This window comes from Bactrocera oleae, chromosome 5, assembly GCF_042242935.1.
Source record: "Bactrocera oleae isolate idBacOlea1 chromosome 5, idBacOlea1, whole genome shotgun sequence".
NCBI classification, from domain to species: domain Eukaryota; kingdom Metazoa; phylum Arthropoda; class Insecta; order Diptera; family Tephritidae; genus Bactrocera; species Bactrocera oleae.
This window is the reverse complement of record NC_091539.1, coordinates 15,243,440-15,315,528: the sequence shown is the minus strand read 5'-3', so window position 1 is coordinate 15,315,528 and position 72,089 is coordinate 15,243,440. Positions and strand designations below refer to the sequence as shown.

Sequence of the window (72,089 nt, the reverse complement as noted above, 5' to 3'; positions counted from 1 at the left end):
CTTATTAAACCATTACAAGCGGGTTAAGCACCAATGCGGTAACTATATGATCCCAGCTGATTCACTGCTGTACTGTTGCTGAGCTTTAAGAATAACGAGGCATCTCGACAGGCAATATATAATTTCTAAAAATCTATATGGCTAGCAATATTGCCAATGGAGACTGCACAATGCTAATGTTTAGCAATAGATGTCTAAATACATATTTTACCATCCATTGCTAGCAATGAACTGTCATTTTGGAGGTTTGACAGAGCTGTTTTTATATCCACAAACATTTTGAAGAGGCAAAATGTATATGCTTAGTTTCGATCGCATGATGCCTGCAAATATGAAATGCCAGTGCCCGTTTTCGAGAGATTATTTCATGACACCAAATGCCCACATAAAACCATTGCCAACCTTAATGGCCTACCTACAACCCTACAAGGTTGATTGGCGAAAAACATCAGAAGGATTAGCGGAGGCACACATGCATATACCATATTTGTTTGTATGTAACACTTTTTGGCTTGATTTCCATTTTATGCATTAGTCGCAGATGTTCCGTTCAAGAATGCTTTAATTAAATAGTATAGTTAAATCCTTGAGATTAATCATATTTTTGCATAAATATTTTATTTAGAAAATGAGTGTAAATGAAAAAAACAAAAATGATGACACAAAGGCATATTTCGAATTTTTATTCAACATTTAGTAAACATTATTTAAGATTTGGATTTTGCATTAATTGCACGTAATATTTCCTTTAATATTCACTACCATAAATTACTACTGTCCAGGTTTTTATACTCGGAACAGTGTATATAATGTTTGCAAAGATGTTATGTTTGTTGATGTAACACCAAAAAGAAAACGTTGGAGACCCTATAAAGTATGTACATATGTACATATATATATGGTATAAATGATCAGACATGTCTGTATGTATTTATGCAAACTAGTCCCTCAGTTTTTATCGCTCAACAATTTTGCACACGCCATATTCTCTTCAAGAAGCTGCTCAATTGTCGCGAGTATAAAATTTTTCTTGACAAGATATCTTCACGAAATTTGGCACGAATTACGGCCCAAGCAAACGCTACAATCCCGTAAAGAATTGTTCCGATCAGACCATAATAGTAGTATAAGTACATAGCTGCAATACAAACTGTATGATCAAAGTCAAGTTCTTGAATAAAAACAAATTTGTGAAGGTTATTACTCTGAGCAAAACTATTACCTAACAAATAAAATTTGATTTTTATACAAAATTCATCGAATGTCACATTTTAACGTACCATGCGTTTTAATAAAGAGATTTTACCTTTGTTGTCACAAAAGATTCAGAAAAATATTCGTGGTTTTGCACGAATCAAGCCCTAATTCAATTTAATATGACAGATAATAACTTAGATTTTTCAATGAACGATAAGCTAGTTAACCTGAGCAGCAGTCTGACGTTAAACCGAAAATTGAAGAGGCTTTTATTAAACAAAGATAAAAGATTTACATAAGGTAAAGTAATGCGTAAGCCTTGTTTTCTTGTAAATTCTGTACATTACCATTCGTATGTACAACCATTCATTTTTCAGCCAATACTAAGGCACAGAAAATCGCAGAATTTTTTTATTCTAATTAGTGTAGATTTTTGTGTAGAACCCTTTACGCATACACATGTATATGTAAGTATGTCAAAAAAAGATGGTGAATTTTTTTCTAACATCTAAATTCCTTACTTATTCTTCCAAATAAATATCATCTCCTTCATAGCAATCGCCGCCCGATAAAACGCACTTTTGCCAACTCATTTTGCTGAATAGCCACAATTCGCACGAAGTCAAATCCGGCGAATACGGTGGTTGCGGAACCATATGAGTCGAGTTTTTGGCAAAAAAAAAAGTGGCGAAGTACCAATGTAGTGATATGGTGCATAGTCGTGATGAAGAAACCAAGTGTTCTTTGCCCGTTTCAGACGAATAGCTTGACGCATAATGCTCAAATAATATTCTTCGTTGACAGTTTGGCCCGAAGAAATTCATAGGGCACCACACCACAATAATTACCTCACTTTACTTTTTGATTACAGTAGTATGTATTCTTATTGCAAAAATTCATTGCGAGATTAAGAAGCTTGGCCAACACTTGTTTCAACGACTGACACGTAACCAGATGAAGCGCGAATTAGTATCCAAAACATCAATTAATCACCTCAACAGTATTCCCAATACCATTTAAGGAATATTTTATGTTGCTATAATAAAAGAATCGTACCCAAAAAAGTTAGTACTTGAAGTTCGGCAGATCCTTTCATCTAAACTGTTTCATATTGTTAAATAATTAACACTAATGTTCATTAATTATGTGTATTGTGTATTAGTATTTGTACTCATATATATGTACCTATGTTTATGGACATATGTACATTATAGCGCGTTACATCTGAGTAATTATTTAAGTCAAACAATTATATCACTCGTTTCACAAATTATTCCGCTTTTTTATTATTGTACTCATAAAAGTCTTTGACGTGCAATCAATTGAATAGAGCAGTTTAAATTGTCGGTATTTTTAAATTTGACAGCTACGCTCGGCATGCCGAGGTACGAGTGATTGGTGTTCGGTGGCAACTGTGTCGGCATTTAACAAATTTGTACAGCTCTAATTAATCAAACTCAATCACAATCAATGCAAACGACACACCACAAATACCAGCACATACCGATATATTCCATGAGCATTAAGAGCAATAACATTTTTTCACAGCATACACTCACATACTTTAGTAAAATCTAGAAATCAAGTTCCACACATCGCACCGCAAGTGATTGCACTCGTACTCATAGTTTTGGTGCACAGATCATGCAAGATAATCATGTGACATTGCTATCACATAAACGCACCACAACCCGGTAACTCATCTACTCAGACGAATTATGACGTGAAATGTGTTGTCTGCCTTAATATGCAACGCGTGCATTCCGGCCCATAATATGACGTCCATCATCCACATTGAGGCACTCGGCAACCGGCATTTTGAGAATCAATTTTCAATCTGTCTGACCGTCTGTTGGTGCGAGTGTGCTGCTCTGCTTATTCAACTGTATGGTTGTGCGCCGCAACGTACCTGCTTCTGCCATTACTCTGCGCTTGCGTTCCAGCTTATACCCGATGCGCTAATGTTTATTCAGTTGAAATTAACTTGACTCACCTCAGCAGCATCATCATCCTTACTAATACCTCACTTGCTTGCAAACTTACTGGCTTAAGCGGGTGTTACTGTAGGAGTATGTCGGTGTCACACCCAAATTCCTGAGTCCTATTTACCACATGAGCTGTCTTTTGATTATTATGGAACGGAGAATAATATCCACTAAAATAAAGTTAGGTTAGGTATTGATGGTTACAATAAGAGATTGAATTTTTTAAATTTCATAGAACACATTATTGTTGCCAAGGACTAGGGTCTACCGCACGTTCCATACATACATATATCAGAGTTCAGCTTGAAGTACATAAGTAAGTGTTTATAAATTGAATTTTTTATTTAGGTTAATTGGAATAATCTGATTTGGAACAAATATGCACCGTTTTTTTTGGTAACTTGTTGTTCGGATTATATAGCGAATGCATAATAACCTCCAAACCAAGCACCCAGGGCTTCTGGCGAGTCACTATCTATGTTCGTGTCTTGGTGTTGTCTTTATGGAACATAGTTCCTCTTCAATTGACCACAGCTGGCCGCTTTAGAGCGATGGCTTCCTTCAGACGGTCCAACTGTTGACAATACTGATCCTAATTATGAGTTTGGCATAGGGGAACATAATGGATGATTCTGTGCCACTCCCGCCAAACAAATAGCAAAACCTTCCTGATCGTCACTCCTGGCTTGGCCACCGTTTGCGCCAGATCACCGCGATACGACCACGACCGTTTTCTCTTGGCGTTGTCCTAAATTACCCACTTTTAAACGTCAGTAACATACCGCTACAGAAATTGATCGATTATGTTGTTACGTTGATTATGTTGTAGCGATTCGCATATGAAAATTCGGGCCATAAGCATTTTTTGCGTTAACTCGTATGACATCTGTACATCGTGCTGCTTTTTATATTCAAGCTTATTAAAATGGTTCCAAAAAGGTTTTTTGTGCAATGTTTAGATCCTGGGGAGTGGTTACATGACAATGCTGAGTCAAGCTATCACAAAATTATCTGAGAAATTTTTTTTGCAGTGAATCTTATCTTTTTAACACCAAAAAACTAAAAAAATTAATATAGAGTAACTCAATCACGAGATATAGATTACTAAAGCTATCAATTGGTAAAATGATGCAGTTATTCTTTCCTAACCTTATATAACTGTTAAGAACTCACATTTTGTTCTTTATAGATATTAAAACTATACTGAGAAATTTAGTTGTTGTAGAGGAGTTATTAATTTTTAGTTTTGAGTTACTAATTACTCTTATTTCCACTTGAAAACGCTAGAAAGATATAAAAAACCTAAAAAATAAAGCTTCCAATCAGCAGGAAGTGATCTCAGGTAAACTGTCTAGATATCTGATGTGTATAGTGTGCCAAAGAGTAAATTTTGCAAACAAGTAGTTCACGAGTCGTTCTATTACTCTGGTTTCTATAGTTCACTATATAATAAATAATTAGAATGCGGATCATGTGAAGGTTAACAGCAGATCGGTACAGTAAAGTTTTATTGTAATAAATAACAAAAACTATAACTCTACAATTCAGTAAGAGGTTAACTCGAATAGAGAAGATTTGCAGCAAAAGAACACTCGGCTACTTTTGGAAAGTTAAGCGGAGTTGGCTAAAAATAAGCGAGAACAGCGAATCAAACACGCGAACTACACTGCCCTTCTTGCAACATCCTTTAAATGTAAGTTAAAAAATTTAAATGCGCGTAGACATTTCAACGTCCCAAATGAGCCTTTTTTCACCGGTCTTTGGTGGTCAAACGCATCTATATATGTACATATCAACGCGACCGTCCAACATCGGATTAACTATTTAACTGTAGCTTTTTGTGCTTTATGCAGGTACAAAAATATGTTTGTATATTGCTCAAACGTATGGTGCATGAAGCAGTTGTTGTTGTCGTCTTTTTTCAAACGAGCAAATATTTAACTGCTATGTATACAAAGTTTCGATGAAATGCTATGTTTGTACGTATGAAAATATACTTATATGTGTGTTTGTGTATTTGTAGCACCAGCCAATCCGTTTTGTTTGCTCGCTATCCCTATTCATGAACGTTTATCAATCCGAACGGGCCATCCTCAAACATTTGTGCGCCACATTGATCCATTTCTCATTGGCATGTGTGATGGCGGCTCGTATCGTCGTTAAACCTTTACACGTCGAGTAATGTTCGTCGCTTTGAGTGTAAATGCGGTTGGAGAGAGCAAGAAAATATTGAACTCCCTATTTTTCGCCATTTACCATATATGCGAGTACATACTTACAAATGGCTATACATTTTGTAACATATTCAAATTAAGCACCTCAGATGGCATTTGCACAGATTTATGCACAGTTCAGGTGTCAGCTTGTAAGATAATTTTAAAGCGGGTGTTTCACATAAAAAATTGTATTAATATTAAGTGTGTGAGGATTTTAAATGCATAATACTCTAAGAATATTGTGTTAAAATTTCAAGTGAAATTGGCGAGGCTACGAGTATTTTTAGAGGATTTGAATGTTTTACATCAGACTTTTTAGTATTCGGTGCCCTTATGACTTCAAAACTATTGCACCAACCCTTTCGAAATTTTGTACATTTTACAACTCAACAAATCTGAAAGAAAAATTTGCGGCTGATGTGTTAAGAGGTCTGTGGATTTATTTTAGGTTTTCTGATTACAAATTTGAGTTCAAAAGTTATACATTACGTCACAAAAAATCCTACGTGTTAGAAAATTAATACTATCATTTTCGTTTTTAGCAACCCAAAATTAGCAAGAAAAGCATAACAACATAGTCGGAAAAAGACTGTAAATTAGTGTAATTTACGAGATAAGGCCTAAAAGTTATTTTAAAATTTGTAAATAATTTTTATTTTACAATAACAAATAAACCGATTTTTTTTCTTCAAAGTGTTCTAAAAAACTTAAAAATTAGAATTTCGAACAGCCGTATCGGGAATCCCGGAAAAAATCTTGCTTTTTTATTTCGGATAATTGCTGTATATTTAAATATTTCTTCGTGGAAATTTTATACAAAATTTTTCTTTGTACTTTTAACGATGTCGTTACAAAAAAATTTTTTGCAAAAATTAACCCACCTTAAAGGAAATATAGCCAACCATTAGTTCTTGCCTAATACCTAGTTTGTTCTTTTCTCCCACATTGAGTTCTTTTCACATAAGCTCTAATATAAGGGCATTACATTTTTGAACTTTACAAAATCATATTCACCATCTATGTAATCTTTGAAACAGATTAACAACTATTATTTGTTGGCTTGAAAGCCTTTTCTAGAGAATAAAATCCTGATGAACCAACCCACCTGTTCAGTCAGTCAGTTGACAAAAAAGACTCTTAAAACTAGAAAAGAGTTTTTAATGTGACGACTCCGGAGACTTGTACAGTACATCATGATCCCTTAAATAAGCGTAACTAAATAGATTTCGTAAAAATTAGGAGTAAAATTACGAGTTTCTTATCTTGCAAAGCATAATATTTGGCGCTGAAGCAAGAAAAAGATTTTAGTAAAATTTTGTCACTTTTGCCATCCATTTGAAAAAAGCATAGGCATAAAGATAATCCGCTTAAAGCCAACATCGAAACGAAACGGATAAACTCTCAAAGTATTTAATGTAGTGCCTACTGATGGTTGTAGAGAAGGAAGCCAAGAAAGGTTCAAATGCACTGAAATTGATTTCCCCGAATCGACGAACACTTTGAGTTGTTTATGAAAAAATAGACTAAGATAAATGTATGTTTTCTCTGAAAAGGAATTTTACTAAAAAATATAATCACTTCCACCTCACGTTTAAAGGCTATATTCGAAATTAGTAAAAGAGCGGAATCTTCCTAACAAATAACTCTAGAATCGATCAAATTTAACCGATTTTTGGTTCGTAATTACGTAACATATGCTGATGTTTGAAAATGGCCGAAATATTGACGTTTCGGATATAAATTAAGACAAAGTAATGAGCATATGAGAGCATGTAACCTATAGTATAGGTTAATAAATAACCTGAACGAGAGTTCTGTTAGGTTAAGTTACTAGCGCCGAACCTAAAACGCTAACTTATAACACTAAGGACTCCTAGGTATAGATCAAACGATCCTTACGTATCGATGAAGCGCTTTAAGCCTGATTTAAATGAGAAGAATTGGCTGAATTCTTATACAAAATCTTCTTAAATAAAGTTTTCCAGACACTTCGAATTAAATTACTCTCCTTTAATTCTTACAAACTGCGACAGTATAAAATTTTAATCTGATATAGAATTAATCAGTTACTTGTTTCACCTTTTTACTAAAAGGATTGCAAAAATATTTTAACACATTTTCATATTTGTGTGAAACGAGAAACTCTAAATACATATTTACATATATATTTTGTATCAAAATGCTTATCTCAATCATACAATTGTGTTAATATTTTTTTAATAACTTAATCTTTAAAGAACAGATTATAAAATTAATACAAATAAACTTTTCACTCATTGGCTTAGAGATGTATATATTCTAGTATTTCAAAACGTTCAAATAAAAGGCTCTTGCATGTATGTACAATATATAAGTAGATAACAACTTATACGTATATATAAAGATTTGTACATATATTGTAATTCAATGTGATTATTAAAATATATTTATATTGCTGTAATCAGAAGCACATAGACTACATATTTTTATCCCTGATTTTTTTCATTTCGTTTTATCAGCTGTTCGTTGCGCTGGCACTTGAGCCAATATTTAATAGCAGGCCCATTAGCTCAGTTGGTTAGAGCGTCGTGCTAATAACGCGAAGGTCGCGGGTTCGATCCCCTCATGGGCCATAATTTTACTTTATGTTTTAAAATTATTTTCTAAATAACTATACAATAATTTTTTTTAAATATAACTGAAGAAATACTATTTACAAATTACATAACACCTATTTTACTGGAATTTGGTTTATGTAATATTTTCACAACAATTTGTGTCTACCTCAGCTATAGCTTATATCAGCAGTTTTAGTCAAGATGAAATCGTATAATTTTATTAAATTATTATTTAATACTTATTATGCACTATATCCGAGTTCTTTTATGTGTTTAAGAGTATTTAAAAATTTAAAATAGGCCAATTGATCACTACAATGTTATTTTGAAGTGCACTTTTTGAGTAAAGTCTATGAATTGCAAGGGAATTGTGCTCAGGAAAAGACTGCATCAATTCGAATATTTTATTATTCGGTTGATTTAAGTAAAAAGTATGAAATGATATGGAGTTTTAAAATAATAAATTAGAAAAACTACAAACGAAACAGTTGGACCTAACTTAATAAACCACCTGTTGAAAATGTTTAATTCTATAAAAATAGTACGATATTTGATATGTCACTACAGCGGTATCCAACTAAATCTTAAATCTCCCTGTGTTGCCACACATTTAAAAACTTTGTTAAATTAAACCGATATGGATAGCAATATAACGGGCTTATATTGAAGATATATAGTATATGATGGGAGTTCAAAGTTAAAAAAATATGGTAAAAAAATTCTAAAAAATTTTAATTTTTTCAGTTGAAACTAATTTTTGAAGATTCCTAGTTTATATTTATATTGTAAACTGAAAATTATTGCTATTTTAGTTAAAGTTTTAAGAAAGAATTTAGATAAATTTGTCTATACATATATTATTCTCTTTCAATACCTCACGTACACGTCATAAAACTACTCACTAGTGACTTTTTTTGTTGGTATGTAATTTTTTACACAGAAATACATTTTATGACATGCACAAGTATGTATGTGTGCATTATTTGAATACTCGATTTAACCCTTTCTTAAAAGGCATAGCTAGTGGCAACACTTGCCAGAAAGTGGCTCGATTGGACAATCAAATAAAATGCCAATTTCCACGCTTTGCCCTTCCATACTTACATATTAATATATATAATACACCTACATACACACACATACGTGTATATAAGCGTCCAAGGGTATATACCATATGTGGATGTGCGCGTCCTGCTATATACTAAATTATAAATTCATTGCATGTGATGTCCTTTACTACTAACACTTACAAGTTATTTAGTTTATTGGCTTCATCGATTTCTATTAATTAGGGAGGGGAATAAAGTTGCGAATACATTTAACAAAGTGACTGCTGTCATAAAGAGACACTTCTTCCCAAATGTATATGTATACATATGTGGGTAATATCATTTTATGGTTCTTTAAGCGTTGACTACATACTAATACATACCACACCACATATAACACGTAAGTACCCATTACTATGTTAGATCTAAATGTTAAACTTTTGAAAATATTTTAAAGTCAAAAGCCTATATCCGCGAGCGTGCAGTGTAAGCTCAAACTGCCATTAAAATTTGGAGACGACTTGATGTTGACAATATTAGTAATATTTGGATCCGATTTTGTGAGCCCTTTCCAAACTCTTTTTCTTTTTCTCTGCAATGTCAAATTTATACGTATTTATATAGTATTTTAAGTATCAGGTCCAGTGGGTACAACAATTTTTTTCATACAAAAAGCAGCGATTCTGTCTTAATTTCAGATGGAATAAGTTTCATGCATGACGTCTTATCTCTATTAGTATTATGGCAGCATTCTCTATGATTGAAATTTTACTTGGATGCTTTTAAATTAAGCATTAAAGCTGATCGCCGCGACCGAAGTCATGGAAATCACACTTGGACAATTGTTGACCCGAAACTATCAAACCCCTATGTAGGTATACCGAGAAAGTGCCTTAAGGCTATCAAAAATCTGTTGCGACTCCGTTTTAATTAGTTTCCTTGGGTAATCGAAGCTTTCTTTCTGACAAATTCGACACCACATGAATAATCATTGGGCAACAGTCCTAGATACACTACGAGTAGGTCAAACTGAGCCTTACTGAGAGCAAGTAGTTCAAAAGAAGCTCAGTTATTCAATATTAAACCAAATGAAGACAGCAAAACCCATTCCTAGGCTTGATAACATACGGGAATAAAGGTAGAGATTGTCGAAAAGAATTGAGAATTGCATGACCGTAAAATAGAGTACAATAGAATATCCCCTTAACAAATAATTTTGCACTCTTTACATAAACCTAGCGTTGGCCAGGTGGACATATGGCAAATGGCTGAAATTGTTCAGTCTATCTTCAAGAAATTAGAACAAATAAGGTTCCTAGGTATTAATACCAAGAGCTGTGCTCTTATCAAACCCATTCTATGCACGTAAGGAAGGGCTAAGTTCGATTGTTATCGAACATTTTATACTCTCCCAAAACTTATATTATAGTAATAATTTTTATTGCTATAATATACTTTATGTCCCAAATATTTATATTAAAATCGACCTAGTTAAGTGAAATGAGATATATATTATATAATATAAATTGTGGAAAACGTCAACCATAGGATCGGAATTCATTATATTATGGATATTAGATTGAGAGCAAGGTCTAGACAAATTCCATTCAAATTAAACGCTTACCCATATAATAATTAAGAAAACTTGTGCACTTAATTTCATTAAAATTGAGACATTTTGACCGACATAAACGGTTTAAAGTCAGTTGGAAAGTTGGTATATTGGGGCTGGACATATTGCATTAAACTTTGCCATTACTAAAGTATACTCAACTTGTTTCTATGCATATTTGTGAAGAGAATTCACAGACTGACCGAAATATTGAGCACAAAATCTGCTGAAATAACGGAATTCATTATTGGGAGGTGGCTGAGTAATTCGTGGACCGATTTCACATATTTTCGCCATTCAACTATACACTTGTAGTATAACCAGTACTATAAGTATTTTCATTTAATTTTTCCAAGATACCATACATATCTAAAGCCAATCGGAGTATAAAATTCTTATATCAATTATATGGTAGCTAGGGGTAATATTGTCCCGATTTTATGCCTTTTTTGGCATTATGAGTTATCATTACTGGAAAAAGATGTTCTCTGAATTTTCTTCTTCCTTCCTTCTTGAAAGTCCCTCCACATATTGTCCAATATATAAGGTGTTAAGTTAGGAAAGTCCTTATATTAGTTACATATGTATATGGGCTAGAGCACATTTTCACCCGATTATTTCTATTTTAGGTACAAAGATAAACCGTCATTGCAAAGAGATTCGCTCTGAATTTCGTTAATATAACTGACACATTGACCGACATACATATGTGGAGTATAAAATCAACCTGAAGTTTGAAAGTACATATTTATATATTAGGTCTCTGAAGACAAAGGCACTCAAGTCCACATATTTGATATCTGGGGGTCTAAACGGTTATAGTTCGATTTTGACAATTTTCAGTCTTGAGAAGGCAAAACTTAAAGGCACTATGCTAGAAAGTTTTATCCCGCTATGTATTCATTGTGGCTTGATTTGTGTATTTGAAAGGGAGAAAATCGGATGGACTTTAATCTTTAAACATACATTTATCTCATCGACAAAAATAGAGCGAGGAATGACATGCGTTGCCGTTATGGACATAAGCTTTTTTTATCAGATATATTTATTGTAGAATGAAAGTTAATCTTAAGAGCGCTAAAAAAGTTTAGACTTTGTTGTTTGCTAATCATACTAACTAAAAAATAGTCATGAGTGGGAATCAATTCTCAATGTGTGAAAATGAGAGATTTAACTATAGTGGAAACTATGAAATAAAGATGGCGTTTGTCAAGAAGTTGATGTACAAGTGGTCGCGCATTTCTTTAATTTCATGCATCAGATTAAAGAAAAAGATACTCATGGGCAAGTAAATACTTTAAATAATTGTTAACGATATACTTCTTAACTTTTTTTTCAGATATAACAATAAGTACCTAAAACCTCCGCAGTAAGCGAACTGATATCGACGTCAGGTAAATGAAAACTTAAACTTTTAGGACATGTGAATTAACAACTTGACCATGTTGTTGTTATTGTAGCGGTTATCTAATTCCGGCTTAGGTGATAAGGATCATGTTTGTTGTCATCAAAGGCACCTATCGCTACGCAAAGAAAAAGTGCGGTTTCGTCGAGGTCGGACTATAGGGAGAAGGGTGTTAGATGAGTGGATTCATTGGGCATGCAAAAAGGTGGTTAGACTCATGCAGTATCTCATTGCACGAAGGGCATATATATATTTGGTCCGTCGGGCTATCCAGAATCGATGATAAGTAGGAGTTTAACCTGCTTCAGTATCCAGAACGAAGTTGCGCAAAGGTCACTCTAGATTATCGAGGACACTCGAGCTCTTCATCTACTATGGGTGGTGGTTTGACACCAACTACGGTTTCTGCAAAATCACTCCATCAGAAACTGTTTGGAGAGGAGTGCATTGTGCTCCATAACCGAAAGCACGCAGGCCTCACTATGTAGGCGTTCGACAGGAGCATTGAGAGGCATTATGTAATGTTACGGAGTGCAGTGTCCCAATATGTCTGAAGTGGTTAAAAATATTCTATTTGCGGGAAGAAAAGGAAGTGTTATATGTCCTCTAAGATGTTTTGAGAAAATTTAGAAGTTTTGCAACCGATTTAGTAGGCATTTTGGTACTCAAATGGGGATGATCGGCAAGGTATATCGAAAATCACCAGACGTAGTAAGACCGGCAGTGGCTTTGTGTTGTTCACGCGGCGCTATTATTCTTCCAATAGTATATTTGCTCTACCTTCTGATAACTTCTTTTAAGACGTTTGTGTTGTTCTTAGCATTTTACTCAAAATTATATTAATATAATTTTTTATTTTTTGAAAATTTGAACATATCTTCATGTTGTCAAATATATATATTTTTAGTAATGAATCAAACTGAACGCAATGTGCTAAATTTTCCTAAAATTTCTAGTAATTTGGGAGTTTATATGCTATGTTAGATATAGATAATATGTTAGGATGCTTAAATATTTTATACTCTTGCAACATGTTGCTACAGAGTATAATAGTTTTGTTCAACTAACTTGTTTGTATCACCTCAAAATAATCAAATATAGCGTTATGTGTATATAAATGATTAGAATGTTATGTATATATAAATGATTAGAATGAAGAAACGAGTTGAAATCCGGATGACTGTATATCCGTCTGTGCAAACTGTTACTTGAGTAAATATTTAAATATCTTGATGAAACTTGGTACATTTGTTTCTTGGCGCCATAAAAAGGTTGCTATTGCAGATTGGCGTAAATGAACCACTGACACGCCCACAAAACGCGATTAATAGAAAACCAATAAATTTTCATAACTAAGTTCCACAATAAGATACAAGATTATTGTTTGGTATAGCGAACTCTTTTTAACACCCCCTCTTTTTAGCAACCCCACCGTCCTCCCGCCCACTTCTCAGATGACAGCTTTTATTAAAATTACTAAAATTGCACGCAATAAATAAACAAGTCAGAGTGTTTGAATTTTACACATAACATAGGATGATTCAATTAAACTGTATAGGAGCCAATACCAACATTGAACAATGGGGCGTGGCAATGCCCACCTTGAGGTGAAAACTAATGAAAACTTCCCATATAAGACAATTTTAAATTCCATCTGATTCTCTTACTTTCTAGTGTGCAAATCAAGCAAAAATTAATGTATCATGATAAAACTTTGCACGACCACCTTATGGCCAGAAACTGTCCAAATCGAAACAAAACTGTTCAAACCACTAGTTACCGAACATGTGGACCCCAGTACATATAGTGACTTTTACCGAAAATACTGGTCAAGTGAGATATATAATTGAAATTCAGAGAGAATGCTTTCTGAGTATAGTATGTCTGAGTGTCAATATTTTCCTTAGCTAATATGTGAGTTATAAAAAAACGTATTTTCCAAATAAAAAATACTCAAAGATCCTTAGAGCCTAAAATAAGTTAAATCAGGTGAAAACTTTCCCTAGCTTCCATATAACTAATCACAGAATTCTCAAAAATCCGGTTGATTTTACTTCATTTTTTATTTGCCGAAAATATGTGAACTTAATCTACGAATTACCCCAACTCCCAACTACTACATACATATATCATTTATATCGTTATTTTATCAAACCTTATACCAAACATGTCGTTCAATGTGTGAGTTATATATTTATAAAATTGCTTGAAAATATATTCCCAAGTATACCTCAGCAATGAAAATTTTTACTCAATCCCTCATCCCATCCCTTTATCTGTCCCCAATATAGCCCGTATAATAATTTCCGACTTTCCACCTGACAAAATGTGTGATACTTTAATTAAATTAAATGAGCAAATCTTAAAATGGAGGGGAATACGAGTATGAATGAAATTGGGGTAGACAATTTTATACTCTTGCAACATGTTCCTAAACTAATTGAGATAGATATCGAGTTGTGTATATATAAATGATCAGGATGACGAGACGCGTTGAAATCCGAGTGACTGTCTGTCCGTCCGTCCGTCTGGCTGTGCAAGCTATAACTTGAGTAAAAATTGAGATATCTTAATGAAACTTTTAAACATTAAAACGAAAACTTTTAATGTGCCATGACTAAGCCGCAAATTAGGTTGCAAAACTGTAATTTGATACCTGAGATCGCAGTAGGGACACCTGTCAGCAAAGATTTTTTTTTAAAATGGGCTTACCTCCGCCTCCTAAATGGTTTAATGTACATATCTTCCAAAACGCTTAAGATATATTAATATAATTTTCTGAGAAGAAGTGATTTTATCACCTCTTCAAGCTCTGTAAAAATCGGCACGTCCACTCCCCTTTTAACGGTTAAGTTGCAAACTACTCTCAAGGTATTTTATCTTACGTTCAAAAATTCTCGAAATCGTACTGTAACTTGTACCAAAAATTGGTAAAAGCATGTCAACAGTTATATTAGCCCCCATATACCTAACATACCATAAATAGTTTCGATCCTCCAGTTCACTTTATACCGCATCTATCGGTCAATATTTCTTACATATTTTATTGAAATTCAGAAAAAATCTTTTTCTAATAACAGTGTATCTTCTTTCCTTAAATGGATGAAATCACGCCGATACTTTCCTTAGTTTGATATAAAGTTTGGCCAAACCTGAAGGTATTCCTCCGCCTCTGTTCTTGCAAGTTGCAAGATTATGAAATGTTCGGTTACGGTAGGACTTACTTACTTTTTATACTCTCGCAACTTGTTGCTATAGAGTATAATAGTTTTGTTCACCTAACGGTTATTTGTATCACCTAAAACTAATCGAGTTAGATATAGGGTTATATATATATAAATGATCAGGATGAAGGAACGAGTTTAAATACGGGTGACTGTCTGTCCGTCCGTCTGTGCAAGCTGTAACTTGAGTAAAAATTGAGATATCTTTATGAAAAGTACTGCCTCGCCCACAAAAGGCTTAATCATTTAAGAACTCCTACCGACTACTAAAGGTGCTATAAATCAATAACTAAATGCGTCAGAGACATAAACCTTAACACTCAGAATGACACAAGAGGGCTTTATACGTGCCTAAAATTATCCCCCCTTCCTAGATTACATTGTGAAAATAGTCGCAACTGACTGTAACCACGCATACTTCCCATATAGCACAATTAAATTTCATATGATTTTTTCACTTTCCAGTACACAAATTAAGTACCAATGAAAATATTCGGATAACCAATTGCACAAAACGTGCATTTGAAGTGTTCCATCTCGAGTATAGAAATTGCCAAAATCGGGCCATAACCGTTGAAGCTCCCACATAAAAGGTGGCAACACTTCAAGCTGTAAAGCTGTGAACTTTTGACTTTTTTAGTTTTAGTGATTTAATACAATATTTAGTGATTTAACTCTGAGTTGCAAGCTAAGTATTCAATGTTCTTAAGTTTTGTGTATTATTAAAAAGTTTAAATTTTCGAATTTTTGGTGCCGAGTCAGCTTTTTGTTTTATTTTATTCTATTTTCTCTCTTTATTTATCTTATTTACTCCTTTATTCACAGCTGTGTTGCGTGTAGCTTTTTATTTGTTCCAGGACATCTAAAACTGCTCGCTATCTTGCTTTTTCAAACTGTCTTGGTTATAAACTTTAATAAAAAAAAAATTGCTATTATTTTTACGTTTGTTCTTAATTGAATTTATTATTATTAATATTTTATTAACACACTAATTTATTCTACATCCATTTAATTTTGTTTTACTTACTCTTTTATTTGATCTTCATTTAATCTTCTTTGTTGTTTATTATGTCGTGTAACTTCCTCAACTGTAACATTGAAGTCAAGTCAGATCGCTACGTTTCATGCTGGCTTTGTTATGGCCTTGCCCATATTAATTGTGCTGGACTAACAGGTATAATCTTAGATACTATTCTCGACTGTAAGGGATTGCGTTGGTCCTGTTTAAATTGTAGATCTATTAAAATAGATCTATTTAGAGATCTTGTAATCCTCACTGAAAAATTTAGGCACCACGAAAAATTGTTCAAATCTTTTAAGTGCCTGAATGATTCTCATGAATCCTCCAAACCTGCTCCTAAGCGTAAATGTCCCTCCGATGAAGTAACACTTAGTTCTTCTGTACCGAAAAGAACGTCTCCGCCTAATGACCTAATAAATCTCTCTTCTCCTTGGCCTCAAGGTGATAAGCCGTCAACTTCCAAAGAGCTCAAATTCCCAAAAGCTCTTTCTAATAGTAATAAGTGTCTCACAATTCCAGAGGCTCCCCCTAATAACTTAGGAACATCTATTAAAAATTTGGTAGTTATTCCACCTAAAAAGTCTATATTTATTTCTAGACTTGCTAAAGATACCTTGGTGGAGGACATTAAGTCTTACATTTCGTCACGTTTAAAAATCGATGATATCAATATCCGTAAATTTAACTTCAATTATGATAGTTCATTCTGGCCACCTGGGGCTTTTTTACGCGAATTTAAGCCTAAACTTAGAAGTCAAACTGAGGAAAACATTGCTAAATTACCAAAAGCAACCAGTGATATAAAAAACTGATTGGTAAAAATTCGCTAAGAATTTTTTATCAAAATGTTAGAGGTCTTAATACAAAATTAACCGACTTGTATTTAGACAGTTCCAATTTTAATTTCCATATAATTTGAATTACAGAAACATGGTTAAAACCTCACATTTTTGATAATAAGACTTTAAATAGCGAATGTCAAATATTTAGATGTGATCGACTGAACAGAATCGATGGAGGTGTTCTATTTGCCGTACGTTCCTCTATCCCATCTGAAGATGTTCTTGTTCCAGGAACCGACTCATTTGAATTTAAATGTATTAGAGTCTATGTTAATAGTTGCTTTATTTATTTAACCCTGCCTTATATACCACCCCATTCGGACTTATCTGTATACACGCAGCATGATTATTTAATAAATAGTGCTACTTCGATGGCAAATAATGCAGATTCAATAATCGTATTAGGAGATTTCAATTTACCGTGTGCTTCGTGGAAAGCTTTCGATGACTATATCGTACCGATTTGCAATCGGTCATGTTTTCATGAGGGTTGCGAAAAAATGTCCGAGTTGGTTCTGAACCAAATTAATTTGATTCCGATTAATTTGGTAAATGCTTAGATTTAGTATACGTTGATACCTCTTAAAAGTGTTCCGTTATTCAGAGTAATCCTCTTGTTCTACCAGAGGAGTCGTATCATCCTGCTTTGGAAATATCTGTCGAAATCATAAGCAATGTACATGATAATAATTATCAAACTTCGTGCTTCCGTACTCGGTTTAACTTTGCAAAAGCTAATTTTAAAAAGTTAAATACAGAACTTTCTACAATAACATGGCCTAATTATAATGGTGACATTAAATTGAGTGTCTCTCATTTTAATAACATTATTACGAAATTATTTGAAAAGTATGTTCCAATAGTAATTGTTAATAAAAGTAAAAGTAGAAGTTCGTGGTTTTCGAAAGAGTTATATAAATTGAAAAACAGAGAAACTCGAGCCTTTAAAAATTAAAAAAAAACCGGTTCACTTGTCGACTATTCTAAATATTCTGTATTGCGTCGACAATATTTTGGCCTAAACAAAAAATGTTATAATAATTACTTAAATAAAGTAAAAAAGAATGTTGTAAGTAATCTAAAATCGTTTTATAATTTCGTCAACTCCAAACGCAGGATTTCCAATCAGTTCGTGCTGTGTTCGAATACTTTAATTAACGCTCCAATTATTTCTGAAGAAGACGTCCTACTTAATTTAAATAAGTTAAAACCATCTTTTAGTTACGGCCCAGACATGATACCCTCATGCTTCCTAAAAAAATTGTGCCAAATATATTTACTGTTATGGAAACAGTCATTTATAATTCCTTTGCATAAAAGTGGATTTAGATCCAACATTGAAAACCATAGAGGTATCGCAAAACTATCAGTTATACCGAAACTTTTTGAAGCTATCATCACTGACCATATAACCTTTTCGATTTCTCCGTTAATTTCCTCATCTCAGCATGGATTTCGTAAAGGGAAATCGACTCTAACAAACTTGCTTGAATTTGTAAATCATGTAGCATTGGTTTTTAGGGGACATAAGCATACGGATGTTATATACACAAACTTTAGCAAAGCTTTCGATAAAGTAAACCTCTCAATTCTCATACATAAACTTGATCTGCTGGGCTTTCAGCCAAGATTTCTTCAATGGGTAGCTTCCTATCTTTATAATAGAACACAACGAGTAATATTTGAGGATACACCTTCAGATACAATTAATGTTTCTTCAGGTGCTCCGCAAGGTAGTCATCTTGGCCCGATTCTGTTCTTGTTGTTTATTAACGATATCTCTTCAGTAATTGAATTCTCAAAAATTTTATTATACGCTGACGACGTAAAGCTTTTTCAATCATACACTTCAACTGAGGAAAACTGCAAACAGACTTAAACAATATGATTGCGTGGTGTGATAGAAATGATTTGCCATTGAATCTCAATAAATGTAAGACGATGTGCTTTTCCCATAGATCTGTGCACCCCTCTTCGATATTTAAATTTTATTTTTCGAATATATACATAAAAAATGTATGCAAAGTATGGCAGAATATTTCGTTTTGAAAAAAAAACATTACTTATGAATACACTCTCAACAATGAATTTAAACTCATGCCTCTGTATGAATCCATTGCATAATTTGTGGCTACGAGTAATAACTAATACAAACTTTTTTTTTTTTCTAATTGAGCGCATTTTTCTCATTGTCAATCAAAACGCACAAAAAACAATTTTGTTTTAATATTTCTAATTGATCTTATGTTGATCTTTAATAAAAATGTGATTACTTATGAGTTTGGAGTTAGAATTTACGTAATTGCTACGAGAGTATGATATGCTGCAATGGATTCAGTAACGTGGCTTTATTTGAACGGAACACACGTGCTTACATATTATTCCAAATAATTATATTTCGTTTATATTACCTATATAAAGCAAAAAGACTTGATATTCTCTTTAATTGTATGTACATGGGATTTTCACTTAAACAGTGAAAGTCGCCGAGAGGATAAACGACCACCGTTGCTGAGAGCGCTTTGTACGTCCTTCATTTCCGGCAATTTGCCGATATCACCACGGGCAGCCATTGATGGCACGGTGGCGAGTAAGCGTCGAGCTACACGCTATATATCACCCTGACTGATTTTTTCGATTTCATGTATAAAGTGTTCAGGTCGCTTGCGATGACCTGTTGCCAGAACTTGTCTACCCACGTCTTCAAATACAACCGGCCTTGATTCCAGGTTCATTAATAGCATCGATTGCAACTGAATTTTGGAACGACTCAATTCATCCCTACCCGGCTCACTTGCCATGTTGACGAGTGCACGTGTAATAACCTCAACCATATCGCGTACGTTACTGGGTGGAGCGCTAGCATGTATGCAGAATAGCCCAGTATCTGCATAGGCGTGATTATAAGCTGTAGCGCTATACATCCAATGATAGCGATTAAGAACGTTCGTGTATAAACGGGAGTACATGCCTATTGTCTCCTATTTCAAAGTGTATACCATTATCAATATGAAAATGTGGATTTATTTATATAAAGCTTTTGAAATTTTGCAGTTTTGATATAACGATAGATATTATACCATTTCATTATGGTTCGTTGGGTGAGCAAATCAGAGTTTAAGCATATACATACATACATATTTATGCACTAATACATTGTATATACATATAACTCAATGAACTGGTAAACAAAGACTAACCAACTCCATTGGCATTGGATATTAATTATTAATTTAAAATTTTATTGAATTTTTATAGAAACGATAAGGAGCGCACACAATGTAATTATTATATATCTTCTTTATTTTAAATTGAAACGCCGTTTACCATCAAAACGATATCCGTAAGCTGCTGCATTCTTTGTGTCCACCAATGCTGGATTGCGATGCTTAAAGGCTTTTTTTGTAATAAAACACCATATTCTGGAGAAAGTTTTTAACTATGTTGATTTGGGAGTTAATATGGACCCTAAGTTTAATTTTTGTCTTCATATTGACACCATGGTCTTGAAAGCAAAAGCTGTCCTCCTCAGTTTTGTTCAACGTTGGTCTACATAATTTAGAGATCCGTATATTACTAAAGCACTTTATACAACTTTGGTTAGACCTATATTGGAATATGGCTCTGTTGTATGGAACCCTAACTACCAAATCCATTCTGACAAGTTAGAGTCTGTTCAAAAACAATTTTTACTTTTTGCCTTAGCGCATTTCCGATGGGATTCTAGAGTAAGTCTACCTCCATACACTAGTCGTTTAAAACTTATTAATCTACCTACACTTTCTAGTCGTAGGGAAATGCTTGGCATAATATTCTTAGTGAAAATCTTGAATGGAACAGTTTGCAGTCTGTCTGAAATTAAATTTAATATCCCGATTCGCTTTTCGAGGCAGTTTAGACCTTTACGGTTAAAATCCTGTAGATCAAATTTCGAACTAAACGAACCATCCCGCCGTATATGTCATGATTTTAATTCTCATTCCAGCACATTTGACTTGTCTGACTCACTTTTCAAAATTAAAAAGACTTTATTGTTTTCTCTTAATGAATTAAAATATAGCAGTTTATTATATCGTAACTATAAATCTTAACTGTTGAAGTTTTTGTTTCTGTAGCTGAGCAGTTTTAGATCTTAACACTTAAAAAACTCTCTTGCCTTTTCTGACTCGGCTAATTCAGCACGTATGCGGATTGCGCCCCTCGCGTCGGTTGGGAGGGTAATCGTTGGGTTATTATTATTATTACGAGTATAATAAATATGTGGACGACCCCAGTGCATATGGCTGAATTTTTGCAGAAAATATGGGTCAATCTGTGATATATATTATTGAAATTCGAGGAAAATGTTTGTTTAATAATAATATACTTTTGTGTAAAAAATGGGTTGAATCGGGTCAATACGTGCCTGAGCCCCCATATACCTAATATAAAGATTTTCGAACATCCTTTGGGCTACATATGTATATCGGCCAATGTGAGAGTTATTTTAACGATATAACGATTTCCGATTTTCCACCTGACTTTAAACAGTTTAGGTGGGTCAAAATGTGTGATATTTTAATTAAGTGGACACGTTTTATTAAAAGATATAAAATTATATAAATGGTTTAGCGCTCAATTTAAATGAATTGGTCTTGATCTCAACTTCAGTATATTAAATTTAACCTCTCGGTTGAGTTTACATCACATATAACCCTTTGAGGATGTTTTTAGTATAATTTTCGCTGACGGGAAGTAAAATATAGTAATAAAACTAAGTGAGCCTATGACCTTCGATAGATGTACCATAAGTTGATAAGATACCAAATTTAATTGTAATCCATTCAAAATTTCTGCAAACATTTTGTTGAATTTTTCGGAACACATTTTAATATAAAGTTTTGCCAAAACCTGAAGGTATTTAGGCCGCTTTGTTACACCCGAACTTTGCCCATCCTTACTTGTTTTAGACACGTGGTTTTTAATGAGGCAATACATTTTTCGGAGTTGGTCTTTTTAACAGCTGTTACTTGATTTATACTCAGTTTGGTTTGTCATTATATAACAAATTGACTTACTGGCTTACTGAAGTAAGCCCAAAACGAGATGGCCACCGATCCCGATTTTCACAAAAAAAATATTTTTCAGCAATGAAGCTCACTTTTGGTTGATTAGGTACGTTAATAAACAAAATTGTCGTATTTGGAGTGATGATAATCCACAAGCTATTGTTGAGACACCGTACCAATGTCAAAAAGTCAGTGTTTGGTGTGCTCTATGGGCAGAGGAAATCACTGATCAATATTTCTTCAAAAATGAAGCTGGTCATAATGTTACAGTCAATGGGGAACGCTATAGAGCTATGGTTAATGAATTTTTCGTGCCTTTCGCTCTAAGAAGATATGCGATACAGTCAAAGAAACAATCAAATTATTGAAGGAAACCAAGACCGTGTGATTTAAGACTACTGTAATTTTTATGGGGTTATGTGAAGTCGCTTGTATATGCAGATAAGCCCGAAACGATTGGCACCTTGGAAAATAATAATATTATTTATTTATGTATTTTTTTCTTCTTGAAAACCACATGACTAAAAAACACCATTTATATTAATATAATGTACAAACATGTTTACCATTAACATACATAGACTAAATTAAACAAAGTTTAGACAAATGATAAACGCATGCATACAAGTATTTTATTCGACCGCATGATACAGATTATTTTTAAATGCATGTGAGAATTGGCAGTGATTATTTTTAATACATAAGTATGTACATAGATAAGTATGTGTATATATACATAAGTATATGTCCTCTATGCAAAAGGGGACCATTGGCCCATTAGCTCAGTTGGTTAGAGCGTCGTGCTAATAACGCGAAGGTCGCGGGTTCGATCCCCTCATGGGCCACATTAGTATTTTAATTATTCTCACTTTCCGAGTAACTTACATTTCAAATAGAAGAAGCTACATAAATATGTATGTACTAATCGTGCACATACAATTTATTTTTATAATTTAATTGAAATTTTAAACTGTTTCTGGGGTGTAACTGTATTGCAATTATTTGTGGCGCTTAGAATAAGAGAACTTAATACTTTCACTGAAGAAAGTCCACCGGGAAAGATGAATAGATAAGAGTGAAAATGAGGGCATATTTCAAAGCAACTGCGTTTTAACATCAAACAAGCGTTCATAAGCAAATACGTATGTATTTATGTATGTGTGCATTTGTTTGCTGAAGTTCGTATGGCGTGTGCTGAATGTACGAGTACGCCGGCTTGTAAGCCGCGCGATGGGATTCACTAGCGAGCCACTCAAGTGCACACAAAACGGACCCCAAGTACGGATTTCAGCGTAAGCACAAGAGCAGCTGCAATAAGTACATATACACATACTTGTATGTATATAAACACAAAAATTTTCAAAATGTGACGATGTTGTGTACAACAGCGATATGAAGATACGTTTTTGGTTTAGAAGTTCAGAAGTGCACGTAAACAACATACATGCATATATATGTATACATTTGTATATATGTATGGTAAGTATGTACATATGTATGTACACTATGCGCCCAATTCCCGAACAATTTGCTGACGCTTTCATTCTCCACTTACATACCATAGATATATAAATGTGTCTCTGTTTTTCATTCTCCAACACGCTTCGTTTTTTTACGCTCGATCTATTTTTTACATATGCATACATACCTATGTACATATGAAGGTCCCATGTATATATTTTTACTCCTTGACTCCATATCCTTTTTTCTTTTGCTCGTTTGCCAGCTGGAGTGTATTGTTGCACGTTGGCGTATGTTGACTTGTGGTATACGTAACTTGTCGGTTGCTGCTCTCTGGTCGACGTGAAATCCCGAGCAAATAAACCTGAAGAAGGCAGTGTGAAAACAACTATTTTGAATGTGTGCGTGTTACTGCTGCCTCTTTGTTATTGTACTTTTTTTATTAATTTCGTTTTATTTAATTTTTTTCTCACTATTCCAGTCGAACCCTAATGCCGGCGGGAAATTAAAATGGCACTGAAATTGTATACAATTTGTGCGCTTATGTGCGTCCGTCGTCTGCTTCGTTTATGCTTTTTTCACTCTTCACAGTTGCGCTCCCCTTTCATGTCATTCGGTTGTATGCATTGCCGTAACGTGAGTAACTTAACTGAAGTGGCGTGCAAAGGCAGCGGGTTATATGGCCATACGTATGTACGTAATGTAAGGAAATAAAGGCGCAAATAAGCGCGGCGGGTCCGGAAGCTCATGTATGGTATGTATGACAGAGTCCATAATAAATTCTTGGGGCAGTCAAATTCTTGTATGTTTGTAGGTAGTTATTTATGTTAAAATACCACTTTCTTTCGAGTTTGTAAAGAGATGGTTGAAATTCTATTCAAGCTGGTGGTTTTGAATAAATGTGATAGTTTCACTTGTGGGGAATAAACTGACCGATAATACCGACGGCATGCGATTTAGATCGTGTTAAGATCTTGGTGGACTTGGAGTGCATATTGACGCAACTGCTTAAAAGCTTTCGCTACAAAACGAAGCATAAGAGCTCACTAAATGGGGGGGTCTAATGCTTCTGTCATCAATGTTTCCAAGGCACTGCGAAAAAGAAGAGACAGATAAGAAAGACGTAAGTCAAAGGCTGCAACTTCTGCAAAATAAAAAAAATAGAAAAATACAAATGTCAACTAACAGGTTAAAACAATGGAATACAGAATTTAATTGCATAGAACAGTATTTTTCCATAGTATTTATTTATTGTAAATGTTCAATGTATCATAAGCATTATTGCACATATTTTCATAATAAAGGCAAAATTTTTTTTGGCTTTTGGAAATGTCTGAGATTGAAAGACAGTACATGGTACAGTGTACATACACAGTACAAAATGCAGTTGTTAAATACAAAAATATAGTTGTGCAATTCACAAGCTTCGTCTTATGTGTTATGTCGTATTTCAATTGTCTTAAAAAATACGACACTTGTGAGCACCCCTTAATTGTTGTATGTCATATTCTGTAATATTTCTTCACTTCACCAGCTGTTAGTGTAAAATTAAGAATACAAAAATGCCATTAGAAAGTGACAAAAATAAAATTAAAGCTTCTTTATGTTGAGCCGCCGGCATTTTAGTTTACATTGCAACCACAATATTTCACTTTTCTTCAACTTAATTTACCTGATTATTTATTATTATTATTATTAAAGAAAAATTGAATTTTATCAATTTTAGACACCTAAACGTCAGCAATAAAAAGAGTAGATATAGCTGATAGAATAGCACACTCAAAAAACATACCTCGCCGTGTTGTATTTGTCGTATTTCAATTTTGTATGGGAAACAACAAAAGTGTTGATATGACAGTCATAAAAAATAAGACAATATGACGATATGACACAATATACAATGAATACCCTAAGGGTATGTTCATAAAATACCGGGAATTTAAGATTAAATTTTTTTTGATATATTATATCTATGTACATGCCCCTGAAGTACGATAAAATTTGCTACTGCTAAGGTTAGGCAGGTTTTTAGGAGCTTCACGATTTTCGTTGGTTTAAAGCTCACGTTTTGTTGCTTGTTCGTGATTTCTTGGCCAAAAACCCCGATACCAGCCTCCATATTCCCCAGACATGGGTCCTTCTGACTTTTTCCTATTTTCAAACATAAAGAGAACCTTACAGGACCGTCCTCTTACATGATGAAGTCGCTGAAAGAGCTGAAGACTATCCCAGAAATCGAGTTATACTGATATATTACTGATCGATTTGCTCTAGCAATCAGCTATTCAATCCTAAATACATTTTTGGACTTTTAAGTAGCATTTTGTGCGGTCTACTGGCTAGAGAACAATAAGCAGATTAAATTACTGTATTCCAAGCGCAATCACCTTTAGCCATCCTTTTAAACTAACTGTAATCCAAATACATAAAACGCCGTCTTAAAAGTCAACTACTGAAACTAATCAATCCCAATGAAACTGTCAAGATTTTGTTCTTTATGGTAAAATGACCTCCTGAGTTTCTTGTTTAACATAAATTCAATTGCAATATTAGTCGACTAAAAATCCAAAGTAGAATCACTATTTAACTTAGATAATTTCTCTACAAATATTCAACTATTTTCGTATATTTGCATGTACTTACATACTATGTATAAACATGTTTCTTTCTTTTAAACATACCATCAGACGAGCTGCAGAACTTCGTATAGTTCCCAGACCCAATAAGAAACACAAGCTAACACAAATAACGGCTTATTGTTCAAAATCCGAATTATTTTTATTTGCAAATGAAAATCCAATAATTAGTACCAATAACGCCATAAAGCGATAATAATATAGAATTATAAATAAACAAAGAACAGCTGCTTAGTGTTAACTGTATTATATTAGGGAGAGAATTATGTGCTCATAGTGGGCTTTTACACACAGACTCTTTTGTAACCCAAACCGGTTTATTGTGGGCGAGGGGACGACGAGGAAAGACGAAGGGACCGTGCCACTCGTGTTCGGGTGGCACGCTTTGTGTTTTTGTTCGTAACAGCTCGCTGCTACCCTTTTCAGCATTCCTTTTCACTTTCGAATTCTTTGAACGGTTGCAAGAGCGCTCGGTTTCAAATGAATTCGTTCACAAATTTCAATTCTGTTATCTATTTTTTGTATGTAATATGCAAATATGTGTGCATAGAATAATAGAAATATTAATTGTAATTAAATTGAAATTGTAAATAAGGAGATAATTAAGATACACAAAAATATTATATTTAAAGAAATTATGAATTTTTAATACTTTAAGATTAGGAAATTCCTGTTATAAATTTGGCTTTGAAAATATTAGTAGCGGGTATTCAATACATTCTGGTGGATTAGGGAGTTCCCGTCTTAAGTATTTCTTTGAAACTATTAAGCGGGTAGGTATTATGCATATATTCTACCATATTCATGGTAATTCATTGTAAGCAAAATGTGAGACCATCATCCCAACATACTTGTACAAATGAAATATGCAACACGCTCTAAGTGTTGCGCAGTCGAACCGCACAAATATTTTCGAAAATTTTATGAAAAGGAATCACAGAAAAACTCAATTTAAGTTGCTGGACGCTTTTTGCTCGTCAAAGTTAAACAAAAAGCTCAAATACCAAATCAGAACAAGCATTGTATGTATATACTACAAATAGAAGTAGAAATACTACAGAAAAGTGGATATCAACATCATCACTCTATTGCGCAAACACACACTTTTATGTACATACATACATAAGTATGTACGTAAGACAAATCTAAGTACATACATATGTAAATGTCTGATATACATATGCACATAGTAATCCACAAGTTTTGGGCTTTTTCTTACATTTCAGCGGCAATACGAGCAACACTTCCCACCGTTCACGCCTCTGCACACCCTTAACAAGGGTGTCCTAAAGCAGAACAAAAAAAAACAAATAAAATAAAATTAGCATGAATCGTCTGTATCACCGTATACTACGACCAAGTCATCTTTGCTACGGCATGGCAAGCCGCATGGTTATTATCCGACAGCAGTGAGTGGCACAGAGACGACTGCGCCACCATTTTATGCCACTCCGGCGCAATGCCATATCAATTGGACGACGAGCGTCCAACTGAATAAAGGTTACTTTATGATACTGCTGTTAACGGCACTAAATTGTTATGTGCCGTTTCAGACAGGGATGCAAAAGAGTCTGATGTTTTTCAAATTTTCTTTTGGTGTCGCTCTGGGCATTCACACGGTCAAAAAGAGTCTAGCAACTCGAGTCTAGTTTTTCTGCATTCCTTTTCACAAAATGTTCGTAAATATTTGTGCGGTTCGACTGCGCAACACCGCGCAACACTGCGTACTGCGTATTTCATTTGTATGTTGAGATGATGGTCACACATTTTGCTTGCAATGAATTACCATGAATATGGTAGAACAATATGCATAATACAAGTACCTACCCGCTAAATAGTTTCAAAAAAATACTAAAGACGGGAATTCCCTAATCCACAAGAATGTATTGAATATCCGCTACTAATATTTTCAAGGCCAAATTTATAATAGGAATTTCCTAATCTTTAAGTATTAAAAACTCATAATTTCTTTACTCCGTATTAAAAATTCATAATTTCTTTACTCCATAATCTATGTCTTAATTTTCTCCTTATTTACAATTTGTCATAATATTTCTATTATTCTATGCATACGTATTTGCATATTACATACAAAAATAGATAACAGAACTCAAATTTGCGATCGAATTCATTTGAAACCGAGCGCTCTTGCAACCATTCAAAGGATTTGAAAGTAAAAAGGAATGCTGAAAAGGGTAGCAGCGAGCTGTTACGAACAAGAACACAAAGCGTGCCACCCGAACACGAGTGGCACGGTCCCTTCGTCTTTCCTCGTCGTCCCCTCACCCACAATAAACTGGTATGAGACTCTTTTGCGTCCCAATGTGAAACGGCACTATGCAGTCATGGAAGCCTCACGTACAATCAGCGTTACCGTTTGGTCCGATTTGGTTCAAAATTTATAGTTTAATTTGCCTTGGGTACTTTAGTCGATAGGAAAAAATTTTTATTAGATGTATTTAGAATGAAAGTTAATCTTAAGATTTGTTCGCTTAAAATTGCATACTTTTTTGTTTGCTATTCATACTCACTAAAAAATATTCATGAGAGATCTAACTAAGTATAATTGAAACTGTGAAATAAAGATGGTTAATATATTCGTTTATTTTTTCAACTTCATGCATCAAAGCAAAGGAAAACGGGCTAATAAGCAAGTAAATATTTTTATTTTTACCTAAAATAATTGTTAATACCATACTGTTCAACTGAGTTTTTAAGCATTTGTTATGGTAAAAATTCTAAAACTTCCGCAGTAAGCGAACAAAATGATATCGACGTCAGATAAATGAAAACTTTCGTGACATGTCAACTAATAACTTGACAATCAGAATTACAACACATATGTAGTGTGTTGTTGTAGCGGTTATCTAATCCTGGCTTAGGTAATAAGGTTCAAATTGGTTGTCATCGAACTCATCTAACGATAGGCTCAGGAAACGTGCTGTTTCGATGGGGTCGGACTATTAGTAGAGGAGTATTAGATGAATGGGATTCAATGACCATGCAAAGTAAATAAGAGTTTAACCTGCTACAGTATCCAGAATAAAGTTTCGCAAGGGTCACTCTAGATTCTCGAGGAAATTCGAACTCTTCGTCTGCTGTGGCCCGTGTGCTGTACTCCTTGGTCGCTACAAATTTAGTGAGGGAGAGTGTCAGGCTCCTTGCATAGAAGAAGCGAGAAAGATCGTTGAGATAGTTGTTTACTTTCGAGCACATACCATCGATTCCATTGCCTGACGTCAATATCGTACAATCATCGGCATAAGAGGTGATGGAAATTCCCTATGGTGGTTGAGAGAGTTAACAAATATAGAAGTAAAACAATAGTGGAGAGAGGACACCACCCTACGGAATTGCCGGTTCAATTCATGTCGCAAGGGTCACTCTAGAATTTTAACCTCGAAACAAAACGGATGGTTGCCGACCACTCACATGATTATCTTTTGTAGTGATAAATGCTCGTCTAACTTTCAAAGCGAAAATTTCGTAGGGAGTGATTACAAATATTCCATTGACTTGAAGAAAAGGAAGGGTGTGCATGTAGCTAAATTTAATTCACCACTAAAGTTTATTTGTATATACATATTTTTCCAAGTGTAAAGTGAAATAAAACATAATGTTTTGATGATATAAAAATTTGATAGTTTTGAAACAGATTTGGTAGGCATTTTGGTGGCTAAAAATTTTTTCAAGTGGGAACACTGCGTACAATATGTTAGACCGCACACAAATTGAGAGATTTGGCAGCGAAGCGCAAGAGCACACAATGGGGGGATGTTGGCGTTAAAAAATCGGCGAGAGCAGCGCATTCTTGTTCTGACGCAGTGAGGTTACGTGAGTAGTGAGAAAATTACTCAGAGTCCGCAATCATGCAGTTGGAGAGTTAACGTGTGCTGTTAAGACAACTGTTAACTGAAATGGGAAGATTTTTTTTAGGTCGAGTATTTTGTGTATTACAGCAAAACAAAATGTAGCTGATTTGTATGTAAATTTGTATCTGTGTATGTGCAGTAGCACACGTCGGTGGATACAACTCAGATGCATATGTACATACATATGTATTTATTGTTTGATTTATTGCCCTAGCCGCTTTCTGAAACTAAATTCTAAGCGCTGCACGCTAATAAATGACAACAACACTTGCGGAAAATAGCATTTTCTTAAATAATTTTGCAATTCACTTTATCAGATATACATATGTACATATATATATATTTACATATAATGATTTAATAATTAAAGTTTTATTTTTTCTTGCCTTAATGGTTTGGCAACGAAGGGACGCCTGGCATGCCACAAAGCTTAAAAGACTCTATTAAAATCAATTTTGTTTATAAAACGAGTATGCTGTCTAAAACGTTTTAAAATGCACAAAAATAAAAATTATCGGAACAAATGTATTAAAAAATTTGAACTCCCTAAACAAATGAAAAAGTAAAATATACAGTTTTTTATATTCATATGCTGATATTGTACAAAATTCATGTACATACATGTATATTGAAATTATACAGTGAAATTTCTCATAACTTGTGTTAAAAATATATTCCTTAAGTTTCAAAATGAACATAAGTTGTAATAAGTATATTAAATGTTGTATATTTTAAAAAATACATTCATTTGTATGTTTGTATATACATACATATGTATATATTAGTATGAATGTGTATTATGTTCATATACCTATACTCGTATAATTAAGGTGATAAATATCCACGAAACAAAATGAAAAATAATTCAATAGAGGTGACCAAAAATGTTAGACCCGTAGCCAGGCGACAACAAAATCAATCAGAATTACAACACATACTTATGTAGTTCGTAGTAGAGCTGTCCGTATTGGGGAATTCCACTTTAATTTGAAATGCAAAGATGACTATCAAAGGTTGAATTGGTGGCAGGAATAGAGTACACTTATGTATTTATGTATGTAGAAAGTATATATTTATTATACATAGATATATTTTATGTCAGATATTTACAAACATACACATACATACATATGTACATATCTACACCGCCTTTCACAAAATGAAATTAGTTTTAAAATGGGTTTAAAACCCTCGATACTGCCAGTTTTTGAGCTTCACAACCTCTTAATGTTAATGTCAAGCCGCATTGCTATGAGCAGATGCAAAACACTCCGAAATTCTTCACATTTTGTTCTTGCTTGGATCTTCAAAGTGCCAAAATTTAAAAATAAATTAACTAGTTTGACATTTTATTAAAAACTAAAAAACTGCAACACTGATGTTGCCACCTAACAAACAATATAACATTAATTCAAAAATTATTATTTCATAACAAAAATGTTAAGATTCTGCTGGCCTCATAATACAATTCCATACTCAAACTAAAGTACTTCATTACTGCTCTTCATATACATACAATACTTACATATGTACACACCAACGCAACAACACAAACAAAGCAATTACAATAATAAAGCATTCGTTTTGCAATGAAATTACCATTTATCGTGTAATGCCTTATTAAGTCACTTTGCTATTTATTCCAAATAAGAGCTGTCAGCTTTTGACAAGCATACATATGTATACCGCTCTCTTACAACAAAAGGAGAAAGTCTCTCACTAACCCACGTGAAAACTATGCAATTGCTTTTGTGTGAGTGATGCAAAGAGCGCTCGTTTCAAAGCACACAGCTCTTATTATAACAGAGCTTTCTTGTAACGCCGTTAATCGTTTTTATTTTTTTTGGAGCGTCTTGTTGAAAACGGGTATTTACAGAAACATTTGGTATCAGCGCGTTTTTGTCACCTAATCGAGTAATCGTACACAACTTAATGCCGATTTATATTTACATACACCCACATGTACTCAAGTGTGTACGCAGGTATGCAATCTGATTGCTTTGTTGGCATGTCCAAACATTTAACACCATCGATTAAAGGTCGCTTTAAGCCGCCGCCAATTGTAGATGCCAATCGCTAATGTGTACTGGTTTATGCTTAAATACAAACAGACAATCAATATTGGCCGCACCGAGGCAGTATTTTGCTATATCCGAATTCTTAATTGGAATGATATTTCAAATTCGTTTATACTCGTTAATTATATTATATTATTATATGCTATTCAATACTGTGAAGTTATTACTTATGAATAAACACGAAAACGTTATAGACGATATAAAAATCCACGGAATTTAAATTTTAACATTATTTCAAAACTTAATAGTGATTGATTAAAAGTTGTTTTTAGTTGATATTAAGCTCAAGGCAACATACCATGTGGAATTTTTATTATATTAATTTAATATTAAAGTTTGTTTACTCATTCGTTAATAGTTTACAAAGTTTTTATTTGATTTGACACTATGTTATTAAGTTTTAACAATTATATCCATAATTTTTAATTATAAACATCGAAAAATTGTAACGTTGATGTTGGGCATAGCTGTTTGTAGGAAGTGTACAAATTCAAACGCTGTTGAATTCCAATAACATAATAAACCTACAATATTATAGGTTAGGATCAAATAGATAGTTTCGTTCAACGACGGCGCTCCATACAAATATTGCTATCATGTGAGACAGCATCGCACAAGATGTAAGATGTAAACGCGATGTAAGATGTAAAGCCACCATCGCCGTTATAGAAAGAGACACTGTGCGCACACGAGCTGCAAAAGCCAGTATGTTTACATACATATGTATGTATCTGCAAAGAGACGTTAAAACGTCCTGCCGCTCTGTTAAACGAATCTACGTCCAGCATAGCGTGTCAGGCAGAAGTTTCTGCCCGGAAGAATAACTTTCCTAAACTGTATAAACTTTAGTAAGCCGTGTGCTCACAAGGAAATATGGTAGTGGTAACCACCTTATTAAAGACGAAAACGGATGCAAGTGAAATTCGCCTAAAAATAAACGTGACAAAACTGAATTTGTATCATTTCACCATCACTGGGGAAGAGATTTAGCGAAAAGCGCAATTCTGCTACCTTGGTAGTAAAATTACTCCAACAGGTGTTGATCTTAGGAAAGCAAACTCCAACTGAAATATTTTAACAACTTTGTCAAATAACTGAAATGCCTTTAATATTTTTGTTTTAGTCCTACACTCCAAAAGGAATTAAAGGACATTGTTGACCATATATGTACATATATATATTTGTATATATATTAACAAACAAATAAGTCGAACATTTGAAAATTAAAGAATTATGACTTTGTTTTATACGAACTTCGCAGTGATAATATGAATAAGCTGATCTGGTCTTCAAACAAGATTTTACTATAGGGAAGGTATACAACTTGTGCTAAGAAGAAAGGAAAGGAAATTTGACACTTTCACAAAACTATAATTAGTTTATTAATGCCGAAATTTTAGTTAAATATACAATATCGACAGTAATATTCAGGACCGATTTTTCATAATACGTTTTATATTATTGTAAAATCTTTTTTGGTAAATTTTTTATGTTAACCCAGTGATTTATGAGAAATTAGGATTCACTGAAAGTAGACGTTGTTAAATTTCAATTTGCGTTTATTTTCATACCAAATAATAATGTAACAATGCGCGGTATTATCAGCAATTTCGGCACTACTACCATAGAACAAGAGTTTTATGAGATACATACTTATGTACTTCTACGTAATAAAATACTCAATTATTGTAATTTCGCCATAGTTTCAAATAATGCATTAAAAAGATAATTAAATTAACATTTGAATTCAAAATTTCTATTTACTTTGTAATTCCGCATATCTTAATTAAAAATAATTTTCAAATTTCTAATCCCACATATCGAATTGTAAAATTAAAAATAAATGTTTAATCTCCAAGCTCGGATTAAAAATTAAAATCCTCATCCACAGTTTAGTATTTTTTGTCTTATTTCATATTTCATTTCATTACTTTTAATTATAGTTTTTCAATTAGAAATATGAAAATCTTTCCTTTTTATCCCTTTTCATTAGAGTGTTTGATTTCAATTTTTTTCATTTGTTACTCCAACATTTAAATTAAAAAATATTTAATCAGATTTTACCTCCGACTTGGAGCTTAAAAAATTAATTTCCAATTTTGCGAATGTATTGGGCATGCTGCGTTGATACTCCGACAGACAGTACGTCATAACAGTAGTTAAGACGAAAGAGTTAGTTGATTTATATACATACATATATGTATGTATACGCTTTGAACGACAAAATATCAGTAGAATGTGTATAAAACTTACCAGTCAATTATGTATTTTTATACTCTTGCAACATGTTGCTACAGAGTATAATAGTTTTATTCACCTAACGGTTGTTTGTATCACCTAAAACTATTCGAGTTAGATATTGGTATATATAAATGATCAGGATGAAGAGACGAGTTGAAATCCGGGTAACTGTCTGTCCGTCAGTCTGTGCAAGCTGTAACTTGAGTAAAATTTGAGATATCTTTATGAAACTTGGTATAATTGTTCCTTGGTACCGTTAGACGGTTGGTTGCAATACCAACATATGCATAATGGGACCACTCCCACGACCACAAAACGCCACTAATCAAAAACAAATAATCACATTAGGGAGGGGCATCTACAATTTAAATTGTTTTTTAAAAGTGAGCGCGGTCTCGCCCCCTAATAGGTTTAATGTGCATATCTCCTAAGCCGTTAAAGCTATAATAACAAAATTCACTGAGAACAAATATTCTTAGCACTTCTAGTGTGAAAATGGATGAAATCGGGTGACAAGCCCGCACACTCCCCATATCACCGTACTTTTAAAAACTACTAAAAGCGGGATAAATCAAGCACTATCCAATAATCCTATAAATCAGCCAACTATCCGCTTTTAGGTGAAAACCCATATCTTGTGATCTCCTTGCCGATTTCAAATTCGGTACATAACATTCTTCTTATATTCCTTTGTTATAGTGCGAAAATGGGCGAACTCGGATTACAACCACGCCTATTTCCCATATAACACCATTTTAAAATCCTTCTGATTCTTTCACTTTCCACTATGCAAATCAGGCAGCAATGATTGTATCGGGGCAATACTTTGAATGAATAATGCGTTTAAAGTATGCTACCTTGTGACCAACCTTGGCTAAATCGAACCAAAACTGTCCAAGCCCATAGGTACTGAACATGTAGACCCCAGTACCTATAGTTGACTTTTTACCGAAACTATCGGTAAAACCTGTTGCTACAGAGTATAATAGTTTTGTTCACCTAACGGTTGTTTGTATCACCTAAAACTAATCGAGTTAGATATAGGGTTATGTATATATAAATGATCAGGATGAAGAGACGAGTTGAAATCCGGGTGACTGTCTGTCCGTCCGTCCGTCCGTTCGTCCGTGTAAGCTCTAACTTGAGTAAAAATTGAGATATCTTTATGAAACTTGGTAGACATGTTTCTTGGTACCGTGAGACGGTTGGTATTGCATATGGGCGTAATCGGACCACTGCCACGCCCACAAAACGCCATTAATCAAAAACAAATAAATTGCCATAACTAAGCTCCGCAATAAGATACAAGACAGTTATATGGTACCACGGATCACATTAGGGAGAGGCATCTACAGTTAAATTTTTTTAAGTGGGCGTGGTCCCGCCCCTAATAGGTTTAATGTGCATATCTCCTAAACCGCTAATGCTATAATAACAAAATTCACTGGAAGCAAATGTTTTTAGCACTTTTATTGACGGTGTGAAAATAGTTGAAATCGGGTGGCAACTCCGCCCACTCCCCATATAACGGTACTGTTAAAAACTACTAAATGCGCGATAAATCAAGCACTAAACACGCCAGAGACATTAAATTTTATCTCTGGGATGGTATGAGATGACGTTATAGGAACCGGGTTCAAAATTATATAGTGGGCGTGGCACAGCCCACTTTTAGGTGAAAACCCATATCTTGAGATCTGCTTAACCGATTTCAACCAAATTCGGCGAATAACGTTCTTTTTATGTTCCTATGTCATAGTGCGAAAATGGGAGAAATCGGACTACAACCACGCCTACTTCCCATATAACACCATTTTAAATTCCATCTGATTATTTCACTTTCCACTATGCAAATCAGGCAACAATCACTGTATCGGGATAAAACTTTGCTTGAATATTGCGATTAAAGTATGCCACTTTGTGGCTAAAAATTGTCTGAATCGAACCAAAACTGTTTAAACTCCTAAGTACTAAATATGTGGACCCCAGTGCCTATAGTTGACCTTATACCGAAAATATCAGTCAATCCACAAAGAAATCTCAAACGAGTATACTATTTGACTTTGCGAGAGTATAAAATGTTCGGTAACATCCGAACTTAGCCCTTCCTTACTTGCTTTTATTTCTTTTACAATATTTTCCAATTTTTTTATTATCAAACTTTGAAAATTATTATTTTTTCCTTTTTGTAGAATCTATCGGCTCGAGCGACAACTCGGTTGGTGACATTATCATCGCTGAGGGCGAAGGAGTGCAAACAGGTGATAGCAGTGGAAATGCAGAAACAAATGTTGAACACGCAGCCGTTTCCACCGAAATTTCCATCGGTTCGGAGTTCGTAGAACCTTTTTAAAAATGTATATATATGTATATGTAAATATAAATAATATATTCAATAAAAAACACATGTCTCTTACTTTAAAGGTTTCCTCCATTAAGCCCTCTGTGTTGTAGCTCTTGTATGGCGACAGTATTGCGCTCATTTTTTTAAATAAAGGCCACTGCGAGGGGGAACCGCCAGTTGAACCGACTGCTGTTTTCTCCTTCCTATAAAACATAATAACATATAACGCGTTAATATTTACTCAATATTGTTTAGTATTTATTTTAACTCAATTTTATTTACCTAAATCTTTGCGATAGATTGTGCATCTTCGTTTTGATTTCTGCCGCCGTGAAGGTGACATCTTGCTACTGCAGCTCCACTGCCATTTCCTCCAAAATGTGGCTATTTTTTATGGCCCTCGAAGCGCACCAACTTTTTCTTCCCACAACTCAATTAGTAGGGCTTCTCAACTCTCACTCCACGAATTTCGTTTTTTATACACTTTTTTCTCTATTTGAACACAGAATGTAAGCAAATTGTCAAGTGACATTTAGGGCTGACAAAATATGTCTTTTAATAATATCGATTAAACTAGAGCAGGCACCGATTATAATGAGTGGAATGCAAGTTTTTAAGGGGTTTTCAGCAGAAACTGTGTTTTCGTTTGACAGATTTTGTAAGGATGAAAACACAAGTTTTCGCGTGAAAACCTCTTTTGTCTATGAAAACACGAATTTTGTGTCGGTGCGAACATAGTATTAAGTCGGGGAGTCCCTAATCCATTATTTTATCCATTTTTTTATTCCATTTTTTTTCTATTTATTATAAAACATTCTTGAATTACTTACAATTCTTGTTTTAAGTAAAATGATATTCGAACTAAATCCTTTGTGATTAAAAGAAACAAATATTAAAGCATTTTACTATTTTCCATTCCTTCGTCTTTTCTCGTCGTCCCCTCGCTCAAAATAAACCGGTTTGGGTTACAAAAGAATCTGTGTATGAACTGGCTCTAGCTCATGAACTTTCAGGGCTGCCAAGAAAACCACGAGATCATGAGCTCTCTCAGAAGGCAAAGAGAGGAGTTTCGAATGTGCACTTTTACATTGGGACTCTTTTGAGTCTCAAACCAGTTTATTGTGGGCGAGGGGACGACGAGGAAAGACAAAGGGACCGTGCCACTCGTGTTCGGGTGGCACGCTTTGTGTTTTTGTTCGTAACAGCTCGCTGCTACCCTTTTCAGCAATCCTTTTCACTTTCAAATTCTTTGAATGGTTGCAAGAGCGCTCGGTTTAAATGAATTCGATCGCAAATTTGAGTTCTGTTATCTATTTTTGTATGTAATATGCAAATATGTATGCATAGAATAATAGAAATATTATGACAAATTGTAAATAAGGAGAAAATTAAGATATAGATTATGGAGTAAAGAAATTATGAGTTTTTAATACTTAAAAATTAGGAATTTTCTATTATAAATTTGGCCTTGAAAATATTAGTAGCGGATATATAATACATTCTTGTGGATTAGGGAATTCCCGTCTTTAGTATTACTTTGAAACTATTTGGCGGGTAGGTACTTGTATTATGCATATTGTTCTACCATATTCATGCTAATTCATTGCAAGCAAAATGTGTGACCATCATCTCAACATACAAATGAAATACGCAGCACGCAGTGTTGCGCAGTCGAACCGCACAAATATTTGTGAAAAGGAATGCGGAAAAACTAGACTCGAGTTGCTGGACTCTTTTTGACCGTGTGAATGCACAGAGCGACACCAAAAGAAAATTTGACTCTTTTGAGTCCCTGTGTAAAAGTGCACTTAGCAAACTTCATAGGGTATGTTAATTGGCAAAATGATTAAAGTAATAATCCCTTTGCCATAACGTCATAAGTCCTACGCTATGTTCATTAACAAACTAACATGTTGAACAAAAATACCCGAATATTTATTATATATTGGCACGCACGTACATATACATGTGTATGTATGTATGTATTTACATAAATATGTGTGTAGATATGTGTAACGTGTACGCCGCAGCAACAAATATCCTACACATTTTGTTAATTTCATTTCGCAGTTGTTATTAATGATGTTTGCTAATGCCAATTCTCGTATTTACCGAACGCACAAACGAATGTATAATTATAATACTTAACAAAGTAACTTCACAAACAAGGGAATTCGAATGAAGTAACCGAAAATCGACGTACATACTTATGTATGTATAAGCAGAACTAGCAGCGTTGTCAAATTAAAAATAACGGTATACTAGTAAACCACAATTACCAACAATTCAAATAGCGATATAAATGCACATCTTTATGGCATTTAGTAATACCACCGAACAAATCCACAACTACTAAAAATAAAACACACAAACATACGTACATATGTACATACTTATAAATATATATGTGTATATATATATATATATATATATATGTATGCATTTATCCAATAGTTCGAGAGAGTAACAGCATTTAACATTAGCACTAAATGTTAAATAAAATATGAAGCTCCAGCTCATTCCAAATGCAATTCGTACAGACATTCGAGCCAACTTTGCGGCCATTCGAGCGTATTGAAGTCACCCTTCCATCCACTTTGGGACAGACTCTTCAACGCTCATTTCCTTTGTGAAATATTGTGAATATTTCAGCATACAACCCTTTTTAATAATATTTAGTTAACCTGCAAAAAGTAAGATCACATTGTGTGCTAGGAAAGGACCACGCTACGATATAACCAACAGTAGTAACCGAAGTGGTCCAAACATATGGACACATTTTTTTAGCATTGTGCTGTCATAGAACATGACCGCCTCTGGTTCAACGCTGCATAACATAGGACCACGCTACAAACTAATTTGTTCAGTCCAATATCTACTCCACTTACACTAGACCCTCTACTATTGTGGTATTATTGGGCTACGGTTTTAACTAGTAATAGAACCGTCCTTGTCATTATTCAATTAAATAATTGTTTTTATTGTAATTAATTTTTTATTTATTATTATATATTGCACATACTAAAATAAACTTAAATTATTTAAATTAATTATTCTTATTTTTTGTCATTTAATTCCGTCTCTAGTTTTGAAACGTTATCATCTTTTCTGTTCAAATGGTATGTAGCTGCAGCAATGGTATCTTCTTTTTGAGACAGCTTCTCCAACAGCACAGTTTGTTCTATTTAACCCCCAACAATAATGTTCTAATACTGTAAAAATTAAAATAGTGTATTTTTAAGTACTGAAAAGATAACGAACGTCTGAGAGGCTTATTTTGAACATTTGTTTCAAGAAAATTATTATTTATTTAAAACATTGAAATGTAATTTACTTCTATTAAAAAGTTAACACAAAAAATTTGTATTTTTAGAAGGACATCATTTCATAACATAAAACTTACAAAAAAAAAATTGTTTACTTAAATTCAGTAACAGTGTTCATTTATATAATGCATATTAACTTTTGACGTAATTACATGTAAGAATTACATATTAAATGTCTCCACACACGGGTGTATCACATTTTACGTAGACACATAGCCAATAAAGTATGCGTTCACCCGACACTATTTTTTAAGTGAAGTAAAAACACAATGTAAATAGGTAATTCAGTTCAAATTTTCTACATGTATTTCTTCTTTATATTTTTATGTTCAAAATGCAAAAACAAAAATGTTTTTTGTGATAACGGGATTTTAGTGTAAGGAGAAGTAAACATAGGCACCATTAAGTCTGCGTTCAGCTTTAAAATTAGTTACAAAAGTATTAAAAATGATAAAGAAAATTAAATTCAATATTTTGTTGGATAGCCGCGTTGATCTTACCAACTTATCTGTTTCCTGAGCTATAATCTGGGACCATTCTTCTTTCATAACACTTCGCAAAGCCTCTTTACTTGTTATTGTATGCTGACGAGTTCTATTTTCCTACAGATCGCATATATGCTCAATAGGATTGTGGTCAGGTGATTGAGGGGGCGTTTTAAGTTGTCTAGGAGCATTGTACAACAGCCAAGGTCTAACTATTTCCGCAGTATGCTTCTTATCTTGTTGGAACCTAAGTGTTTCAAATTCTTTTTTAAAATGTTCAAATAACTCCATTTATCCATTGTGGATTCAATAAATTCAAGCAGACCCACACCACCAGCCGCCATGCAACCCCACACCATAATTCCGCCACCTCCGTGTTTAACTGTACCAACAAGATTTTGCTTTTCAAGGGCAGTTCCTGACTTGCGCCACACAATTTGTCGACCTTTAATGTCAAAAATGCAAAATTTACTTTCATCCGAAAATATTACTTGTCTCCAAAATACCGGCGACTTATTTATATAATTATGAGCAAATTCAATGCGCTTTCGCTTGTTTACTAGTAAAATATGTATATGGTTTCTTTCGAGCGTCTCCACCATGATATCCAGCAATAAATATCGAGCACGATCATTAACGAAAACACCAACGAAGACATTTGATTAAATGTATCGAAACCGCCTTTTGTTTGATTATAATATAATATCACGCACGGCTTTCCACTTTTGTTATTAATCGTGCCCTTTTCATTTGGATGGCTTAAGTTTGTAGGATAAAAGAGTCAAAGGGCCGCCATAACAAAACATTTTAGTTCCAACCTTGGTGAGCGAGTGTTTTTCATTTCTTTCGGGATTTCTCTTTTGTTCGACCATATGATTCTTACAAGCGTCAATTTGTAGGGCTCTTTTAACTAGCTTTTTGCTAAAAGTGAAGTAAACCAATTGTCACAGGTAACCCATGCACTGGTCGGAATAGCTACATAATAACTTATAATACTCCCCCAATGGAAGATCAGAAGTTTTTGCCGATATTCCCAATTACGGAATAGCATTGAACATATACTTCGTGGTACTACTACATATTATCACAATTTGTATTCCATATTTATTTGGCTTATTGGGAAGATACATCTTAAATGGGCAACGACACCGAAATCCCAAATGCTGTTTATCAATTGTAATATGAGTTTCTGGGTTCTAGCTCGTTTGGCATTGCCTTATTAAAAGGTCCCATATCTTTCTGACGGGCGTGAAGGTATCATTTAGTTTTAGGGAAGGGCGCAAAGATTTATCATCCATTCTAAGTCCCCGAAACAAGAAATTGAATCTCTCGCTACTCATAGTTGCCATATATCGCATTCCACCATAAAAAATATTGAAAATTCGTCGGTTAATAAATGATTATCAGTTAGTGCTGCTGATAAGGTATGCTTGGCAATCAATGCACTTATTTATAGGACTTTACTTTAAATGTATGTAGCAGACGTAACATCGTCTCGGCGGTTTGTAGAAATCTCAGCATTTATCCACTACAATCCCGAAATTAACTTAGTTAAGAAGACATTGAAACACGAAATTGGCTCATTCAGCGATCCCATTGACGGGTAGGCCCTCCAGCTGTGCGAACAATGTTTGTTCCAGAAATTCGTCCGGCATTTTGTCCTTTTGACGTAGTTCAGCAATGCCTACTTTTACTTCTAAAGACCGGTTGAGGTAGCGTAGTAATGCGATAATCAGAAGGTGAAGTAAGGTGAGTAGAGGTTTAAGGCAGTCCTTGAGGGGATTTATATTATTCAATGCAATCAGCAAGTTCATCTTCCACGTCACTTTGAATATTATGCTCCAGCATTTAATTCTCAGAAAACAAACTTGTTATACTTGTATTTCATCAAAGCAAACACTTATGACTGAAAAACTGTCAGCACTGGCAAGCTGCAGTTAACGACTGAGAAAACTGAACGCGAGAATATTCTCTTTTAAGCAGTATTTATATATATTTATACCTGTCAATTTAGCAAATATGTACATATGTACATACATATCCGAAAACAATTGAGCTTGAAAGTGCCGACATTAGAGCAATCTAAAATTAAAAATCTATGTGTTAATTGAACAAACAATATAAATTTAAAAATCAGTAATTTCACACACTCTTCCACCACGACAGTCGGGTTTAAGTAAACGGAACGGACCCGGATTTTTATCCAGCCAAGGACTGTCAACTCGGGTACCATTCAAGAATGTTTTCTGCTGCTACAACAACAACAACCATATATTATATTAGCGAATATTAAATTCTACAATTTATAGTACATTTTTTAAAGAATTAAATACTAAGTATTTATTTGCCATACTTATTTAAATTTGCCATACTCTATTCCGCATTGGCAGTTTATATGAAAACCAGTAAGGATGAGCAAAGTTCGGGTGCAACCGAATATTTTACACTCTCGCAACTTGCAAGGATAAGAGCCCGGGAAATTACTTCAGGTGTTGGCAAAATTTTTTATTAAAGGAAGTATTGATCTGATTCAAACAATTTTTGACACAAAGGCATACTACTTGTATTATCGAGAGTTTCATTTATTTTATTATATGAATTTTAATTAAGTATCTTACACACTGACCGATTTTTGGTCACAAGGTGGCATACTTTAATCGCATTATTCACGCAAAGTTTTACCCCGATACAATCATTGCTGCTTGATTTTTAATATGTCAGATCTTTAATTTTTATACTCTTGCAACATGTTGCTACAGAGTATAATAGTTTTGTTCACCTTACGGTTTTTTTATAACCAAAAACTAATCAAGTTAGATATACAATACTTAGGGTTATATATACATATGTACATAAATGATCAGGATGAATAGACGACGGGTGACGGTCTGTCTGCCCGTCTGTGCAAGCTGTAACTAATAACCAACTATTTATACAATTATTTTTTTTGAGAAAAATCATATCACTCTTATTGGAAAATTCAGTTGATGTGCAAAACGATATTAGGGATATGAGATTAAGAGAAGGTCAACTCCAACCCCATTCATGTACAGCGTTAAACCATTAATATAAGATGTGTTAGAATAACGGAAATTGTTATATGTCGTATATTATAATTTCACATATTTTCGGCGTTAAACTAAAGTACTTATATCCAATATTACTATACGTAGAGTTAATTTTGCTAAGATATCTTACATATTGATCGATATCGTATAAGGCCAACCGGGAGTTTGAAAAGCTTTTATTAGGAATATTAGAGATAATTGTAGTATTGACCCGATTTTATCTTTTTTTGGAATTACTACAGAACAGATACTCTCTGAGTTTCATTAAGGTATCCCAATTACCGTCAACAATATATATAGGCTAAGGTCAACCGGATGTTTGAAAATCCTGATATTAGGTATATGGGGGCTAGAACCCGATATTATCCAGTTTAGCCGCAGAGATGGACCGTTAGAGAAAAGTACGCTCACTTAATTTAATTAAAATAACTCACATTTTGTCCGATATATGGGGTATAAGAGCCGGAAGTTCCAAAATCTTTATATTAGGTATATGAGAGCTAAGGGAAATATTGATCCATTTTTAACATACAGACTTTCTATTATCAGGAAAGGTTTCTCGCCTAATTTCAATTATACATATATCTCACACATTGACCGATATTTGCTGCAAAAAGGTTCTGGAGTTCACATGTCTAGTATTTGTGGACTTGAATAGTTTTAGTCCGATTTGGACAATTTTCCGTCATAAGGTGACACATCTCAATAGCATTATTCTTGCAAAGTTTTATCCGGATGTACAGATTGGTTCTTTATTTGCATACTGAGTTGTATCAGATGGAATTTAAAATTGTTGTATATGGGATGTAGGCGTGCTTTTTATCCGATTTTGCCAATTTTCACACTGTAACATGCCAATGTCAAATTTGGTTGAAATTGGTCGAGTAGGCTGGAGATACTTGTACATATGTATGCATGTGATTTCACATAAATGTGGGCGATGACACGCACATTGTCCAATTTGATACCGGCTCATCTCGGTTGTAAAATTTTATGTCTCTGACGCATTTAGTTATTGATTCATCGCACATTTAGTAGTTCTTAACAAAACCGTTATGTGGGAAGAGGGCGGGGTGATAATCCGATCTCATATATTTTCACACAGTCGTTAGGGGTTCTTATAGGATTTGTTGCTAAGAATTTGGTTATTGTACCTTTAGTGGTTTAGGAGATGCATATGTACATTAAGTATATTAGAGGGCAGGACCACGACCATTTTTTCAAAATGTTTATCCAACAGGTGGCCAAAGAGCCAGGTGGCAAAACTATCCCTGTAGCAACATGTTGCAAGAGTATAAGAATCACATTGCGAAGCAGACGCTAAAGTGGCGTCGTGTCCACGAATTTGCAATGATGCCTCATTTCCAACTGCCAATTGCTTTTTTTACTTTAAAGAAGCATTTCTAGCGGCTTTATGAACACTAAATTTTAAACACTCTCTTATCGCTAAGTAAATATTAAAGTTATACACTTTTTCATAATAATATTATATATACAATATACTTACCCAAATCGACAAAATAAATATTTATAAAAAAATTGTGTCTCATTTCTTAAAAAAAATTCAACAACTGTGTAAATAATAAACCTATGTATAAAATTCGGCAGATCCAAATCAAATATTCGAACAATCACTGAAAATCCAAGTCTTGACACGGTCCAGTACAACATAACATGCGGTTAGGTATATAACCAGGTTTGCTTCCTAGCATAGCCTATTTGGACCACGTGGTCCTTAAATTTTTGCAGGGTATTTACATACTTACATACATATGTACATACGTATATATTTAGTTTGTGCGGATGTATGGATTGTTAATGTCAGACACGAAGCAGCGAAGAGTTCGTTCGACATGCCACAGCAGCAAAAAAAATCAACAAGCTTAGCAATAGCACTGTTGATATGTGTGACTGCTAGGCTACACACATATGTATGTATGTATATAGATAGACTGCTCCAATGCTAACGCGTCTTGCTTTGTGCTTTCATAATTCATAGAACTGCGTGTGTAATAACATTTAAACATAGCACATACATACTTATATTCGTACGATTCGTAGGATTCGTGGCGTTTTCTATGTTTATTGGGTACATATAAAACAAATGAATTTTGTACACACATATGTATGTAAGTACATACATAGTAAGTACATACATATGTACAGCATATATTTATTTCAATTATTATTTATAACAATAATTCAATTATTATTTATAACAATAATAATTATAGCACTTTCATTATACCCTGAACAGGGTGTGTTAAGTTTGCCACGAAGTTTGTAACATCCAGAAGGAAATGTTGGAGACCCTTATAAATAAATAAAACATACCTACAGTGTCGGTACTGTAATATAATTAATATTTTCTATTTTATTTCACAAAAATATTAATTTTTATTAATGTATTAAAAAAACGTTACATATTAATTCATTTTACACTTAAATATGACTTAAAGATTAACAATATATTGTACATAAAATAGATACGAGTTTTGTCGTAAAGCACATTACATATAGTTTAAATATAAAAGTATTTGTTGGCATATCCATTGTTTTTCAAGACGGCTTCACATCTTCCTGTCAAAGATTCAATTAAATTGTTTAAAATGTCTTGAGAAATGTTTTTCCACGCCCGTTCGACTTGGACAAAGAGAGAATCCTTGTTTTTACAATTTTCCCGTTGAATTTTTCGGGTGGGATGATTGCGCGTTCCACTTCAAAACTTCTATTTTATTGGAAATAAACCAATCCTTTACACATTTGGCTGGGGTGCTTCGGATCGTTTTCGTGTTGGTAGTTACGTTTTAACGGCATTTCCTCTTCAGCATGAGGAAGCATAACGAGGATGTTTTTGTACATAAAACAATTCATTATACCATAATTTGATGGATCGGACCAACTAAATGACCTGAGAAACATCCCCAGACCATTACGGTACCTCCACAGTACTTTGTGAATAACGCGGATACAAACGTTGACCTTTTGGTTTTCGTACCAGCTTTAATCGATCAGTTCCTTTAATATTGTACTTGGACGCATCAAAAAAAATGTGGAAAACGCTTGGCCTCAAGGGCCATCCCTGCAACTTTCCTCTAATTTCATACGCTAACGTTCAAATTTCGCTTTTTTTCACTGCTTTTGAGCTCTTCGAAAATTTTCGTTTTCAATATCTAGCAAGTAAATCAATCGATTTCGACACGGTTTGCGGCAAACGATGTGTTTCTTCAAGGTTTAGAACTGATTAGTTTTTGGTGTCGATCGGTCAAGTCGTTTGGAAAAAAAATCGAATTTCTCGAAATCTACTGGTCCAATTGGGTCCAAACTTACACGAAATTCAAGTGCAATGAAACCCTTTGGAATGCCGTTTAGTTTATTCAAATCGGTTGAGCAGTTTAATAGTTACAAGAGGGTCACATACATCCACACACACACACATACATCCACACATACATACAGACATACGGACATCATCGTAGAAATGTTCGGGGAAGCTTCCTCGACCCTCAGAACGTCGAGATCTGTTGAGAACTCGATTTTTGCAAAATGGGGTGAAACCAATATCTTCCCGATTTTTAGAAAATTTTCCATTTTCTTAGCGGGAAGTTAAAAAGTACCCTCCTTCATTTTGTAATACTCTACTTAGCGTCAGCTTTCGCTAATTCAAGCCGCGCTTTTCGATTTTTGTGCGAAATATATAAGTATATGGCTTTTCGGCAGTTCTGCATGTTATGAATTTATTTTCTACAGATCGTCGGTGGATGAACCTGCACGAAATATTCAAGCCCAATGTGCTCTACGCATTATGGCCATATTCTCACGGCAAGTGAATTGTGGTTAGGGATCCCGAAGAACGAAAGCGACTTACTTACTTATATTTATATGTACATAAATAATTTGCATGACGAGCTTAGTTTATTTAGCCATGTTCGTCTGTCTGCATATACACATATACGTGAACTAGTTAGCCCCTCAGTTTTTGAGATATCGATGCGAAATTTTGCACACGTCCTTTGCTCCCAAGAAGGGCTGCCATATAAACTGAACGACAGAGATTTTGCGCACTTTCTTATTGTGAAATACAATACTGAACAAAGTTACTTTTAAACAACCGTTGTATTATACAAAAACCGTTTATTACTTCACTAACAACTAAAATATTTCAAAGTACTTTGTTTCTTGTAATAAAAATCCAACGTTTGTTTCAGTTTGCATTGTTAAGTCAAAATTGATTTGGACAAGTATTTAGCGAGAAATTTAGTTCTGTAAGGCAAAATAGATATAATTAATTTTGCCCAACTTTTCTTGGCCAATCGCAAAGTGAAATTTTTTCTTGTATGCCAGTTTTTTGCCACTTTTGCTGTATGCTTGGGATCGTTATCGTGCATAAAGATCCAATTTACTGGCATAACATCATAGGTACATGGCTCTATTGTTTTCCTTAGTATATTAAGATATTCAAATTTATTCTCTTTCTTCTTTTTAATTTTGAAAAGTGAGTCAGATAAGTCAAATGTGCTGGAATGAGAATTAAAATCATGACATATACGGCGGAATGGCTCGTTTAGTTCAAAATTTGATCTACAGGATTTTAGCAGTTAAGGGCTAAACTGCCTCGAAAAGCGAACCGGGATTATGCCAAGCATTTTTTCCCTACGACTAGAAAGTGTAGGTAGATTAATAAGTTTTAAACGACTAGTGTATGGAGGTAGACTTACCCTAGAATCCCATCGGAAATGCTTGACAAAATGGATTTGGGAGTTAGGGTTCCATACAACAGAGCCATATTCCAATATAGGTCTAACCAAAGTTGTATAAAGTGCTTTAGTAATATACGGATCTCTAAATTATGTAGACCAACGTTTAACAAAACTGAAGAGGACAACTTTTGCTTTCAAGACCATGGTGTTAATATGAAGACTAAAATTAAGCTTAGGGTCCATATTAACTCCCAAATCAACATAGTTAAAAACTTAATCCAGAATATGGTGTTTTATTACATAAGAAAAGGGGTGCACAGATCTACGGGAAAAGCACATCGTCTTACATTTATTGAGATTCAATGGCAAATCATTTCTATCACACCATGCAATCATATTGTTTAAGTCTGTTTGCAACAGACATCTTTCCTCAGTTGAAGTGTATGATTGAAAAAGCTTTACGTCGTCAGCGTATAATCAAATTTTTGAGAATTCTATTACTGAAGAGATATCGTTAATAAACAACAAGAACAGAATCGGGCCAAGATGACTACCTTGCGGAACACCTGAAGAAACATTAATTGTATCTTAAGGTGTATCCTCAAATATCACTCGATGTGTTCTATTATAAAGATAGGAAGCTACGCATTGAAGAAATCTTGGCTAAAAGCCCAGCAGATCAAGTTTATGTATGAGAATTGAGAGGTTTACTTTATCGAAAGCTTTGCTAAAGTTTGTGTATATAACATCCGTATGCTTATGTCCCCTAAAATCCTATGCTACATGGTTTACAAATTCAAGCAAGTTTGTTAGAGTCGATTTCCCTTTACGAAATCCATGCTGAGATGAGGAAATTAACGGAGAAATCGAAAAGGTTATATAGTCAGTGATGATAGCCTCAAAAAGTTTCGGTATAACTGATAGTCTTGCGATACCTCTATAGTTTTCAATGTTGGATCTAAATCCACTTTTGTGCAAAGGAATTATAAATGACTGTTTCCATATTGAAGGAAATATACCGTGTTTAAGAAAGGAATTAAATATCCTTGTCAAAGGCAAGTAAATATATTTGGCACTATTTTTTAGGAAGCATGAGGGTATCATGTCTGGTCCGTAACTAAAAGATGGTTTTAACTTATTTAAATTAAGTAGGACGTCTTCTTCAGAAATAATTGGAGCGTTAATTAAAGTATTCGAACACAGCACGTGTTGATAAGAAAAAGTTTTGGAAGAATTATTACAGTAGTTTGACTTGAAAAATTCTGCAAACATATTGGATATAATATCATTGTCACTTGAAATGATAGATTTGTATTTCATTGCGGACGAAAATTTGGAAATCCTGCGTTTGAAGTTGACGAAATCATAAAACGATTTTGGATTACTTACAATATTTTTTTTTACTTTATTTAAGTAATTATTATAACATTTTTTGTTTAGGTCAAAATATTGTCGACGCAATAGAGAATATTTAGAATAGTCGACAAGTGAACCGGTTTTTTTAAAATGTTTAAAGGCTCGAGTTTTTCTGTTTTTCAATTTATATAACTCTTTCGAAAACCACGGACTTATACTTTTGCTTTTATTAACAATTACTATTGGAACATACTTTTCAAATAATTTCATAATAATGTTATTAAAATGAGAGACACTCAATTTAATGTCACCATTATAATTAGGCCATGTTATTGTAGAAAGTTCTGTATTTAACTTTTTAAAATTAGCTTTTGCAAAGTTAAACCGAGTACGGAAGCACGAAGTTTGATAATTATTATCGCGTACATTGCTCATAATTTCGACAGACATTTCCAAAGCAGGATGATATGAGTCCTCTGGTAGAACAAGAGGATTACTCCGAATAACGGAACACTTTGAAGAGGTATTACTAAATCTAAGCATTTACCAAATTTATTCGGAATCAAATTAATTTGGTTCAGACCAATATAATAATATTGAATATTAAATACAACTTCACAACCAAGAGTGGTTGTTTGTTAGACCAAACACAACTAATGACCAAAAACTACAACTGCGCTAAAATATTGTCACAAAAATTTAACGAAAACAAATTAACAACATCTGAATGGAAATGATAACAGTTACTTTCCTCCGTATTTAAAGAGGCGAGAGAAACAATATTGATATACCAATAATACACTCTTACAAGTAACAGTAATATATCTAGTTATATAGCTGTATGTACATATTTATCATCACAAAATTGGGTATGGATTATTGTCTAAGACAACGTTGCAATCTCTGAAGAAATTGTCTTACAAACTGATCGATCAAAAGCAAGATCTTGTAAGGAATATTTTGTATTTGTGAAGGGCTTATTTGTTATAGCTTCGGTGCAACCGAAGTCAATGTTTTTTCCTTGTTACAAAGTAATTTTGTTCTTATAAGAAAAGTTTACTTGAACAATGCACGAATATAAGTAATTTCCAATTCGCCAATTCCCACATCCGGTTCTACGGTAACCGAATAGACCCAGATTTTTATCGGAGGTGTAACCCCATTTGCATCGGTTAGTAAAAATTAATTATTTTATAATAAGGGCAACTCCTAGCAGAGCTGCTTTATATCAGTACAATTCGGAACTCGTATAGAGTCCAACCCGGCCCCGGATGAATTTTCTGTTTGGTTTATGCTAAATTGCTCCTTTCAAACACTGCGTCAGTTATGTGTAATACATTCAGTGGATGGAGCCCTCGTAAAACCAATTCAGGCCTTTAAAACCCACGGGGAATGAACCACAAGTTAGCCAACGCACTATTGCGACATTAGCCTCTACAGTGGTGCAAATACCTCGAGATTGATTGTAGGGATTCTAGCCTACAATGTCACAGCTGTCCGGCCCGGCGATGTCGATCACAAAATATTGAATACATACATCGCTCCAGTTACATGTTGCTCAACAGAATATCACATCAACATAGGTGCATTACTTTGAGGTCATCACCGTTTGGTACTCGGCGACTTTAACGCGCACCACGATCTTTGGCATTCTTGTCTGTTAAATCACCTATGGGTATGAATCTGGCGAAACAGATAAATAACTTCACATTCTGCACAATGATCGACGAAGCAGCCACCAGAATTATGAAATAATCATAGCTACTGGCGTTATAAATAATTGATATAATAAAAGTTAACGAAGGTAAATTTAGATAAACTAACTGGGTCAGCTCCACAGAATTCACTAACAACACCTGCACTGAGCTACCCATTCCTGCGGACGTAATCGTTGGCGTAAGTCGATTCCGCAAGGTGATCATTGCTGCTAATGCCCTCTTCATTCCGAACGAGCACGGTGATCACAGTATTAGCGATCTCAATTCGAAGATTATACAACTGCTAAATCAGCATAAGCGGACGAAATGGGTAGAGCATCTGAAGTCTTGCAATGGCTTCGCAGGTTTGAGTTAGCGTTAGAGTACTGTCCATCCAATCACTGTATAACCGGAGTAGTAGTGTATGAGTTATATTAGCCGACAATTTTATTGCACCCTTCGCACATTCTCAGCACACAGGGCTAAAAGCCTTGGGAGATGACCATCATAGTACAGGTTCAACGGTAAAACGGTCAATATCCTTAATAATATCAATCACAAAATGCAACCACCATCCGAGGGAACATCCATTACTTCATAACTTCATCATAGATGACTGCAAGATATAAATTTCATATAAACATAAATATAATATAGTCATATAGATATAAATTAAGCACGTGGCTTAAGATCTTCCTACCTATCCAGAATTGACCTTAACATATTAAACATAATTTTGTATGTATATGCAAAGAGTTTCCGCATGCAACTAACCCTCTCTCGGCATGCCCATCAAACGTCCACATAGTCCGTTACCTGCACCCACCGTTAAGTGACAGTTAATTTTGGGCTTACCCCCCTAAACAGATCTAGAAATTCGATATAGAAAAAAAAAACAAAGTATGCGGAAAAGCGACGTGCTGCCTACCTGCTAAAAATTCGCAGCTGCAACCGCCAGCCCAGGAAGAGCTAACGCAAGAGCCCCAGGGGTCTATTACGTGCAGGAGGGTAGTCTTGCCAGATATTAAACTTCAACCGCCAGTAGTGGCAGCGAAGCAACAGAGGTCAGATGAGCCGTTAGCCAAAAGACCGAAAACTAAGGGCGTGATGCCCGCAAAATCAATAGCTACTGTGGCCCGGAACCGCATTACAATTGACGTGCTGGATGAGGGAGATCCCGAAAGAAAAACCCCCAGATCCCAATGGAAATAGGTGCAAGCTGCGCTGAAAAATTTGACGGTAAAGGTGCTACTAAGCAATTCGGGTCCGCCACCGTCATGCACAGATGCCGGTTGGTACCAGAGCCAGATCAAAATGATTGCTTGCGACGACAAGAGATCGGTCGCACTCTATAAGGCCGCTATAGCGAAGGTAGGGGAGGCATATCCCGAAACAAAATTGGTAGCGGTGAATAAAAAAGACATCCCATCCAGACCAAGGGCAAGGGTCTGGATCCGGGCTACATCATCGCAACCGGAGCAGATTATACAGCTCATAAGAACCTTCAATCCGAATCTGCCTACGTAGGGGTGGAAATTTGGTAAATCGAAAACCCCGTAGCAGAATCTGGAGTTTAGACCAAAAGGGGCACGATGCAGGTTCTGTTATTGCGAAATGTGGCGAGGAGATCAACTACAGATTCCCGAAAGTGAGAAGCACGACCTACAAGTCCACCACCCAGATAATGATAAATAGATTAACCCAATGGAGAGTTCTTGAAAAACATTCCTTTTCGGACCATCGCTACATAGAATGCATAATTAAAGAAGATGTAGACAAGGTACAAAATTTCAGGAATCATAAGAAAACCAAATGGCAGTTGCACCTGCAAGAACTAAAAAGAGAATTCCTATAATTCCGCCATAACATGGGATTCCTACAGAAGTCAGACAATAGCTAGTTTCGCAGCATGCGTATTCTAAGGGATAGTCCTCAGAAACAGCACTAAACTCAGTGGTAGCAGAGTTCAAAAAAACACTGGAGATAAAAGAATAAACTCTCGTAGCCTTTCTAGACCTAGAAGACGCTTTCAAAAGCATCCAGGATAGTGCCATAATAGGCGCGCTTGATCCTTGGGCATTTCTAAGTTTCTCAGAAAATTAATTGAAGAGACGTTCATGAGCAGGTCAATAATTTAAACTCTGGGAGCTTCAACGATGTGCACATCTGTCCGAAGGGGTACGCCCCAAGGAGGCGTGTTACCTCCACTGCTCCGTATCTTAACAAAATGTTAAATGTTATGAACAAAATGTTGGTGGATCTTGAAGAGAAGGGCGGACATGTTATGTCCTAAGCTGACGATATGGCAGTTTCGGTTAGAGGTAAATTTCCAATTCCCCTTGGTAACCTTAAGCAAACAATATCAATTGGCATAAATCGATGTCAAGACAGAGCTAGTACTGTTTACTAGGAAACACAATTTTCCAGAAATTACAACGCCACTACTGAATGGTACCAGGTTAATAATAAGATATAAGGCAAGTTACTTGGGACTAATTTTAAGCAGGAAACTTTCATGGAAACCAATTTTGAACGCTAGAGTAAAAAAAGCAGTTATCGCACTTTACACGTGTAAAGAATGGTTGAACCCAAATGGAGACTAACCCGTCGGGTGTCTCATTGGCTTTACACAGCAATTGTAAATCCGATCATGACTTACGGTATGTTGTTATGGTGGCCGATAATGGGAAAAAAATACGCGGTAAAACGTATTGAAAGTATACAAAGAGCAGTCTGTATTTGTATCAGTGAAGCTCTCAAAACTACGCCACGCCAGGCACTAAACGTAATTCTACACTTACTGCCAACAGACCTCTCTTGTAAGCAAATGGCAATGAAGTCAGCCCTTAGACTGAGGGAATCTCCATATTAGTCGCCAACAATAAGGGTCATTCTATGATAATTTAAAAGTTTGGTTTTCTTCCCGTCAGCATGGGACGAAGGGACGACGTGGGCAAGGGCACAAGAATAAACATTTATACGGATGGTTTCAAACTAGATAACAAAATTAGAGGCGGTGTCCTCTCTGCAAAACTAGATACCAAAAACGCATTCTGTCTACCATACCACTGCAGTGTCTTCCAAGAGGACATTAAAGAAGGCCTCCTTGCTCTGACAAAGGTTGTGCAAACAACAAGGAATATTTTCACATACATACATAGTCAGGCAGATTACTAAAGTCTAGAAGGGTCTCATCTAAGATAGTGAAAGAATGCCTTGATCTTGGTGGATCTTGCATCCTACTTCACGATAAACCTGTAATGGACAAAGTGATATCCCTGGGATGAACTATCCAGAACAGGCACCACTCAACAATTATGTTAGACTCTGGAAAAGAGGGAATTTATATGCCTCTGGCTACTTGTAGATATTTAAGCGACAAATCTGTTGTAAAAATAGCTGTGTCACGGTAGAATCAATTCCTGACTTGCACAACAAGTAGGCAAACATCTCATGAATGGAACATGGGCGCACATGCCGACTTTTAAAATTTAAAAGGAACGATATAAGTCTCTAGTAGGAGTACTAACAGCCCTCTGTCTAATTGGCAGACATACCAGTAGACTAGCAACGCCATATAACTACTATTGTAGAAGCAGTCACGAGGTAGAATAGAAGGGAACCATTAAACATCTTCTATGCGTCTGTAAGGGTCTATATTGGAAAATAAGCGCAACTATCGGTAGTGGGTTACTGGACGACGTCTCGAAAGTTGCTCATATAAAACTTTTAGTATTGATGAACTTCATCAGAAGCACGGGTTTGTTAAGAAAGGAAACAATGGAGTGAGGGGACTTAAGTCCCGGTCGTACCACAATGGACCTCCTAAAGGACTAAGAGCGTCGTAAGTCAACCACTCTACCTATCTACCTAGGCCTCTAAAAATATTAGTAAATTGGTAGAATAGTCAAAAAAAAATGTGTCCCCTATTCAATGCGGTGTAGTACCGAAGCTCTCGGGTATTTCAGTTTCAGGTGCTAAAACTTTAAACGAGTTTTACTCGAAATTCTATTGTTCAAAACATCGTTAAGAACTATGAAGAACAGTAAAGGCTAACAATGTGGTCAGCACATGACCTGATAGTGCGAAACCCCACTTGTTGTTTACGCAGCGACTGTTCGAGGTGTTTTCGTATTTTATTTAGTAAGAGTTCGGACAACATTTTGGATCTAATGCTGATTATGGTAATGCCTCTATAATAAAAAAAAAAAATTTTTTGCACTTTCCTGTCATGCACTCATCCATTAAGTTTTCTTCACTCCATATCACCTCGAAAAGAGGAGGATATTCACGCGACGTCACGATAGCATCTGCTTGAGGCACGTTTAATTTCAACTAATCAAGGTGGATATTATCGTATTGCAGAGCAGCTCTGATGGTAGTTGGTCGGATTGGCGGAGAGATGTGAGCCGAGGGTGTATTCGTGACTACTGGGTTATGAACTCCAGAGAAATGTTTAAACCATCTGACAAGTTGGTCACGTTCAGATGTAATTATGGCGTCGGTTTCATTTTTAATAGAGTGTTAGCACTACCATATTTCTTGAGACCTCTAAATGAGTAACTTGAAAAATTGCAAAAATTAACATTGGATAATAGGACAATTCCATTCTGAGGTCAGCAAATCACTAAATCTTACACTCACTAAAATTGAGATGGAGAACTCAGGAAACCGCTCAGCTGTGCAACAATATGAAAATCAGAATCAGTCTGGACATTTATTCTCGGTTTGAACAGCAAGTATACAAACGGCACGCTAAATTTAGAAACCGTTTACGTTATCGCAGGTGATTATTTAAAAAAGTCTGCCGAACGAATGTGGCGACGAATTGTACGGAAAGTAAATGATGACCCAAGACAGTCTGGTGTAAAACTAGCAAAAGAAGTAGAAAATTATTATGGAATCATCCATGCAGAAACTACAGAACAGCCGCTGTCTAAAACAGAATGGCTTGTTCGACAGAGTGGCTAGAAAAAAAACCATTACTAAGGGACGTGAACAGAGTCAAAACTATGCAAAAAAAAAAATATGAAAAAGCCAATTTGACTGATCCTACATTCTGGGAACGCGTAATGTTCATTGATGAATGTAAATTTTATATTTTCAGAGGTGAGGGCCTTACAAAAGTTTGTCGTAAATCAAATGCATTTGACCCCAAAAATATAGTTTCTGCCATAAAACACGGTAGAGGATCGAACAGTGATGGTATGGGGCTGCATGGCAGCAAATGGCGTTGGTATGCTACGGTTCAATAATGGATAAGACCATGTATATATTGATTTAAAAGGACATTGATCTTTTAAGTGTACAAAAAGTACACCTAGAAGGCCAGTCCATATTTTTACAGGATAATGACTTTCTTGGATACTGGTGCGAGAATGGTTACTATTTAATATTAAAAAGATCTTAGAACATCCTCTGCAGTTACCAGATTTAAATATCATAAAGCATTTGTGGGATTACCTTAAGAAAAAGGGAAAACTTCGGAATGATACTTCAATATCCATGCTCAAAACAATTTTACTAATAGGGATAGGCTAAAATATCGAAGGAAACCACTAAAGCTAAAAGACGAAGGAAGGCACACAACTTATTGGAATTGTTATTTTTTTATTTATATATAAAGCGTATGTATACAGGAGCATACCCATGATAGGTAATTGCTCCTTCCGTCAAATACTACTTTGTCTTACATTGTTGGGACAAACTTCCAAACGTAAATAATTTTTACCCAATGACCTTCGCTCTTCCTGCTTGAAATATGAAAAAATAAGTAAATATGTCTCATTGTATGTATGTATATATAATTACCTTTATTATATTTTCTTTTCCGCATTTCCTCTTGTCTATTTGTACTATTTTACCGGAGCCACCAATTTTTCGAAGCGCTTCTGCTGGTCAATTTGATAACGAAGAACGGCTTTCCGGCAATAATTGAATCAGTCACATATTGTTGCAGGCGACAAAATTGCGATAAAACAGTTTTTTCTCACTTCCGTTTGAGACCAGTGCGAATCATATGCAAACATAAAATAAAAAATTTGCGGCAATAGTATTTTAGCATTTTCGTACCAAGTTGCCTTTACTCTCGATGCCGCAGCCAGCGTACGGGATACACCATACTACACCATAGGAGTTTTATGCGTAGGGCACAATTTTCGGATTCATATCGAACCCTGTTCCTCTGCAAACTCTATTCAGCTTTGTCTGTTACTGAAAATTTTACTACTTTTGCAAACTACATTTTTTTTAATTCCCGGTCAGCACATTTGTTGTACTCCTTCGTACTCCGCGACTGGTGGAAAATTAATCAAAATCTACATACTCGTACAATAATTAATTAGAAGTTTTAAAATTTTAAAATATAGATTACAATACCTACTGTATTTGCGCTCATTTTCTAATTTCAATAAATATTTAATTTTTGAACCGACTGGGCACCACGGAGCTCACTAATTTGATTTGCCAAATTTAAAAGGAAAAGAGAAACGAAAACAAAGTGTAGCATTTCATTCTCCAGCAAGTTCTGTCCTTATTTCCGTTATATATCTCACATATCAATTACGCACTTATGTATATTGGAAGCTTTCTGGGGGTTCGAATTGTTATGGTCCGATTTTGACATTTTTTAGACCTGAGGTGGCATTATATGGGAAGTGGGTGTGAATATCATCCAATTTTACCTATTTTCACGCTGCCGCAAGAGGTGACGAAACGATCTGTCCTATGCAAATTTGGGTGAAATATTGCGTTGGTAACTAAGTAATTGCAAAGACAATGTTTTCATGGAACTAAATAACTATATTCTGTAATTTTGCCCATTTTGATCAATGACCTTTTGCCATCTTTCAGGCAGCATCATAATCCTACGTTCATAAAACTTCTGGTTTTTATTAACAAAAAACTGAATCAGGTACGATTTGACATCATCATCATTATTATAATTTTTACCCTTCAAGGAGTTTTGTAAAGATCGAAACAAAAAGTAATCCGATGGTGCAAGGTTAGGACTATATGGTGGATGTGGCAAAACATCCCAACCAAGCTCCAATAATTTTTGCCGAGTGACCAAAGATGTGTGTGGCCTTGCATTGTCATGATGGAATACAACACCTTTTCGATTTATCAATTCGGGCCGCTTTTCTTTAACTGCATTGTTTAATTTGTAGACAACACGACAACGTTGTTCAATGTAGACAACAGAATTGATCGTTTGGTTGGGTGGTAAGAGTTCAAAGCAGACAATTCCTTATAATCCCACCAAACTGATAACAAAACCTTCTTTTGATGTTGTTTGAGCTGGTTCACCTGGCCTGCTCCACGATCCTTTCCGCTCGATATTGTTGTAAACAACTAGTTTTTCATCGCCAGTTATCATTCGTTTTTAAATGGATAATTTTCATTACGTTTCTTTAGCAAATCGCAGCTGTTAATGCGTTGCGTTAAATGCGTTTCTTTAAGTTCGTGAGGAACCCATGTATCGAGTTTTTGAACATAGCCAAGTTGTTTTAAGTGATTTTCAATGCATGTATGTGATACCTGAAGCTTCTCTGCAATCTCACGTGTTGTACTGTGGTCGATTATTATCGATTCGGATCGTCATCAACTTCAACTGGACGACCAGAGCGTTTTTCATCTTTGAGTGAAAAATCACCAGAACGAAATTTGACAAACCAATTTTGAAACTGCCGTTCTTTTATGGCTTTGTCGCCATAAACAGCACATAACTTTTTGTGAGCTTGCGATGCGTTTTTCCCTTTGCGAAAATAAAAAAGCAAAATATGACGAAAATGTTCCTTTTGATCTTCCATTTTTCATCGAACGCCAAGCGAAAGCTGTCAGCTGAATTGCCAACTATCAAATAACAAAATGTGTTTCACATTTGGACTACGCCAGCAAACCTAAAAATTCAACTGAAGTGACTATGAGTAAAATCCGCAATTACTTAGTTGCCAACCCAATAGCTTGAATGGTCTGGGAGATAAGTACATATATATGTATATATACATATATACTATGTACATTAAACTTATTAGCAAACGAGGTCACGCTCAGTTTTAATTTCTTTTTATATTGTTCTCGCGCGATTTGGCTCGCCTACAAGCCGAAGTCACTGTTTTGTCCAAACGTGTTAACCGACTTATAAATAACGACAGAGGCCGGCGTAAGAAATAGGTAGATCGCAATTCAAGCAACTTTTGCTGATTTCATGCCAAGTTGGCAGCCATGCATATACGCACAGCCGTAGCCAGCAAACGACTTACATGGGCAAGCTCAGCATCAGCACCGTCATATCAAAGTCGGGAAACTTATGAGCATGTCCAACTATTACAAATATGTTTGCTGCGAATGGCTTACCTGTTTGTAGCTATGGAGTGGTTATTCTCAAACTCAACCTTACATGCTTAATTAAATTTATATGGCGTTTTATTATAGCCAACGTCGAAAGACAGGGAGCCAACTTTCTCGGCAATCACGGCTTAATCATCGATTTACAAGGTCAGCGTATCGTAGATCGCACAACTTTACTCAAGGCACCGTACTCTCTGACGATACTTACAACTTCGAGAATTTCTACAATCAACACAACACATAAGTTTCCAGATATGCTCAGAAATTTACCGAAATCACTTGTTCAACACCATTGGACACTCAGTCAAATGCATCTGTAATCCCCAACATAATCACGACCGGCCAGCCTACCTACGTACGACCACGACGTCTATCGCCACAGAAACTAGCAACAGCTCGTTCGGAATTCGAGCTTTTAATAAAACTCGGTATTTGTCCCCCTTCCGACGGCAATTGAGCCAGCTTGCTTCATTTAGTACTCAAGGTGAACGGATCATGGAGGCCATGTGGATATTACAGTGCTCTGAATGCGATGACCGGCTCAGACAGATATCCGCTGCCGTGCCTGCAATATTTTTTTTACAGTTTTAAATACAATTATTTTCGAAAATTCATTTGCAAAAAACTTTCCACTTGGTGCCGATATACCCCAATTACATCTGCAGAACCTCTACAACCACTCCTTTTGGGTTGTTTGAGTTTACTCATATCACATTTGGTCTGAGGAATCAAGCCCAAACGTTCCAGCGTCTAATCAACAAGGTCTTTCGCGGATTCGACTTCGCATTCGCATACATGGAGGATGTTTGTATCGCATCGAATATCTTAAGCGTTTTTTAGCAATGCTCAATTTTCGCAGATTTTTGCCCAACGCTTTATGCAATCAAGGACCACTTTTGGTAATGATACAGCTCGATAAATGTCCTGCGCCAGCGCATCCACTGCCTCATACAGAACTCTCTCTGTGGCTAATCCCTTCGGATTTTGCAGCCGTCGTCGTTCTTAATCAGATTGTTGACGGTATCTTTCAGCCACTAGGATTTTTTTCACGGAAGTTTGGGTCCGCAGAAACACGCTACCTGAGGTACTATAGTGTATTGATCGCTCTTTACTTTACAATGCGCCACTTTCGTTATATGGTAGAGGGTCGTGTTTGCCATGTGTACACCGATCACAAGCCGATCGTTTTTGCTTTTCACCAATATTTACATAAAGCGTCAGACAGATAAGCCAGACAGCTGGACATCATATCGCAAATCACGACTGACATTCGGCATGTTAAAGGCGAATACAATGTTGCTGCCGACCTATTGTCGCAAATACAATCGCTCACCGCTGTTTCGATTAACTACGATGAGCTTGCATATAACCAAGCTAATGACGAGGAATTAAACTCATATTTAAACGGTACAATTTCCCATTCACTTAGATTAAGAAATTTTGGTTTGCCTTCTAGCTCGAAGAAAGTTGTTTGGGACATATCGACAGCCCGTATTCGCCCTTTTGTGACAGCGAAGTTTCGTCAAGTCCTTTTTTAAGCCACACGTTTTGTGTGGCTGGAAATTTAAGGCGATAGTAAATTGTTTGCCAAAAATTGCGTTCAGTGCCAACACAGCAAAATCATTTGCCACAATAGAAGTTTGTTCCAACGCAGGTAGAGCTCCAGTCAAAGCTTTGGCCACTTGCAAATGGCCACAGTTGGCCCCATTAATTGTAATTGACCGCTTCACCCGCTGGCCAGACGCAATACCAATACCTTACATGACAGCACCGGTTGTTGCCAGGGCCTTGCTCAGTGGCTGGATAGCGCGTTTTAGAGTACCCTACGACATCACATCCGACCTCAGTGGCCAATTTGAGGGCGCGTTATTCCCCGAGCTCCTGCAATGCCTAAGAATTTCACACCTGCGAACTACACCATATCACTCACACTACAATGGACTGCGTTCATTTCGTGTACAACTTCTTTGTGCAATGGCGGCTTCGGCCGCGCTTTAAAAAAATTAATCCTAGTCGGTCCAACAGCGGGGTATCCTTAATTCTTTTTCGTTAAACTTTTTATTGCATCGACGCTCTTTGGTCGCGGTCTAAAATAATAACCATGGTCGATCCAAACCGGTGTCTATAAAGGAAAAATAAATTTTGAAAGTTTTTGCGTTTTGGAATTATGCATACATAGTATATTCTTGATTACTTATTTCTTTCCTTTTGTTGACAAAAAATCGGATATGGCAATACCTATAATGTGGTAGCATGCAACCCTTTTGTTAATGTGTGAATAAACAGAATTTAAGAAATAGCTAAATATTTAATGAAAAATATTTTTTCAATAATTAATAAAAAAAATATGTAGGAACTATTTAGTCAAGTGTTAACGTGTGAAAAGTGCATAATAGAAGTGTAAAACTCAGTAGAAATCTAAAATGCCTTCATTAAAATTGGTGAATTTAAAATTCTGTAAAAATCAGCCATAGACTGAGCATATACAGGATATAATACCATAACAGAGATCAAAGTAAAAAAGTGAATACAATTGTGGGATTCTCTTTCTCTTGCAAAGCATCGTGCAAGGATTGTAAAATTTTCCGATTCTGGCAATGACACAACAACAAATCACACAATATGCAATGGCTGCAAAATATGCTAAACTGAAATCCATGTTAGTTTTCATGCAATGAGGCGTAGCAAAATAATTGCAACCTTGTTCTAGCTATCATATTACATATACACACATATGGTACATGTCGCTGATGTTTCTGTTTCTTCAATGGAGTGTTCTCGCGCTCTTGCATATTTTGGTATAGGAGTTTTGCATTTCGCGCATTAGTGCAACCTTTTAAGAGCAGGAGAATGCTCCTACTATGCAATCGATATATGTACATATGTATATTTGAATGAATGGTGTTGTAAGAGTATTCAATACTTATAGCTTAGCAATACTTATTCAATATGTCGTGTTTATTTGAATCATATTTACATTGTACTTTGTCTACTAGTTTCAAAAAGTATTATCAATATAGAAAGGTATATGGTATGGTATTTATGTAGATACATTTGCATGTACATACATATTCATATGTACCAAAAAAAAAGAAACGAATAGAATTGTGACGTGATATGAAAAATTTCTCAATCCCCGTTTTTTGCTGCTTCACATTTCATAGTTTCTCATCTTATGCCCCAAGTGCAAATGAAATCGAACATTGTAAGGCTAAAAATCAAAGTGAGGAAAAACGAAGTAAAATCTCATAGAAGTCAACTTTCCGCAGCAAAAGGCGGAGTAAATAAGACACAAGCCAAACGATAAAAGATACAAATATACGTACTTACACACATACATATGTATGTATGAATAATCCTCCACTTATATTTCTTGCCCTGTGCCAACACTAGTCCTTTTTATACTCTCGCAACCTGTTGCTACAGAGTATAATAGTTTTGTTCACCTAACGGTTGTTTGTATCACCTAAAACTAATCGAGTTAGATATAGGGTTATATATATATAAATGATCAGGATGAAGAGACGAGTTGAAATCCGGGTGACTGTCTGTCCGTCCGTCCGTCCGTCCGTGCAAGCTCTAACTTGAGTAAAAATTGAGATATCTTTATGAAACTTGGTAGACATGTTTCTTGGTACCGTGAGACGGTTGGTATTGCAGATGGGCGTAATCGGACCACTGCCACGCCCACAAAACGCCATTAATCAAAAACAAATAACTTGCCATAACTAAGCTCCGCAATAAGATACAAAACTGTTATTTGGTACACAGGATCTAATTAGGGAGGGGCATCTGCAGTTAAAATTTTTTTTAAAAAGTGGGAATGGTCCCGCCTCTAATAGGTTTAATGTGCATATCTCCTAAACCGCTAATGCTATAATAACAAAATTCACTAGAAGCAAATTTTTTTAGCACTTCTATTGACGGTGTGAAAAAAGTTGAAATCGGGTGGCAACTCCGCCCACTCCCCATATAACGGTACTGTTAAAAACTACTAAAAGCGCGATAAATCAAGCACTAAACACGCCAGAGACATTAAGTTTTATCTCTAAAATGGTATAAATTGGCTTTATAGGAACCGCGTTCAAAATTAGTCAGTGGGCGTGGTACAGCCTACTTTTAGGTGAAAACCCATATCTTGAGATCTGCTTAACCGATTTCAACCAAATTCGGTGCATAACGTTATTTTCATGTTTCTATGTCATAGTGCGAAAATGGCAACAATGATTATATCGGGGTAAAACTTTGCGTGAATAATGCGATTAAAGTATGCCACCTTGTGGCCAAAAATTGTCTAAGTCGAACCAAAACTGTTTAAGCCCCTAAGTACTAAATATGTGGACCCCAGTGCCTATAGTTGACCTTCTACCGAAAATATCAGTCAATCCACAAAGAAATCTCAAACGAGTATACCATTTGACTTTGCGAGAGTATAAAATGTTCGGTTACATCCGAACTTAGCCCTTCCTTACTTGTTAAATATAATATTTCACAAGTTGATGGCAATCCCGCTGGCGAGAGACAAAATGAGTAGAAGAAAACGTCAGCAGCAAAATTGTGTGCGATTCAGATGACCAAAACAACTGGCGTTTTATAGTTTCCGTCAATGACTTTCTTTTAGTAATGTTGTGTTGTTGCTTCTGATATCCCTTTCACTTTCAGCGCTGGGGTAAAACATTATGCACACAAAAAGAATTTTCGACCTTAATTTGTTTGATGAGATGACATTCAAAAGGAACTCTCACAAGCGTTTCGTGTTGTCGATAAGGGATTGAAGCCAAACGCCTATTTTGCGAATATCACACATTTATTTAGCTCCTTTTATTGCCATTAAATTGAAACATGCTGCGTTTACATTATTTGTAGCTAATGAAGGAAATTGTCAATTGCAGTACTTCTACAAAAGATACGCTTGTGTCTTTGAAAATAAATTGAGTACCATTAGTTTAAAAAATAACCTTTTTGTGAAGTAAGAACGATTTGCCTGAAGCTTACACAGCCATCGTGCCAAATCACAATGAATGATTGAACACCATTTCAACAAACCATTTCAGCAGGTCAAGCTGCTACTAGGTTAGTACCTGTTCCAAGAGGAAAGCAAAATGGAGGTATATAGTCCCCAAAACTGGTAGCGGTCTATGTCGTAGACTTGGATGAAGAGGAGCGGACCTTAAAAGGATACCGTGTTGTTTTTGCACTTCTGAAGTAGACCATGGGCGACGAAGTTTTTCTCCATTTATATGGGTGATCCATTTTGAGGTTCTCCACTATTTTAAAGAAAAAACACAGACAATTCCAATTTAATGGTGAATGTTTATTATCATTCGAAAGAACACTCTTTGGCATTTATTTTTTGAAGATTATCTCTTTCAAATGTTGGCTGCTGCTACGTTTCAGATAATCCATCCGTTAAGTCCAATTTCGATGACTTGTTCGAGCATTTCGACTGGTAACTGGTGAATGACACGCGGGATTGTCCTCATAGACTTTAGACTTTACACATAGGAAAACGTCGAACGGTGTAATATCACACGATCTTGGTGACCAATCGACCGGGCCAAAACGTGAATTTATCTGCTCACCCAAGTGTTCTCTCAATAAATCCATTGATTGTTAAAACCAATTGTCGCCGAGTTCAATTTCAGGCATCAAACAGTCAATAATATTACGCGATAATGGTCGTCATTGACGATAACGTTCTCAACTGCAGCATTTTTGAAGAAATATGGACCGATAATTCAACCGACCTACAAACCACACCAAACCGTTGTTTTTTCTGGCTCAAACACGTCGGAGCTTCTTGGAACTTTTCAAGAGTCCATCGAGTGAGACGATATCGCTTGGGAAAGTCGAGCGGCTTCAGTTTGTGCACAAGCTGTATTTTGTACGTCAGTCCGAGCTGCTGCGAACGGCGCCGAACCGCCCTCCACGGTCTTCGTGTACACTCTCAAGTACGGCCACTATGGAATGGGCGCGAAACAGATTCTTTACAGAACCTGAATTTTCGTAATAAAGTTAAACAATTTGTAAAATTTGTTCAAGTGTAAGTCTTTCCATGATGAAATGCAAAACAATACCGAACAAAAATAACATAACAACTCGACACGACTCCCGCGTGTTGTGTCAAAAAAAGGCTATTGAAAAAAGTACCTCTACTTGAATCACCCATTGTAACGGGACGGGACAGTATTTCTAGATTGAGTAAAAAGAGCTGGTGGAGTAACCAGCGATGCAGGTAGAACGAGGTAAAGGTAGATGCGCCTGTGAGGCCAAGAAAACTACCCCTTAGTGCGCTTATGACGGATTTCTCAACCTTTTCGGGCCTTCTGAATGACTTGACATTAGCGATCAACTCGTTAAATTTCATGGGTTGGATGGTATAATACACAGCTGCAGCCGGCTATCATATTCTGGTGGCTCGTACGTCACGACCAAGCTAATAGTAGGAGTAGAGACTTCCTTGCACACCGTTGCTATTTGGTTGGGGGGTGTCATCTGGCATGAGAAATTTGTTGTGGGACCTTCATCGATATCAAAGGGCATTCAATAATGTATTATCGAAAGCGGTCATAAAAGCTCTAACTATGTTTAGGGTAACATCGAATCTCTCTGCGATAGAACGATCGTGGCAAAATGGGGTGGCGTGTGCAAACCGAAATGTAATTGGACGTCACTCCAGATGAGGGAAGTCTCTCGCCACTTTGATTCAGATCATGGTTCTTAATGACCTGCTGGAAAAGTTTGAGGAAAGTGACTTCCGGGTGATTGCCCATGCAAGCGACGTAGCTCTCTAAGTACCGTGTATGAGCTAGCTCAAGGGTACCTCTGCATCGGATTCATTAATCTTAATATGACTGAATTTTTTTTTATTTACGAGAAAATCCCAGAGCCGCCTCTCCCATCGATTGGATGAGGTTGTTTCCGTAGTTGTAGCCAAAAGGTGTATGACCACGAATGTTGCTCTCAGGCTAAAAGACAATGGATACCTAGATGATTGCGAGCCTAGGCATTCGGAATCTCGACACACTATGACTTCATACCATAATACTTGGAATACCAGGTCGTTCTTGCTTTGCTCTGCTCACATACGTTTGGGAGCTTTAATGGAAGAAGTCGCTTGAAAACAGAATTTTAACGGATGGATCAAAATTCTTTACGGTTGATAGAGGAGTGCATATATTGTCAGGAAATATACTCACATATATCTGTTCTAAGTTCAGGCTGGCTGACCATTGCAGGAAGTGTTAAGGTTAGACTCACTAGCATTACCGTCTTTTTGTGGTTTACTATTAGTTTTTTAGTTATATCAAATGGTCAGTTTCTACCACTTGTGCAGTCACACAATCTTTTTAGCAAAAGATAATTCGTAAGAAGTCCAGTGGGCTTTTCACACTCACCAAAACTCACCTTTTACTTGTTGTAGATGGTGATTCAAGCGGGAAAATTAAGAATTTTATCTGTTGTATAAGTTGCTTGGAAGATGAAGGGATAGTACATTCTCTAAATGACACGGCACAACTCTCTCAAGAGCCAGAACAGAGGTTCGGTCAGCGTTTAGTAGCAGAAAATCATCCAAATCCATCAGATACCGTTTATCCATGTTGTTTCTGAAACAATTAGGCCTAACACGATTCAAGTACCTCATAAAGCTTCTCACCCTAACATTGGCTACCATATCGTAGGTACAGAAAAGACACTTAAAGCTCTATGCCTCAAGCAACAGCAGGATCATATATCATAAGATCATACCAGCGCTCATCGTCATTACTGCACCAAATACAGACGGCTAAACTAAAATGGTTTTTGCCGTCTTGAGTACTTTAGACTTCTCCAAATATTTCCATAGTTCTAACCTTTCTACTACCAGGTTTGAAAACCTCTTCCCTGGACGCAATCAACTTTGAAGCAGGAACAAAATCACACACTGGTAGTACTTGGTATAAAGACCAGCAAACACTGCTCGCCACTTACAAAATAAATGATCGCGCTGTAGTGAACTACTTCGGAATCTTCTGATCCCCTGGAGAACACTACAGATCTACTTAAATACCGTCTCCATACCTGTTAATGAGATTTTTTCAGATATACATATCTTTGTTCTGTAACTGAGTACTCGTATATTTTGGTCCTTAGCTAAATATTATCTTTGAAATTTCTGGGAAACAACTCATTCCTGTTTCTTCGAGAACATAATCTAGGATTAGTACTGTCTGTACTTCAACTGTTATCGTAAGCCTTTGTTCTGAGTTATATGTAATGGACATTAAAATTGAACCCAATTTACTTAAAGGGACGTTTCGCAATTTTTTTTAAAGGGACGTTCTCTGAAGTTCGACGCTATACTTGAAAACCTGCTGGCTGTTGCAAGTTAGTTTCCTTAAAGAAAATGGCCTATTTATAACACAGACTTATGTGACACGTCAGTGGTTTCGTTGATTAGTAACTTTGGTTCCATTTGACCTTTCTTCTGACTGAACGTCAGTTATCCAAACTTCTTTCTAAAAATACTCTTTGGGGTCATTGTGTTTCTCCTTTATTAGTCTGTTGATAAAAATCCATTTCGTTTGAACGGAGATCAATCTTAAGAACTGAGTTAACGCGGCGGTTATCTAATCGCTCAGAATTGTCGAATTATAAGTGCTTTCAAACGATATGTATAGTATACGATCTAGAATAAACTGTCAATTGACCATTTTCAGTGATTTTTTTGTTAGTATAAAAAGCCTTTTAGAAGCTTAGTGTTACCTATGGCGAAGTACGAATGTTGAGGGATATGAAAGTTGAGATATTTAGAAAACTGCAATTGGATGTAAGAGAAAGTTAATCGCGAAATACCTGGAACAGCCTTGTATCAATTATCAATGCTTTTCACGAAATTTGTGAGTGCTCTAAAACACACAGATGGATAGATTCAAAGTGCTTTATGATTTTTTTCTAGAGTTTCAGGAATTCTCTCTTGTGTTGCTCTCTGAATGTGCGCTCACGATTAATCAAGGAGTATTTATGTTAGGTTAGGTTAGTCTGTTGGCCAATAAGGCACGCATAGACTAGTTTTGGTCCTTTGCGATACCAGATGGAGTGCCGTTACGTGATCCATGAGGGATAGTCATCCTTAAGAATGCCTGCGCTTGACGCTAATTTCAACAGACTAACAAGTGCACGAAAAATTATCCATTGTTTCCCTGGTGCCTTGCACTTTATGTTTTCTGCAATCTTCATGATCTGTCAGCCCCATTCTGCAAGCCTGTGCCGCCACCAGACTGTAACCCGCGAGTATTCCACTCTCCACTGCTGCCCTGCTTTCCAAGACACTTCTGGCAGATATAAGAAACAAGGTTATAGTCTTGATAGCTGCAACACTTTCGGACGTCATACCTTCCATTAACAAGGCGAATTGGCTGGATTTAAAATTAGCCGCCTCAACAGATTTGTAGTAGACCTGGTGGTTCAACTGTCCAAATGGAATTCGAGTGAACTTCGTCACAACCTTAATTATCAGGTCCATAACCTTAATTATCGGAAGAATAGATGAAATTATTATTTTTTTTTTAAACAATTTTCAGTCTAGCCTAGTACCTACTACCAATACCTTTTTATTAATTTACATTTAATATGTGTCTGATAAAAATATAAATTTGCAGGTGGCAAAAGTAATGTGCTATAAAATTAATGCATTTAAGATGAGAACAACTTTCAGCTTTTCGGCAGGAGACTAAGAAAGATACAATTACCTCAACCCCGTCATGTGCGGGTCAGAATTCAATTTGTGGAAGAGCACCTGCATTGGCCAGTCGAAAAACAGCGCAACATATTGTGGTTCGACGAAAAAAAATTGTTTATTTGGTTCCCGAGGATACAGACAGTATGTACGAAGGCCAGAAAACGCATCATTTGAATGATTTTGGATTAAACAAAACATGAATGTCAAATTGCACGTTCAATATATGTGGAGCCGACTATGCTAGCACATGCTGAATGAAAAACTGGGCTGAAATTAGTTGATCAACAAGACAATGGCAATACACAGATTTGCTTTAAATGTAGTTGAGGTTATGAGATGGCCTGCTATGTCACTTGACCTTAATCCGTTTTAGAATTTTTGGTCAGAGGTCGAGGAAGCTCTAGGGGAAAGAGAACCCCTTAAAGTGTTGGGAAGAATGCGTGAAGGGCCTTTCCTTTCAAATAATGCAGACGTTTGGTCGACTACAAGCCTAGGAGATGCGCAGATGTGTTATCTAGCAACGCTCATTCGACAAAATACTAATTAATTAAGCTTTATTATGTATTAACATATGAACATTGTGATGTAAAATGCTCAATACTGCTATTATTAATCACATCTGAAATTTTTATTTACATCCTTTTTTATTTATTTTAAATAGCACATTATTTAATTTTTTTAAACCATATTTCTAGCCAGCTTGAATATCGTCAAATAAAATAAAATATAAATTAACTACATATAATAAAAACCAAATACATTATTTTTTCTTCGATTGAATTCCCAGTTATGCCACTGCTATTATTTCAAACACAGTTGTACATATTTGGCTCATGAGCCTCAATTTTTTTCATAGAAAAAATTTTATACGCTTATATTATTGCTAATATCGTTAGCCAAAGCTAAGCTAAAGTTAATTAGTAAAATATGACTACATTTTTATACTCTCGCAACATCTTGCTACAGATTATAATAGTTTTGTTCACTTAACGGTTGTTTGTATCACCTAAAACTAATCGAGATAGATACAGAGTTATATATACATTATATATACTTGTACATGCAACCGTCCTTGCAAGCTACATATGTTCCTTGATACCCAAGAGTGGTTTGTAATGCAGATGAGCGAAACCGGACAACAGCCACGCCCAAGACAAATCTTTAGGATAGTAGCAGTGTATCTTTACGTCTAAAATAGATCAAATCGGGTGAAAACTTAGAAAAAACCCTAACTATTCTAGCAAACTTTATGCCGAATATGTCGGTCAGTGTGTGAGTTACTTATTTATAAATTGCTTGAAAATATGTTCTCAAGTATACCTGAGCAATGCCAAAGGTTAATGCAACAACAACAACTCTATATAGTGATTTCCGACTTTTTAGCTGACTTTAAATCGTTTGAGTTGGTATATTTGTGTGATATTTTAATGAAATCAGGACAAGTTTGCCTAAAAAATTATGTGGCTTAGCGCTGAAATTGTTGGTGACCTTGGTGTAAACATCATATCTCTAATATAATCAATCCCGTTCCCTAGTTGACGTTTACCATATATATATTAAGTTTACACTCTTCGGTTGTGGTTAGATAACATATATCTCATTTGAAGATGATTTCAATATAATTTTAGTTGAAGCGAAGTAAAATATATGAATAAAACTAAGGAAGTCTATGATCTATAAAATAACCAAATTTTATTGTAATCCAATCACTTTTTCTTCGAATAATGAATGTTGAACTCTTTCGCAACATTTTTTAATATCTAGTTTTGCGACACCTGAAGGTATTTCCTCTGCTTTGATCCGTGCAAGTTGCACGAGTATAAAATGTTCGTTTACATCCGAACTTAGCTTTTCTTAATTGTATTATTAAATATTTTTCAAAAAAAAAACATTTAACCAAACCAATTCCACTTTGCTCACAAGTATTTATAATGGAATATTTAATACCATGAAACTATAAATAAAACTTAAGGCGATATTTGTCAAAACATAAGGGTATATGCATTTACAATACACAGAAGTGCTAGCATAGGCTAATTAGGAATGTAGGCCCGCATATTTTTCGGCATCGACATTTAGAATTTAAAATTTGTTTTACGTAAATTTTTGGTTAAAATGTTCTTTTGTAGTGCAAAATTCGGATTATGACAGTTAGTCACTTAAGTAAACAGTTACTAACTACGTCTTGAAATTGAAACGCACTGTATTTTTGCGAATTCAAGTTTTGATTCACAGTGCAAAGAACAATCCAAATATGCATATTTGTATTAACATAACTTTCATTATTACTTTAAACAAAAAATTATTTCAACAAATTCGTTTTAATAAAATAATTAAAATTTTCAAAATTTAATAACGGCAAGACTGTTGAGTTTATACTGTCTTAAGTCACTAAATGTCCAAGTGAATACTTGACTTATATATAATCGTTTGGTACAAAGATGTTTACGAATTTTTCGAAACAGCTCGAATTGAGAAAGGTAACGCTAAACTAATTTTCTAAAACGATGTGAACACTAAAACTATTTAATAAAATATTAATTGAAAATGAACACG

The 72,089-nt window shown here is 35.3% G+C and overlaps 1 protein-coding gene, 3 long non-coding RNA genes and 2 other non-coding genes across 7 annotated transcripts in view; 3 read left to right on the top strand and 3 right to left on the bottom strand.

The window, feature by feature from the left end:
* Positions 1-7,936: 7,936 nt before the first annotated feature.
* On the top strand, positions 7,937-8,010 carry TRNAI-AAU (transfer RNA isoleucine (anticodon AAU)). The gene has a single exon. It is a non-coding gene; the product is annotated as a tRNA-Ile (tRNA).
* Positions 8,011-22,967: 14,957 nt separating this feature from the next.
* TRNAI-AAU (transfer RNA isoleucine (anticodon AAU)) lies at positions 22,968-23,041 on the top strand. The gene has a single exon. It is a non-coding gene; the product is annotated as a tRNA-Ile (tRNA).
* Positions 23,042-32,635: 9,594 nt separating this feature from the next.
* LOC118682454 (uncharacterized) lies at positions 32,636-36,995 on the top strand. Of its 2 annotated transcripts, XR_004978287.2 has the most exons (3): positions 32,902-33,279; positions 36,677-36,841; positions 36,909-36,995. It is a non-coding gene; the product is annotated as an uncharacterized lncRNA (long non-coding RNA). The 2 variants fall into 2 exon arrangements; XR_011396537.1 differs by having other exon boundaries at positions 32,636-33,279; positions 36,677-36,922.
* LOC138857453 (uncharacterized) lies at positions 36,541-37,370 on the bottom strand. Its single transcript, XR_011396538.1, has 3 exons — positions 37,111-37,370; positions 36,902-37,031; positions 36,541-36,829 (listed from the first exon to the last, which is right to left on the bottom strand). It is a non-coding gene; the product is annotated as an uncharacterized lncRNA (long non-coding RNA).
* A 19,691-nt stretch (positions 37,371-57,061) lies between these two features.
* Positions 57,062-62,019, bottom strand: LOC138857410 (uncharacterized). Its single transcript, XR_011396479.1, has 3 exons — positions 57,533-62,019; positions 57,272-57,452; positions 57,062-57,210 (listed from the first exon to the last, which is right to left on the bottom strand). It is a non-coding gene; the product is annotated as an uncharacterized lncRNA (long non-coding RNA).
* Positions 62,020-70,540: 8,521 nt separating this feature from the next.
* The window catches only part of LOC106617492 (uncharacterized), an 8,435-nt gene continuing 6,886 nt past the window's right edge, over positions 70,541-72,089 (bottom strand). The window contains exon 3 of the mRNA XM_014234714.3: positions 70,541-72,089. This exon is cut by the window's right edge and continues 733 nt beyond it. The gene's annotated coding sequence lies outside the window, so the exon portion shown is untranslated.